Below are 72,089 nucleotides of genomic sequence, written 5' to 3' on the forward strand. Positions count from 1 at the left end.
GAGAGGGTGGGGGGATGATGTAGCTGGGTGATGAATATTAAGGAGGGCACTTGTGATGAGCACTGGGTGTTACACACAATTAATGAATCGTTGACCACCACTTCAAAAACTAATGATGTACTATATGTTGGATAACTGAACATAAAAATAATAATAAAAATCAATTTCATTTAAAATAGCATCTAAAATTAGGAATATATCTAATTATATATTGATGAAAGAAGATGAAATGAAAGAAATGAAATGAAATGAAAGACTTGAAACTAAAAACTATCAACATTGATAAAATAAATATAGAAATGAATAAATGTAAATACATCCTGCATTTATGGATTGGAAGACTTAATATTGTTAAGATGTCCATACTACTAACAGTGATCTGCAGATTCAACATAATATCTATGCTATGTGAATTTAGCAAAATTGCTACAACCAATCTAGAAAATAAGACTAAAGGAAAAAATTCACAATTGTTCAAAAATGTCATAAGGATGAGAAAAAGCCTAACAAAAAATGTTACAAGACCTTTCCTCTTCATACTAACACACATAAATAAAAGAAATTAAATGAAGAGATTTATCATGCTCAGGTATCACAAGACTCTGTGCTATATAGCAATTGTCCCCAAACTGATCTATTGATATATTAAAATCCCAATTAATATCCTTATAAGCGTGTTGAAAGAAATTGAGATGTTGATTCTAAAATGTAGGTGAAAATGCGTAGGACCTAGAATACACAAAGCAACATGATTGAAAAAAGGGGTAAGATTTACACTATTAGCTATCCAGATTTCATATAAAGTCTAGCATGTGTAGGACAGTATTTATTAGCAAAAGAACAGAAATATAATGCAATAGATTGAAATGGAGGGCCATACTATACACTCATGTTATTTATCACATGGCCTCCATTGCAATCCAATGGGATATTAATGATCTTTTTAATAAGTATATTTAGGTCAACTGAACATCCATAAAGAAAACAAAATTTGATGCCCTACCTCACACCACACACAAAATTTAATTTAAAATAGATCATAATCCCAAATGTGAAAGTTATTTAGGCATCTATAAGAGTGTATTTTCATGACTTTCAGAGAGATGATTTCTTAAAACAGAAGTGACCTTAACCATATATTAAAAAACCTGACATCAATAAAGAAATCGTTTACTAAAATACACCACTAAGAGAGAAAAGGAAAGTCATCAAAAGATTAAATCATTACAAATATATATAGAACTAAAGGTTCTATTATATGTTATATAAAAACGTGTATAAGTCAATTAAATAATACACGTGATTCAACTGTGATTTCTGTAATTCAACTGTGATAGCAACTGAGCAAACAACCTGGTGTCCATGAAAAAGATTTCCAAATAAAAAGCAGAAAAAGAGCCATAAATACAGACAGCAAACACAGTTGCAGATGGGAGGAGAATGGTGGGAAGGGCAAAATGGATGAATGGGGAATGGAAGACACAGACTTCCAGTTATGGAATGAATAAGTCATGGGGATGAAGGTATAGCATAAGGAAAATAGTCAATGGTATTGTAGTAACATAATTATGGTGATAGATAGTAGCTACACTTGTGCTGACCCTAGCACAACATATAGGCTAGCTGAACCAGGATACTATACACCTGAAATTATTGTAACATTGTATGCCAATTATATTCAAATAAAAATTTCAATAAAAATTTTGACTGAAAAAAAATTTCAACATGAAAAATGTGTTCACTATCATTACCTATTAGGAATATGCAAATTAAAGCAGATACACAACCAGCAGAATGGCTAAAATATATATGTATATGTATTTTTTTTTATTTGTTTATTTACAGCATAACAGTGTTTATTGTTTTGGCATCACACCCAGTGCTCCATGCAGTACGTGCCCTCCCTATTACCCACCACCTGGTTCCTCAACCTCCCACCCCACCCCCACCCCCCTGCCGCCCCTTCATAACCCTCTGGTTGTTTTTCAGAGTCCATGGTCTCTCATGGTTCATCTCCCCTTCCAGTTTCCCTCAACTCCCTCTCCTCTCCATCTCCCCATGTCCTCCATGTTATTTGTTATGCTCCACAAATAAGTGAGACCATATGATACTTGACTCTCTCTGCTTGACTTATTTCGCTCAGCATAATTTCTTCCAGTCCCGTCCATGTTGCTACAAAAGTTGGGTATTCGTCCTTTCTGATGGAGGCATAATACTCCATTGTGTATATGGACCACATCTTCCTTATCCATTCATCCGTTGAAGGGCATCTTGGTTCTTTCCACAGTTTGGCAACCGTAGCCATTGCTGCAATAAACATTGGGGTACAAATGGCCCTTCTTTTCACTACATCTGTATCTTTGGGGTAAATACCTAGCAGTGCAATTGCAGGGTCATAGGGAAGCTCTATTTTTAATTTCTTCAGGAATCTCCACACTGTTCTCCAAAGTGGCTGCACTAACTTGCATTCCCACCAACAGTGGAAGAGGGTTCCCCTTTTTCCACATCCTCTCCAACACACGTTGTTTCCTGTCTTGCTAATTTTGGCCATTCTAACTGGTGTTAGGTGGTATCTCAATGTTGTTTTAATTTGAATCTTCCTGATGGCTAGTGATAATGAACATTTTTCATGTGTCTGATAGCCATTTGTATGTCTTCATTGGAGAAGTGTCTGTTCATATCTTCTGCCCATTTTTTGATATGATTATCTGTTTTGTGTGTGTTGAGTTTGAGAAGTTCTTTATAGATCCTGGATATCAACCTTTTGTCTGTACTGTCATTTGCAAATATCTTCTCCCATTCCGTGGGTTGCCTCTTTGTTTTGTTGACTGTTTCCTTTGCTGTGCAGAAGCTTTTGATCTTGAGGAAGTCCCAAAAGTTCATTTTTGCTTTTGTTTCCTTGGCCTTTGGAGACATATCTTGAAAGAAGTTGCTGTGGCTGATATCGAAGAGGTTACTGCCTATGTTCTCCTCTAGGATTCTGATAGATTCCTGTCTCACGTTGAGGTCTTTTATCCATTTCGAGTTTATCTTTGTGTACGGTGTAAGAGAATGGTCGAGTTTCATTCTTCTACATATCGCTGTCCAGTTTTCCCAGCACCATTTATTGAAGAGACTGTCTTTTTTCCATTGGATATTTTTTCCTGTTTTGTCGAAGATTATTTGACCATAGAGTTGAGGGTCCATATCTGGGCTCTCCACTCTGTTCCACTGGTCTATGTGTCTGTTTTTATGCCAGTATCACGCTGTCTTGGTGATCACAGCTTTGTAGTAAAGCTTGAAATCGGGTAACGTGATGCCGCCAGTTTTGTTTTTGTTTTTCAACATTTCCTTAGCAATTCGGGGTCTCTTCTGGCTCCATACAAATTTTAGGATTATTTGCTCCAGCTCTTTGAAAAATATCGGTGGAATTTTGATCGTAATGGCATTAAAAGTATAGATTGCTCTAGGCAGTGTAGACATTTTAACAATGTTTATTCTTCCAATCCAAGAGCATGGAACAGTCTTCCATCTTTTTGTGTCTTCTTCAATTTCTTTCATGAGTGTTCTGTAGTTCCTCGAGTACAGGTCCTTTACTTCTTTGGTTAGGTTTATGCCCAGGTATCTTATGGTTCTTGGTGCTATAGTAAATGGAATCGATTCTCTAATTTCCCTTTCTGTATTTTCATTGTTGGTGTATAAGAAAGTCACTGATTTCTGTACATTGACTTTGTATCCTGCCATGTTACTGAATTGCTGTATGAGTTCTAGTAGTTTGGGGGTGGAGTCTTTGGGGTTTTCCATATAAAGAATCATGTCATCTGCGAAGAGAGAGAGTTTGACTTCTTCCTTGCCAATTTGGATACCTTTTATTTCTCTTTGTTGTCTGATTGCCGTTGCTAGAACTTCTAATACAATGTTGAACAAGAGTGGTGAGAGTGGGCATCCTTGTCGTGTTCCTGATCTCAACGGGAAGGCTGCAAGCTTTTTCCCATTGAGGATGATATTTGCTGTGGGTCTTTCATAGATAGATTTTATGAAGTTCAGGAATGTTCCCTCTATCCCTATACTTTGAAGCGTTTTCATCAGGAACGGATGCTGGATTTTGTCAAATGCTTTTTCTGCATCAATTGAGAAGACCATGTGGTTCTTCTCTCTTCTCTTATTGATGTGTTCTATCACACTGATTGATTTGCGAATGTTGAACCAACCTTGCAACCCAGGGATGAATCCCACCTGGTCATGGTGGATAATCTTTTTAATGTGCTGCTGGATCCTGTTTGCTAGGATCTTGTTGAGAATCTTTGCATCCATATTCATCAGTGATATTGGTCTGAAATTCTCCTTTTTGGTAGGGTCTTTGCCTGGTTTGGGGATCAGGGTAATACTGGCTTCATAAAAAGAGTCTGGAAGTTTTCCTTCTGCTTCAATTTTTTGGAACAGCTTCAGGAGAATTGGTGTTATTTCTTCTTTGAAAGTTTGGTAGAATTCCCCAGGGAATCCGTCAGGTCCTGGGCTCTTGTTTTTTGGGAGGTTTTTGATCACTGCTTCAATCTCATTACTAGATATCGGTCTATTCAGGTTGTCAATTTCTTCCTGGTTCAATTTTGGGAGTTTGTAGCTTTCCAGGAATGCATCCATTTCATCTAGGTTGCTTAGCTTATTGGCATATAACTGTTGGTAATAATTTCTGATGATTGTTTCTATTTCCTTGGTGTTAGTTGTGATCTCTCCCTTTTCATTCATAATTTTATTAATTTGGGCTTTCTCTCTTTTCTTTTGGATTAGTGTGGCCAATGGTTTATCGATCTTATTGATTCTTTCAAAAAACCAGCTTCTAGTTTCATTGATACGTTCGGTCCAAAACCTATGGGATACAGCAAAGGCGGTTCTAAGGGGGAAATACATAGCCATCCAAGCCTCCCTCAAAAACATTGAAAAATCCAGAATACACCAGCTGTCTCTACACCTTAAAGAACTGGAGAATCAACAACAAATCAAACCAACTCCACATGCAAGAAGGGAAATAATCAAGATTAGAGCAGAGATCAATGAGGTAGAAATGAGAGATACAGTAGAACGTATCAATGAAACTAGAAGCTGGTTTTTTGAAAGAATGTATGTGTATTTTTTTAAAGATCTATTTATTTTAGAGAGAGCAAGAGGGAGAGTACATAAGAGGCAAAGGGAAAGAGAATTTTAAGCAGACCCACAAGGGGCTCAATCCCATGACCCTGAGATTGTGATCTGAGCCAGATCCAAGAGCTGGAGGCTGATCTGACTATACCACCCAAGAGGCTCTAAAATACATATATTTTTTAAAGATGGATAAATACAAGTGTTGAAGAGGATGTGAAGCCACAGAAACTCTCTTATTACAATGCTGGGAAATTGTAAATTAGTACAATCACATCTGAAGAATATCTGATAGTTTCTAACATTAAATCTATATCTACTCCAGGATTAAAAAGTCCTACTTAATATAACATCCAACAACATCCTTTAATAAACATGTATAGGAATGCTCAAAACAGATGTATTTGTATTTTACAAAAATGAGAAGCTTCCCAAAAAGTCCAACAGTGTAATGTGTAAGTAAATTTGGTAAGTTCATACAATGGAGGCAATAATACAACTCATTGGCAATAAAAATATACAAGTACTGACCAACATAATGGTTTGGGTAAATTTTACATAGTGTCAAGTAATCAAATATATGGAGTGCATATATCATATAATCACACTTAGATGAAGTTCAAAATTAATCAAAGGTGATAAACATCATTTAAAAAGTTAACTGTAGGGATTACTGACTGAGAGGGTGGCATGAGGATGCCTCTTTGATGTACTATTGTTCTATTTCTCTATTTGGTTGGAAGTTTACATAAGTAAAAATTCAACTGATTGTAGATTTGAACTAAAAGTAAATATTTCAAACATTGGTATCATGCAATATCCGAAATCTAGAAAACTTCTGTATATTAAAAATAAAAACATACCCAGTATGTAAAGTGACAAGATGAACACAAAATCTTCAGAATATGTAACTAATAAAAATCTTGAAAATGTTTGTTCACACTGCTGATAGGCAAATGCAAATTAAGATAACAAGGTATCATTTTCCCAACACACTTGGAAAATTAAAATTAAATAACAATAATGGCTGATATTATCCAGTGTGGAAAACAGTGTGAAGTTAGTGCCATGTATGTTATTCATGGGCGCATAAGGTAGCATAACTACTTTTGAAGAAAAATTCTGTCAACATCTGCCTCAGAAATTTATTTTCAGGCCTCTATGCCTTATAAATAATAAATGTCTAAAGAACTATGAACAAAATTCAAAATTCAACATTGTTTAATATAACACTATTTGTAAGAATAAGAAATAGATGATCCACACACTATCAAGAGAGTACTTTATTATAGCATACCATGTTTTAAAAATATCATGTATCAGTTGAAAAGGAGTTAGAGCTACATATAGAACATGGAAGCACATCCATGAATCTCTTCTCTCTCCCTCTTTTCCTCACCCCACACAGTGGTATAGAGGTGGCAGTGAAAGAAAGGGGAGATTTTTGCTTTTACATATTCCTATAATTTGGAAAAATAAAATCTGAAGTCAAAAATTCTGATTAGAGAAGGCACTCCATATGGAGAAAGTCATGAAAGCAAAGGTGTACTGTTTTCAGCAAGGCACCTACAGCCAATCTTTGCTTAATATTTCATTATCCTTCTTGTCAAATGGAATACTTCAGCGTAGGCAACACGTAATTCCCAATATAACCCAACTGACATTATTTCAACTACCATCTTTTTTTCTTTTTTGTCCTCTTTCCTATCCATTGCCCTTTACCCTCACATCCAACTATGACCTCCAAACACACACATTTCTGTGTTCTATAACTTCTGGCAAAAGGTTGTGATTACATTTTTTTAATGATTCCCTTGGTGATCTGACTGCAAGTATCTGAATCCCTAAATCCCTAAACATCAAATTTTCCTAACAATGGCCAGTGCAACCAAGGGGTTCCATCAAATTTATTTATAGTCTTGATTCTACAGTGTCTAGGATGGATCTGCTTTGTTAGCATGCCAGACCTGTGTGACTGCAAGACCTAAAAACCTATACTTTACAGACAGATGTGTAATTGGACTGAAGATCCATTTTACTGAAAGTCTTTTTTCATGTTTCTCTCATCTGTACCCACTTGCAAAATCACTATTTAATGGTAATTATGGTATTGTCCAGTAATATATCACAATGTATATATAACAGCATTGTCAATTATATAAATTAAGTAATGTGTTTAACAACAGTTTTAAGAACATATGACTAGTTAAGGTTGACAGTGTCTCTGTTTTGGTGTTGGATGACTGCTTTCTTCATGTTTTCCATGTTTTTAAATTTCACCAAAAAGCAATAATTACTTTTGTAATCAGAAAAAAAATTTTAAACATTAAAACTTAAGCAGTAAAAATACTTATTGCAAACCAAATCCATTATTGAAAACTTGCTTTTCCATAAATCTAAGGTTTGGTGTACACATAAACAACAATCATTACTGTAAAAAAAAAAAGCTACATGGATTATAATTAAGGGGAATTTTTAGCTGAAATTTAGTAACTGTAATTTAATAACTAAGTTGCAAAAAAAGAGCAGATTTCAGATAGCAAATTTTTCATATAAAAGTAAAATAGTCTTAAGACCTGTGGATATGCATAACCACACAATGTCAGAGAAAGTTCAGGTATTTATCATAAATATAAGAGTTCACTATAGCAAATTTGAAGCTATTAGTAAATAAAAACAAAATCCCAATTGTAAAAGTCAACATTTATGAAGATTGTTGCCTGGACCTTTAATCTAGCTGATTATAATTATGGTTTTCTGGGTATATAGATTTTATCGTATTTTAAATGTAGTTTGGTGTCTTTATCCCTTTATTACATATTTATTTTCTCAGGTTAATGAATCTTTTTGCAAACATCATTTTAACAAAATAATATTTCCATTTTGGAATTTTTCTTCATATTATTTCTTGTTATTTACAATTGTTAATACATTTCTATCGACAACAAAATAATATTTTCATTTTGGGATTTTCTTCATATTATCTCTTATTATTTACAATTGTTAGCACATTTCTATTGACATACATAAATTTTATTGTTTTATTTAAAATGAAATTTATATAGTTTAAAATTAACTTTCTTTTTTAAAACTTTTGTTCTTATTGAATTTCTTAAATATATTGTTTATAGAGGAGGCATAAACTATGATGAGATAAAGAAAATTCACCAGTATTAAAACTTTAAATTACTATATCTCTTAATTGCTCAAAATACTGCTCTGTGCACTACAGAACCATAGAATTTGAGTCAACAGCAGCTATCATGAGCCCCCAATTCCTCATGGGACTATCACCTATTTCATCTCATACAGAAGAACCTTCTAACCACTACTCATATGAATGCATAAAAAAAACAATCACATATACACTCCCTGGAATGCTAATTCTTTTTTTTTTAATTTTTATTTATTTTTTAAAATTTCTTTTCAGTGTTCCAGAATTCATTGTTTATGCACCACACCCAGTGCTCCATGCAATATGTGCCCTAAACAAACTGAGGGTTTTGGAGGGGAGGGGGCTAGGAAGTTGGGTAAGCCTGGTGGTGGGTATTATGGAATGCTGATTCTTTTATCTCAGAGAAGTAATTTCTTTTTACTCAATTTAATAGAATTTAAAAAGGGAGTCACTGAATGCATAAATAAGCCTTTTATCATTCTGCTTTTATCATTAACAACATAATGTGTCCATATGTCCATAGCTGGTACTGAAGATGAGAAACATATTATACCCAATAAGCCAGACAGAAATGTATTCCAGATGAGCAGACAGTTGGGAACCTTAGCAACTAGCACTATTGAACCTATTGAATTATCAATAAGCTCAAAGTGGAATGTGATCTTTCCTCCAACTATGTGCAAAGGGGAGTCCCACAAGAGTTATGGTGATAGAAAAGGGCACAGGGTTACTATAGCAGCCTAATCATCCACAAAAGGCAATTTCCCATCCCAAGGAAAACTTCTACAGATTCTAATGATTATTCCACGGAATCTTAAATTCTACCTTTGAGGTTTTTTTCCTGAAGATTTTTACTAAAAAATTAGTATCTCATGCAACATGAGGGTTTGGGGAGTAGGAAAAGAATAAATGAAATAAGATGGGATTGGGAGGGAGACAAACCATAAGAGACTCTTAATCTCACAAAACAAACTGAGGGTTGCTGGGAGGGTGCGGGTTGGGAGAAGGTGGTGGGGTTATGGACATTGGGGAAGGTATGTGCTATGGTGAGTGCTGTGAAGTGTGTAACCCTGGTGATTCACAGACCTGTAGCCCTGGGGCTAATAATACATTGTATGTTAATTTTAAAAAAATGAATGGGAAAAAACCCTAGTATCTCAGGGAAATATAACTTAAGTCTTGAGACTGAAGGTAAAAATGAGGAGAAAGAAAATACTGATTGATGGAAAATGGAGATTCATCAAGTTAAAGGAATTTTAGAATTTACTGAATATATATTCAGTATCAACTGAGGAGAAAATAATTTCTTTCAACTAATGAACAAGGATGTATATCCTAGAAAGAAACATTTCCTTTGAAATGGGAAGATTCTTGCATTTTGTATGAAATACCACTTCCAATGTTACTAATGTCCCTTGTTTAATTTCTTTGATCAAGGAGCCAGGTCAAATGGATGAAAACCAAACAGAGGTGGTGAGAGACTTTGTTCTGGCAGGCTTTTCAAAGACCTCATCTATTGAGACAGGGTTATTTGTACTATTTCTTTTCTTCTATGTGTCCACTTGGATAGGGAATGTCCTCATCATGGTCACAGTAGCTTCTGATAACTATCTGAATTCATCACCCATGTATTTCCTTCTTGGGAACCTCTCTTTCCTGGACTTATGTTATTCAACGGTAACTACCCCTAAGCTTCTGGCTGACTTTCTTGATAAAGACAAACTCATTTCCTATGACCAATGCATCGTGCAGCTCTTCTTTCTGCATTTTGTAGGGGCAGCTGAGATGTTCCTGCTCACAGTGATGGCTTATGATCGCTATGTTGCAATTTGTCGCCCCCTGCACTATACCACTGTCATGAGTCGAGGATTATGCTGTGTGTTGGTAGCTGCCTCCTGGATGGGAGGGTTTGTGCACTCTACTGTCCAGACCATTCTCACTATCCGTCTACCTTTCTGTGGACCAAACCAGGTGGACAACTTCTTTTGTGATGTTCCCCCTGTCATCAAACTTGCTTGTGCAGACACATTTGTCATTGAATTGCTAATGGTATCTAACAGTGGGCTGATTTCTACCAGCTCCTTTGTGGTGTTGGTTTCTTCCTATTCCACTATTCTGGTCAAGATTCGCTCCAAGGAGGGAAGGCGAAAGGCACTATCCACCTGTGGCTCCCACCTTATGGTGGTAACACTCTTCTTTGGACCCTGTATTTTCATCTATGCTCGTCCCTTCTCCACATTTTCTGTGGACAAGATTGTGTCTGTACTCTACAACGTTATTACTCCCATGCTGAATCCCCTCATCTACACACTTCGGAACAAAGAGGTCAAGTCAGCCATGCGGAAACTGTGGGACAGAAGTGGACTTACTTGGAAAAAGCAGGAGACATAAGCAGTTGAAGTGATATTTTGAGAGCAGAGAATCTGAGGTTAAAATAATTACTTTTACACTAATGAGTTACGAGAGGATAGCCTAATTGTTCAGTTTTCTTCTATTAAATCCTAATACTCCTATTAATGGCACTATAATGAAATTCAGAAAAACTCCTTTCATACTGAATTATTCTGTCTTCTGCCTCCTTTTTCTTCTCTGAAGCATCTGGTCACTGTTTTTTATCAGTTGTATTCTTCCATTCTACCCACTCATCTGATCAAACCTTATTCCACCCATTCTTTTTGTTTAGTTTGTTACCACACACTGGTACAAACCACTCCTTCCAAACTCTCACAACATTTATCTCCATCTTGTCTCTGGTTTTATTGTCTCCTCAACTTTCACAATCTAACCAGATGTCTGTAATGAACTGAGTAAGGAATGTATATGTGGTTATTACACTCACAAACTATTTAGAGAGTTATCAGATGAATTAGAGTAAATTCATTTTGTGTAACTGTGTAACAACAAGCTAATGGGATATATTATTTGGCTTCATCATTCATCACAACTACCATATAGTAGTGCAATTCAGAGAGCAATTGCCTAATAGTGCAGGTTCAACTAACTTTCTTTGAATTACAAATCAAGTGAATTTTAGACAAGTCATTTAAATTATTGCAACCCTACTTTCCTTAGCTGTAGCACACACAGAATGATGTTTACCTCTCGGTGCCCTGGTGAGAACTAAAAAGGGCAACAGATGGGAATAGGTTTAGTCTGGTGCTTAACTCATAACAGGTCTTCACTATTATTTATTCATTAGATTTTTTTCAATGACAGAAAAATACATATGGTGAACATTTAAACCAGTTGATTTCCCTTAATGAAACAACAGTATGATCTACCAGTTTAGGGAGGATGCTAGAAAGTACTCAGAAATGAGCATTTTCATCTTTATCCATTTGGGCACTCTTTACAATACTATCACCATTATCACAAAAAAAAAAAAATGCTCATTGGTATTTTTTATCCTCAGAATTATATTAAGGCTACTTCATAGGATTTTGCACTCCTTATTAAAATTTTATAATCAAAGATAGGAAAATTGAATTGACATTTAAAAACTAACTAGACACAAAATATAAATGGACAATAAAGCATTTTTTTATTTGTACAGCTTTTAATTTTTTTAAATTTTTAAACATTTATTTATTTATTTCACTTGAGTGAGCACGAGTGGGAGGAGCAGTGGGAGCAGGAGAGAGAATCTCAAGCAGATTCCACACTGGGTGCAGAAAGTACTGCAGGGCTCGACCTCAGGATCCTGAGATCATCATCAGAGCTGAAACCAAGAGTCAGAGGCTTAACTGGCTGTGCCACCCAGGTGCTGTATTTCTACTATTTTTTAAAGTAAGTGATTTATAGAAGCAATTTCAGCAACTAATCTGTGTGACATCGACAAAAGCCAAGAATGATAGGTAAATTCATTGAAGACTGAAGTTTTGTCTTTGTTACCTTTACATCCCAAAGCTTATTAAAATGCCTAAAATAAAACAGAGATTCAATAAAACATATTTGATAAATGAAGGTTTTTATATGTTCTATGATCAGTGTGGTAAAGTTTAAGGAAAAGATATTTTAGAGCTGTTTCCTTTCTTCATACTTGGAAAGACAGTTTGTAAATTTTTCATCAAGAAGTAGGAAATACTTTGAGAGTTGTCACAGAAGCAATATTTAATCAAAAAACTAGACACATCAAAACACCTAGACACACACAAACACACCTATGTTGTGACACCTATAGTCACAACACAAACAACTATACATCATGTGATTTCATCTATCGATAAGGACTATGGAATCAGAAAAGTCTATATTTGAATTCTTAGTACTTTAATAACAATAATACCAACAGAGGAGGTATTTGAAGTTCAAAATTCAGCAAAACTGAGGCAATCATAATGACACAATCCAGTTTAGTTTTTACTAGAGGTTAAAGAGGCTCTCAGATGCCGCTAGAAATTTCCCACTGATCAACGATAAGTGATATATGGAAAAAGTGATGCTTGGGAATTTAGAAAACTATTCAATATTTTATAGTAGAAGGAGGAGATAAAAATTAAGTTAAAATAAGCATTGTGAGAAAATATAAAGAAGAGACACAACTAAATTCCATAGGATAAATGAAAACAGGTATCTAATTATGAAGTTCCTCGAAATTAAAGCAAACACACATATTAGAAAGAAGGATTGCTTCTGTGTATATAAATAAATACTCAAATTCTTCACCATATATAAGCAATTTTAAATTGCTTCTTTCCTTATCCTTTTCAAAGACTGCTTTCATTTCTTTTTTATTTTTTATTTTATTTTTTAAATATTTTATTTATTTATTTGAAAGACAGATCACAAGTAGGCAGAGAGGCAGGCAGAGAGAGAGAGGAAGGGAAGCAGGCTCCCCACTGAGCAGAGAGACCTATGCGGGACTCATTCCCAGGACCCCGAGATCATGACCTGAGCTGAAAGCAGAGGCTTAACCCACTGAGCCATCCAGGCACCCCAGACTGCTTTCATTTCAACATAACATTAAACTCTAAAAGAAATCTATCCAATAACTGATACATTTAAATCTCAAACCCAATATTTAATGCTCTTATTTAATAAAATATGAAACCTCAGATTTGAAACAAAAATTCTTACCCAGTAGTGGAATTATTGTGTCACATGGAATTCTATTTTAATTTTTTGAGGAACCACCACACTGTTCACTCCAGTCACTATACAATCTGCATTCCCACCAACAGTGTTTGAGGGCTCCTTTTTCTCTATATCTTCATCAACACGTGTTATTTCGTGTCTTTTGAGTTTAGCCATTCTGACAGGTGTGAGGTGATACCTCATTGTGGTACTGATCTGCATTTCCCCAATGATGAGTGACTGAGCATTTTTTCATGTCACTGCTGGCCATCTGTATGTAGTCTTTGAAAAAATGGTCCTCTGCCCATTTTTAATGGGATTATTTTTTTGCTTTTTTTTTGTTTGTTTTGGATTGTATAAGTTATTTATGTATTTTGGATATCAACTCCTTATCAGATATGTCATTCAAAAATATCTTCTCCTGTTGTGTAGCTTGCCTTTTTGTTTTGTTGATAACTTTTCCTTCACTGTACAAAAACTTTTTGTTTTGATGTATTCCTAATAGTTTAATTTTGCTCTTGTTTCCCTTGCCTTTGGAGACATACCTAGAAAAATGTTGCTACAGCCAATGTCAGAGAAATTACAGGCTGTGTTCTCTTCTGAGATTTTTATGGTTTCAGGTCTCACATTTAGGTCTTTAGTCCATTTATTTTTGCGTATGGTGTGAGAAAGTGGTCCAATTTCATTCTTTTGCATGGAGCTATTCAGTTTTTCCAGTACCATTTGTTGTAAAGATGGTTTTTCCCATTGGATATTCTTGCCTACTTTGTCCAGATTAATTGGCCAAAAAAGTGTGGTCTAGACTCTATTCTGTTCCATTGATATATGTGTTTATTTTTGTGCAAGTCCTATACTGTTTTGGTTACTATACCTTTGTGGTATATCTTGAAATCTGGGGTTGTGATATGTCCAGCTTTGCATTTCTCTCTTAAAATTGCTTTAGTGACTCAGGGTATTTTCAGGTTACTCAAAGAAAAGAATCACTAATTTAAAAATATATATGCACCCATATACTTGCTTCAGCATTATTTACAACAGCCAAGATACAGAAGCAACCTAAATACGTCCATCCATAGATGAATGGATAATGAAGATGTGTGTGTGTGTGTGTGTGTGTGTGTGTGTGACACATACACACAATGGTATATTAGCCATAAAATAGAATGAGAGCTTGTCATATGCACCAGATGGATGGATATAGAGGGTATAATTGTAACTGTAGTGAATCAGACAAAGACCAATACCACATTTCACTCATATGTGGGATTTAAAAAACAAAACAAAGGGAAAAAAAAAACAGTAAAAAACCAGGCTTTTAAAAACAGAAAACAAGTGATTGCCAGAGGGAGGATGGGTGGCAGATGGGTGAAATAGATAGAGAGGATTAAAAGTACACAAATACTTATGAGCACTGAGTAATGCATACAATTATAGAACTATTATATTGTAAACCTGAAACCAACAAAACAGTGTATGTTATACTTCAGTAATAAAAATAATTCTAACCCAAGTTGACAGTATTGTTCAATTTATAACGAAATCATTTTGATCCCTTAAACTTCACTCTCTTAACACAACAAGGATTTATTCTTCATTCCTACCAATCTACAGATATGGGTGCAGATCATCAGTTGGTCTCTGCTCCACCTCCACTTGGGATTCTATTACTACTAGGGTAGGGAAAAGGCATGTGGGCACACTACCTCCTGAATCTCCACTTACAATAATGGTCAATTCAATTATACCAAAAAGTTCTATTATTTGAATAAAATTTCCCATTTTATTCAAATTATTCAAGGCACTAAGCTGAGATCTATTAAAAATATTAAATCTATTCTTAAAATCATTCCCCAAAAGAAAATTCATATTAGTGAATTCTTCAAATACATAAGGAAGAAACTATCTGTGAAAAATGGAAAACAAGTTTTAAGTCTTTTTATGCCACCAACTTGTCTTTAGTTCCAAAACATGACAATGAGGTTATAATAAAATTAATTTCATCTATGAACATGAAAGTAACAATCCTTAGTAAAATATTAGCAAAATGAATCTAACTTGTATTGTTCCAGGTATGAAAGGCTGGTTTGATATTCAAAAATCAATTTACATAATTAACCATGTTTATATACGGATAGATGTATTAAAATCTTTGATAAAATTCAACACCAATTCATTAAAAAAATTGTAAACTACCAACAACATAAAACCTTATACTAGGAAATACTTAATCTGATAAAGAGTATTTAGACAAATACATAAAATAAATATTGTGTTCACTTTTGCATAAAATAAATATTGTGTTCACTTTCACCTTGACAATGGAAAATAAATCAGAATGATGGTACTACAGCAGCATTATCACTTTAACTCAACACTGTTTTCAAGTATCAGATGGTATAATGAGGCAAGAAAAAAAATAAAATGAAGTAAGATTTGGAAGGGGAAAAAAACTAAATACTCACTAATCATAGATCACACAATGTATGTATATGGAAAATTAAAAAGGAATCTACAAAAACTCAAATTAATAAATGAGTTTAACACAATCATTGGAAGAAAAGTCAGTATTTTATTGTAAAATCAATTGTAGAGTCCAGTTCTGAAATAAGATGGAATAAATGTCCTTTTCTGTATACCTTCTACTAAAAGCTGGTTTTTAAAAAATATAACCAAACCGATAGTTTTCACAAGACTAAGAAAATAAGACTCAAAATAAGAAATGAAAGCAGAGATATTACAATGGATGCCAAAGAAATACAAAGAATCATAAAATTTTATTAACAATTATTCACCAACAAATTAGATAAACCTGGAAGAAATGGATAAATTCCTAGAAATGTAAAACCTACTAAGACTAAGTCATGAAGTCCAGGACCAGCTGGTGTCACTGGCAAATTCTACTAAACACTGAAAGGTAAATGATAGCAATTCTTCTTGAAATTTTCCAAAGGGGGCGGGGAATAAACAGGAAGGAACACTTCTACCTTATTTTACAAGTCCAGAATTAAATTGGTACCATGGCTAAATAATTACACTGTAAGAAAAATAGAGTACAGGCCTCTATCCCTGAAGATATGTGAGAAATATCAACAAAACATTAGCAAATCCAACTCAGCTCCACACTAAAAGGATCATATACCATGAGCAAACAGGACTTATCCCTGGGATGAAATGTTTCAACATATGTAAATCAATCAATATGATACACCAACTATACAAAATCATAGATAAAAATCATATGTTCTTCCCCATTGATGCAGAAAAGCATTTGAGGGGCACCCGGGTGGCTCAGTTGGTTAAGCCTCTGCTTTGGCTAAGGTCATGATCTCAAGGTCCTTGGATGAGCCCCACATCAAGCTTCCTGCTCAGTGGGAAGTCTGCTTCTCCCTCTCCCTCTGCCACTCCCACTATTCTCCCCCTCCCTCTCTGTCAAATAAATAAATAAAATCTTAAATCTGTTCACAGAATGGAAGAATTAACATTGTTAAAATGTCCATACCATCCAAATACTTCTATATTTAATGTAATTCCTATCAGTATTACAATAGTAATTTTTCAAAGAATTGAAAAAACAAGCACGAAATTTGTATGAAGCCACAGAAGACTGTGAATACCCAATATTTCTGAAATTCTGAAAAAGAAAAACAACACTGGAAGAATTGTACCTCCTGACTCAAATGTATAGTAATCAAAGCAGAATGGTTATTGGCAGGGGTGCCTGGGTGGCTCAGTGGGTTAAAGCCTCTGCCTTTAGCTCGGGTCATGGTCCCAAGGTCCTGGAATCCAGCCCCGCATTGGGTCTCTGCTCAGCAGGGAGCCTGCTTCCCTTCCTCCCCTCTCTCTGCCTGACTCTCTGCCTACTTGTGATCTCTGTCTGTCAAAGAAATAAATAAAATCTTTAAAAAAAGAAGGGTTATTGGTATAAAAACAGATATACAGACCAATTGAAAGTCAAGAAATAAACCCTCACATATACAGTCAACTAGTATTTGACAAGAGAATAAACAATAGTCAATGGCGAAAAGAACAGTCCCTTCAATAAATGGTGCTAGAAAACTGGATAACCACATACAGAAGAATAAGATCCTGTCTTTAAGAATTAGATCCCTGTCTTAAAACACTCACAAAAAATTAACTTGAAATGGATTAAAGACTTAAACATAATGCCTGAATCCATAAAATTCCTAGAAGAAAACATAGGGAAAAATCCCTTGATACTGGTCCTAGCAACAAGTTTTTGGATAGGTTACCAAAAGCATAAGCTAACAAAAGTAAAAATCAAAATGTGGGACATCATCAAACAGCTTTTGCACAACAAAATGTAGAAACAACCTACAGGGTAGGACAAAATATTTGCAAATCATTTATTTGTTGAGAAGTTAATATCCAAGGAGCACCTGGATAGCTCAGCTGGTTAAGCACCTGCCTTCAGCTCAGGTCATGATCTCTGGGTCTTGGGGTTGAGCCCTCCGTAGGCTGCCTGATCAGCAGGGAATCTGCTTTTCCCTCTCACTCTGCCCTTCCCCTTGCTCATGCACATACACTCTCTATTCTCTCTCTCTCCCTCTTAAATAAAGTCTTTAAAAAAAAAAAGTTAAAACCAAAACATATAAGGAACTCATACAACTCAATAGCAATTAATCCATTAATCAATAAACAATCTAACTCAGAATAGGCAGAGAAACTGAAAAGAATTTTTCCAATGCAGACATTCAACTGGCCAGCAGGTACCTGAAATGGTACCCCCATGCCACTAATAATCAGAGAAATGTAAATTAAAATCACAATGAATTATCACCTCATACATGTTAGAATGATGGTCATCAAAAAAGATAAGGGATGAGCATTGATAAGGATATAGAGAAAAAGAAATCCTTGTGCACTGTTGGTGGGAATATGAACTGGTGCAGCCACTAAGGAAAGGAGTAAAAAAATTACAAATGGGAACTACCATATAATCCAGCAACCCCTGTTGGTATATATTTTTTTAAAAAGGATCTCAAAGAGATACCTGCACTCCCATGTTCAGTACAGCATTGTTCACAATTGCCAAGACATGGAAACAACCTAAATATCTGTCAACATGTAACTCAACAAAGAAAATGTGACATGCAGATATAGATACACACACACACACACACACACACACACACGCACGCACACACACACACAGAGGAATATTATTCAGCCATGAGAATAAAGGAAATTATGCCATTTGTGACAATATGGATGGATCTTGAGGGCTGGGTGAAATAAGTCAGAGAAAGACAAATGCTGTATGATATTATTTATATGTGCAATCTAAAAATGTTAGCTTACAGAAGGTAAAAAAACAATGTTATTACCAGGGCTTGGTATATGGGAGAACTCAGAAAAGTCAGTTACAGGGTTTAACTTCCAGCTATAAGACAAATAATTTTGGAGACCATATGTAGAGCCTGAGATTATATTTAATAATAACATATTATATATTTTAAGATTGCTGAGAATGTAATATTAAACATTCTAACCACAAAAAGGTAATTGTGTGATTTGATGAAGGTGTTAACACTACAGTGATAATCATTTTGAAAATTATGTGTATGAAATCAAAACATTTTATAGTTTAAATTTACACATTGTATGTTAGTTATATCTCAATAAAGCTGGAAAAAAAAAGAGATACACTGAAGCCTCTACAGACAGATCACAATAAAATTCTAAATATTCAAGTAAGTCCAGGACAGAAGAGGAAAAAAAAAGAGAGAGATAGAGCAATGAAAAATGAGGAAACAAACATAATACATGGGGAGACTCCATATCAGCATTAACATATTAGCGTTTCAATAAAAAGTTTAAATTCACCTATTTAAGGACAGATGTTGGCAAAAATGGAAAAATTATCCTTTAATGCCATCTCTATGAAACTTAATTCAAACATAATGATACAGTAGTTGAAAATTAGATATACCAAGCAAACACTGAAGAAGCTAGAATAACTCTATTAATATCAGATACATTCAGAGCAAAAGAAAATTATCAGATACAGAGAAGGACATTACACAGTGAAAAAGGGGATAGTCCAATAAGAATAGCTACCCAAAATATATATACATCAAACAAGAGAACTGCAAAGTTTGTGAAGGAAAAACTGATAGGGCTGGCAGGAAAAACAGACAAATTCACAATTTTATTTAGAGACTACAATGTTCCTTTCCTCAACAACTCACAGAACTAGACAGAAATCCAGCAAGTATAAAGAAGAATTTGACTATACCACCAACTGACAAAACCTAATCGACATTTATTGAATATGCCATCCAACTACAAGAGAAAAGTTTTTTCAAATATTCACAAAATTACCAAAACAGACTGTATCTTGGGTCATAAAATAACCTTGAAAAATTTAAAACAATTAAAATTGTGCAAAGGTTTTTCTCTAACTATGGTTCATTCAAACTGGAAAGCAGGAATAGAAAGGTAACTGGGTATTTCCAAACAGTTGGAAACAAAACACTTTTAAATAATCCATGAGTCACAGCAGGAATTTCAAGGACAATAAAAAATATATTGGACTGGAAAAAACAGGTAATGGATTGAATGAAGATGAAAATACAATATATCTAAACTCATGGGACAAAGTTAAATGAACACTGAAAGGGATTTTTATACCATGAAATGCTTATATTAGAAAAAAGGAAATTCTCAAATCAGTTATATAAGTTCTCGCATCAAGAGCCTGGAAACATAAGAAAATAAATCCAAGGCAAGTGAAAGTCCATTAAAGAGAGAAGAGCAGGAATCAAAGGGATTGAAAACAATGATGACGACGACAACAACAAAAACAAAAACAGAAAATCACTATATAAAAAGCTGGCTCTTTGAAAAGATCAATAAAATAAATAAATCCCTAGCAAGACTGAGAAAAAAAAGACATAAGTCACCAATGTCAGGAATAAAATGGAATTCCACCATATAACTTGAAGATATCAATAAAATAAGAGAATATTGCCAATTAATCTACACATATAAATTTGACAACTTAGACAAAATGGTCTTTGTTATCATAATGCACAAACTATCTTAACTCACCCAACATAAAACAGTTAATCTAAATAGCCCTACATTCTCAAGGAAATTCTAAGACACAGATCTGAAAAATTACCTATCTCTGGAATAGGTACAGAATTCTCATAGCTCCACAAGGGAAAAAAAAATCCAGTTAGAAACTGAATAGAAATATCTCACTAAGGTATATACATCAGTAGCCAATACTTGAAAAGATGTCCAGCATCACTAGTCTTGAGGGAAATTCATACTAAGACCATGTTGGGATATTACTACATGCCTATTAAAACAGCTAAAATTTAAAAAATAGTGAGAATACTAAATACTGGTGAAGATGTGGATGAATTGGATTTCTCATACATTTCAATTGAAATGTAAAATGGTCCAGCCCTATTCCAAAATAAGTTAACAGTTTCTTAAAGGACTATGCACACAATTGCCATTTATCCCAGCAACAGCATGCCTGGACATTTATCTCAGAGAACAACAATTTATATCAACAAACTGGACACAAATTTTTGGCACCTTTACTTATAAAAAATCAACAACTTGAAACAACCAAAATGTCCTCCAATAAGTGTGTGATTAAATAAACATACAGTACCCAAACCATGGGATATTACTCAGCAATAAAAAAAGAATAGACCATTGACACTGCAACAACTTGAGTGGATTGCAAGAGCATTATTCTAAATGAGAAAAACTCAATCTTAAGAGACACCATATTGTTTGATTTCATTTACATAACATTTTACAAATGACAAAATTATAGATATGGAAAACAGATTAGTTGTTGCCAGGGGTTAAAGATGATGGGAAGAATGGACACAAGAGAGAACTGTGGTGATGGAATAATTCTATATCTTAACTGGGCTGGTTACATGAACCTAACAAGTGACAAAATGACTTAGAATCAAGCATATATATTGCTCCAATGTCAATTTCCTGAATTTAATCCGTATGATAAGCATATAGAATATAAGCCTTAAGAGAAATCAGATAAAAAGCACAAAGGACCCTTCTGCACCATATTTACAATACTTCTAAATCTGTATTTAAAAATATGAAGTTTTAAAAGTCTACTATATTTCTATACACTGGCAATACAAAAATTGAAAATGTTATTAAAAGAAAAGCACTAAAACTATGATGCATGGAATAGAACCAACAGCAAAAGAAGTTGTAAAAGATAAAAATAGCTGTTTATTTAATTGAACAAATGTAGGATATTGGACAAAACTCATTACCCACTTATGATGAAACTCCCAAGGAGAATGAAAATAGTGGGAAATTCCTTAATTTTAGAAATGATATTGACAAAGACCTACTGGAAACACCCTACTTCATGTGAATTTTTATTTTTTAGTACTTTTTAAAGATTTAGTTGAGAGAGAGCAAATGCAGGGAGGTGGGGTAGGGGAAGGAGAGGGAGAGAGAGAATCTCAAGCAGTTTCCCTGCTGAGTGCAGAGCCTGATGCAGGGCTCCATCCCAGAACCCTGAGATCTTGACCTGAGCCAAAATCAACAGTCAGCTGCTTACCAACTGAGCTACCCAAGCGCCCATTCATGTGAATTTTTGAAAAGCTTTTCCCATCAACAAAAAGAATAAAAGGTATTCAAACTGGCAAAGAAGAAGTCAAACTCTCTCTCTTCACAGATGACATGATACTTTACATGGAAAACCCAAAAGACTCCACCCCCAACTACTAGAACTCATACAGCAGTTTGGTAATGTGGCAGGATTAAAATACAATGTACAGAAATCAGTTGCTTTCTTATACACTAACAATGAAAATACAGAAAGGGAAATTAGAGAATCGATTCCATTTACTATAGCACCAAGAACCATAAGATACCTGGGAATAAACCTAACCAAAGTGGTAAAGAATCTATACTCGAGGAACTACAGAACACTCAAGAAAGAAATTGAAGAAGACACAAAAAGATGAAGGACCATTCCATGCTCATGGATTGGAAGAATAAATATTGTTAAAATCTCTATATTCCCTAGAGCAATCTATACTTTCAATACCATCCCAATCAAAATTCCACCGGCATTTTTCAAAGAGCTGGAACAAACAACCCTAAAATTTGTATGGAACCAGAAGAGACCCCAAATTGCTAAGGAAATGTTGAAAAAAAAAAAAAAAAAAAAAAAAACTAGGGGCATAATGTTGCCTAATTTCAAGCTTTAACTACAAAACTGTGATCACCAAGACAGCATGGTACTGGCACAAAAACAGACACATTGACCAGTGGAACAGAGTAGAGAGCCCAGATATGGACCCTCAACTCTATGGTCAAATAATCTTCGACAAAGCAGGAAAAAGTATACCGTGGAAAAAAGACAGTCTCTTCAATAAATCGTGCTGGGAAAATAGGACGGCTACATGTAGAAGAACAAAACTCAAACATTCTCTTATACCACATGCAAAGATAAACTTGAAATGGAAAAAAGACCTCAATGTGAGGCAAGAATCTATCAAAATTCTAGAGGAGAACTTAGACGGTAACCTCTTCAACATTGGCCACAGCAACTTCTTTCAAAACATGTCTCCAAGATGAAGAAAACAAAAGCGAAAATGAACTTTTAGGGCTTCAGCAAGATCAGAATCTTCTTCACAACAAAGGAAACAGTCAACAAAACAAAGAAGCAACCCATGGAATGGGAGAAGACATTTGCAAATCCCTTTACAGACAAAAGGCTGATATCCAAGATCTATAAAGAACTCCTCAAATTCCCACACACACAAAACAGATAATCATATCCAAAAATGGGCAGAAGACATGAACAGACACTTCTCCAAAGAAGACATACAAATGGCTAACAGACACATGAAAAAATTTCATCATCACTAGCCATCAAGGAGATTGAAATCAAAACCACACTGAGATACCACCTTAAACCAGTTAGAATGGCCAAAATTAACAAGATAGTAAATAACACATGTTGGAGAGGATGTGGAGAAAGGGGAACCCTTTAACATTGTTGATGGGAATGCAAGTTGGTGAAGCTGCTTTGGAAAACACTTTGGAGAGTCCTTAAGAAATTAAAAATAGAGCTACCCTATGACCCTGAAAATGCACAAATGCATATTTACCCCAAAGATACAGATGCAGTGAAAAGAAGGGCTGTCTGTACCCCAATGTTCATAGCAGCAATGGCCACAGTCACCAAACTATGGAAAGAGCCAAGATGCCTTTTGACAGACGAATGTATAACATGGAGTATTATGCCTCCATTAGAAAGGATGAATACTCAACTTTTGCATCAACATGGATGGGACTGGGGATTATGCTCAGTGAAATAAGTCGAGCAGAGAGAGTCAATTATCATATGGTCTCACTTTTGGAGCATAAGAAAATACATGGGATACATTGGGAGGAGAGGAGAAGTGAGTTGGGGGAAATTGGAGGGGGAGAAAAACCATGAGAGATTGTGGACTCTGAGAAACAAACTGAGGGGGGTGGGGGACTGGGTGAGCCTAGTGGTGGGTATTAAGGAGGGCATGTATTATTACATGGAGCACTGGGTGTGATGCATAAACAATGAATCCTGGAACACTGAGAAAAATAATTTTAAAAATTACAAAAAAACAAAGTTTTTCCCATGATACTGGAAATGAGCCCAGGGTTCCCAGTATAACAGCTTATGTCACATTTTCCCAGAGTTCTGATCTGGGAACAAGAAAAAGAAACTCAAAGCCATACATTTTGAAAACAAAAAGAATAGTCATTTACAGATGACTGTGCTACAAGCACACATACAGCATAATTTAATTTCTGTAAGTTCAAGAAAAGAAAAAATTAATGCTTGCATAAAAAGTCATAACCATACCTTAGTAGTAGAAAATAAAAGGGGGGGGGAGCAAGATGGCGGGGAAGTAGGAGGAGGCACCATTTCAACCTGTACCCTAAAGTGAGCTGATTACCTACCAAAGGACTCCGACCACCCATGAAATCAGCCTGAGATCAGAATTATACACGTCTGGATCTCTACTGGAGCAGAAGATGCCAGTGGCAGGTAAAGCAGACTGGGAGCATCGGACTGATATCGGAAGATAAACAAAAGGGGGAGGGAGCCACCAGAGGTGACCGATTGGAAAGTAACACCCCAACACGAGAGTGCTCTGCGTCTGGGGACCAGCATTAACTTGGAGTCTGGTTGAAAGCACTCAAAAAACAAACAGCAAAGGATCGCGGTGGCGGGGGGGTAATAGTGGGAACCTGGGCGGTTAGGGTCAGGGACCTAAGTCCCCGGACCCAGGACAGCCTCCCCTGGCGCGGAGCCAGAGAGAGTGCGGCGGAGAAATCAGGACTCGGTCCCTGAGCCGCGAGTGCACCTGAACGCCAGCGCACCTGAGAACGAGTGGGGTCTGTCTCCCGTGAGGGGCTGGGAGCCTGGCCTGACGGCAATCCTGAAACGCGCGCGTCCCACACCCTCCCTTGGGAAAGGTGCTCATAGGAGCTAGCCTGGAGCTCTGGCAGCAGGAAAAACCAGACATTCCCAGCCCGGGACAGCGGGAAAATTTCAGTGCGCGATCTCTGCTCGGAACCTCTCTGGCGGTCTGGAGCTGCCTAGACAGCCACAGCTGCCCTGGTTTTGGGCACAACGAGGAGCCCCTGCATCCCCAGGGACAGTGACCCAGAACCAACTCTGCCAGCAGCTTTTGCAAAACAGTCTGAGGCTTCTCTCTGAGAGGGAGGTTGGGGTGCTGTTTGCTCTCCTCTAAACCTCCAAAAACCATCAAAAGCTGTCAAGGCGAGAGAAAGCAGATGAAAGAACATAAAAACCCCCAGAGAACAAAAGGCTGAAAAAAAAAAAAACAGTTTCCTGAAAAAAAAAGAGCTCACCCCCTTGAGGGGAGCTGGAGGACCTAACTCAGGGAACATCATTGTCTGAAAACCCACGTGGCAGGCCCCTCCCCCAGAAACCAACCAGGAAGGAAGGAAAAAAAAAAAAAAGACTACAAGAGAACAACCACCACTACTTCATAAATACAACTTTTATTTTTAACTCTTTACCAATATTCTGGTTCTTTTTTTTTCATACATACAGATAATTTTTTAACCTATTTACCATCACACTGAGATGTCCAGTACATCAAATTCTTTAATAACCTTCTAACCTGAAATTTTTGATACATACACCCGTGTTTTTCTTTTGTTTTCCTATTTTTTTAATTTTAACTTAGTTTAGTCTAGTTTATTCTTTTTTTAATTTTTATTTTCTACTATACATATAGAGTTAAACTTCAAGGTAACCCCCTTTCCCCAATCAATGCTACCCCTATAGGCAAACCAGTTTCTAATCCCCCTGTAACTTAGGAAAGTTGAGTCCCTTAACAAAAACATCAAGATACCTTCAGGAAGAATCAAAATAACCTTCCTCACCCACACTGAGAATCTATAACCATTCTCCCAATTTTTCCTTCTGTCAGTGTTTCTGTGAATTTGTGTCTGTCCTGACAATATATAAATCTTATACTTGGGGTTCTTTCTGAGGAGGTTTTTCCCTTTTTTTTGCTTATATATACATATTTTTTTCTCTTGTCATATACTTTTATCACTCTTTGTCTGTCTGTTTTTGTTTGTATACTCCACAAATCTTACCTTGTGGCCCATTTGGGCTGAGCCTTCTCTTATATCTTCCCTTTTTTTCCTATCTCTCTCTCTCTCTTTTTTTCTTTTTCTTCCTTTTTTCTTTCCCCTTTTTTTTTCTTTCTTCTTCTCTATTTCTTTTTCTTTTCTTTTTTTTTTTAATATTTTATTTATTCGACGGAGAGAAATCACAACTAGGCAGAGAGGCAGGCAGGGAGAGAGGAGGAAGCGGGCTCTCCACGGAGCAGAGAGCCCGACGTGGGGCTCGATCCCAGGACACTGGGATCGTGACCTGAGCCGAAGGCAGAGGCTTTGGCCCACTGAGCCACCCAGGTGCCCCACTTTTTCTTTTCTTTTTTCTCTCATTTGGGTGGGGAATCCTGATTGCACAGAAGCGTTCCAGGGTGCACATTGACTGCACCACAATCGATAAGTCCAGCTGCATCTGTTTAGTCATCTCCTACCAAAATGACTAGGAGGAGGAATACCCAAAAGAAGAAAAATACAGAGGATGGGCCTTCTGCAACAGAACTAATGGCTATCGACATAGACAATATGTCAGAAAAGGAATTCAGACTAACAATTATCCAGGCAATAGCTAGGTTGGAGAAAGCCATGGATGACCAAACAGAATTGATTAGGGCAGAACTGAAAGCCACCAGGGATGATGTTCACAATGTTAGGGCAGAACTGAAAGCCACCAGGGATGATGTTCAAAATGCTCTCAATGAGTTCCAGTCCAATCTAAATTCTCTAAAAGCTAGGGTAACTGAGACAGAAGATAGAATTAGTGATCTGGAGGACAAACAGATAGAGAGAAAGGATCAGGAGGAAGCCTGGAACAAACAGCTCAGAAGCCACGAAAACAGAATCAGGGAAATAAACGATGCCATGAAACGTTCCAACGTCAGAATTATTGGAATCCCTGAAGGGGAAGAAAAAGAAAGAAGTCTAGAAGATATAGTGGAAGAAGTTGTCTATGAAAATTTTCCCAATCTCACGAATGGAAACAATGTTCATGTACTAGAGGCAGAAAGATCTCCTCCCAAGATTTTAGATTCTCAAAAGTCCTCACAGCACCTTATAGTTAAAATGGGGAATTATGTTTCAAGAGAGACCCTCTTAAAAGCAGCTAGGACAAAGAAGCTTCTTACATACAGAGGAAAGCCCATTAGAATAACGTCAGACCTTTCCACAGAGACCTGGAAAGCCAGGAAGGGCTGGCAAAATATATTCAGAGTACTAAATGAGAAGAACATGCAACCAAGAATACTCTATCCAGCAAGACTGACATTTAAAATGGATGGAGAGATAAAGAGTTTCCAAGACCAGCAAGGCTTAAAAGACTATGCAACCACCAAGCTGACACTGCAGGAAATATTAAGGGGGGTCCTATAAAAGAGAAAAAATCCTAAGAATATCATTGAACAGAAATATAGAAACAATCTATAGACAGAAAGACTTCAAAGGCAACACGATGTCAATAAAAACCTACCTCTCAATAATCACTCTCAATGTGAATGGCCTAAATGCGCCCATAAAACGACACAGGGTTGCAGATTGGATAAAACGACAGGACCCATCCATATGTTGTCTACAAGAGACCCATTTTGAACCTAAGGATACACCCAGACTGAAAGTGAAGGGATGGAGAAGCATCTTTCATGCCAATGGGCCTCAAAAGAAGGCCGGAGTAGCGATTCTCATATCAGATAAATTAGATTTTAAACTAAAGACTGTAGTCAGAGATACAGAAGGACACTACATAATTCTTAAAGGGACTATCCGCCAAGACGATCTAACAATTGTGAATATCTATGCCCCCAATATGGGAGCACCCAATTACGTAAGAAAACTATTAATCAAGATAAAGAGCCATATTGATATGAATACAATAATAGTAGGAGATCTTAATACGCCTCTCTCAGAAATAGACAGATCATCGAAGCAGAAAATTAATAAAGAAACAAGAGCATTGAATGAAACATTGGACCAGATGGACCTCATAGACATATACAGAACATTCCACCCTAAAACAACAGAATACTCATTCTTCTCAAGTGCACATGGAACCTTCTCCAGAATAGACCACATACTGGGTCACAAAGCAGGACTCAACCGATACCAAAAGACTGACATTATTCCCTGCATATTCTCCGATCACAATGCTTTGAAACTGGAGCTCAATCACAAGGAAAAGTTCAGAAGGAACTCAAACACCTGGAAGCTAAAGACCACCTTGCTTAAGAATGCTTGGATCAACCAGGAGATCAAAGATGAACTTAAACAATTCATGGAAACCAATGAGAATGAAGACACCTCGGTCCAAAACCTATGGGATACAGCAAAGGCGGTTCTAAGGGGGAAATACATAGCCATCCAAGCCTCCCTCAAAAACACTGAAAAATCCAGAATACACCAGCTGTCTCTACACCTTAAAGAACTGGAGAATCAACAACAAATCAAACCAACTCCACATGCAAGAAGGGAAATAATCAAGATTAGAGCAGAGATCAATGAGGTAGAAACGAGAGATACAGTAGAACGTATCAATGAAACTAGAAGCTGGTTTTTTGAAAGAATTAATAAGATCGATAAACCATTGGCCACACTAATCCAAAAGAAAAGAGAGAAAGCCCAAATTAATAAAATTATGAATGAAAAGGGAGAGATCACAACTAACACCAAGGAAATAGAAACAATCATCAGAAATTATTACCAACAGTTATATGCCAATAAGCTAAGCAACCTAGATGAAATGGATGCATTCCTGGAAAGCTACAAACTCCCAAAATTGAACCAGGAAGAAATTGACAACCTGAATAGACCGATATCTAGTAATGAGATTGAAGCAGTGATCAAAAACCTCCCAAAAAACAAGAGCCCAGGACCTGACGGATTCCCTGGGGAATTCTACCAAACTTTCAAAGAAGAAATAACACCAATTCTCCTGAAGCTGTTCCAAAAAATTGAAGCAGAAGGAAAACTTCCAGACTCTTTTTATGAAGCCAGCATTACCCTGATCCCCAAACCAGGCAAAGACCCTACCAAAAAGGAGAATTTCAGACCAATATCACTGATGAATATGGATGCAAAGATTCTCAACAAGATCCTAGCAAACAGGATCCAGCAGCACATTAAAAAGATTATCCACCATGACCAGGTGGGATTCATCCCTGGGTTGCAAGGTTGGTTCAACATTCGCAAATCAATCAGTGTGATAGAACACATCAATAAGAGAAGAGAGAAGAACCACATGGTCCTCTCAATTGATGCAGAAAAAGCATTTGACAAAATCCAGCATCCGTTCCTGATGAAAACGCTTCAAAGTATAGGGATAGAGGGAACATTCCTGAACTTCATAAAATCTATCTATGAAAGACCCACAGCAAATATCATCCTCAATGGGAAAAAGCTTGCAGCCTTCCCGTTGAGATCAGGAACACGACAAGGATGCCCACTCTCACCACTCTTGTTCAACATTGTATTAGAAGTTCTAGCAACGGCAATCAGACAACAAAGAGAAATAAAAGGTATCCAAATTGGCAAGGAAGAAGTCAAACTCTCTCTCTTCGCAGATGACATGATTCTTTATATGGAAAACCCCAAAGACTCCACCCCCAAACTACTAGAACTCATACAGCAATTCAGCAACGTGGCAGGATACAAAGTCAATGTACAGAAATCAGTGGCTTTCTTATACACTAACAATGAAAATACAGAAAGGGAAATTAGAGAATCGATTCCATTTACTATAGCACCAAAAACCATAAGATACCTGGGCATAAACCTAACCAAAGAAGTAAAGGACCTGTACTCGAGGAACTACAGAACACTCATGAAAGAAATTGAAGAAGACACAAAAAGATGGAAGACTGTTCCATGCTCTTGGATTGGAAGAATAAACATTGTTAAAATGTCTATACTGCCTAGAGCAATCTATACTTTTAATGCCATTCCGATCAAAATTCCACCGATATTTTTCAAAGAGCTGGAGCAAATAATCCTAAAATTTGTATGGAGTCAGAAGAGACCCCGAATTGCTAAGGAAATGTTGAAAAACAAAAACAAAACTGGCGGCATCACGTTACCCGATTTCAAGCTTTACTACAAAGCTGTGATCACCAAGACAGCGTGATACTGGCATAAAAACAGACACATAGACCAGTGGAACAGAGTGGAGAGCCCAGATATGGACCCTCAACTCTATGGTCAAATAATCTTCGACAAAACAGGAAAAAATATTCAATGGAAAAAAGACAGTCTCTTCAATAAATGGTGCTGGGAAAACTGGACAGCGATATGTAGAAGAATGAAACTCGACCATTCTCTTACACCGTTCACAAAGATAAACTCGAAATGGATAAAAGACCTCAACGTGAGACAGGAATCTATCAGAATCCTAGAGGAGAACATAGGCAGTAACCTCTTCGATATCAGCCACAGCAACTTCTTTCAAGATAAGTCTCCAAAGGCCAAGGAAACAAAAGCAAAAATGAACTTTTGGGACTTCCTCAAGATCAAAAGCTTCTGCACAGCAAAGGAAACAGTCAACAAAACAAAGAGGCAACCCACGGAATGGGAGAAGATATTTGTAAATGACAGTACAGACAAAAGGTTGATATCCAGGATCTACAAAGAACTTCTCAAACTCAACACACACAAAACAGATAATCATATCAAAAAATGGGCAGAAGATATGAACAGACACTTCTCCAACGAAGACATACAAATGGCTATCAGACACATAAAAAAATGTTCATCATCACTAGCCATCAGGGAGATTCAAATTAAAACAACATTGAGATACCACCTAACACCAGTTAGAATGGCCAAAATTAGCAAGACAGGAAACAACGTGTGCTGGAGAGGATGTGGAGAAAGGGGAACCCTCTTACACTGTTGGTGGGAATGCAAGTTAGTGCAGCCACTTTGGAGAACAGTGTGGAGATTCCTGAAGAAATTAAAAATAGAGCTTCCCTATGACCCTGCAATTGCACTGCTGGGTATTTACCCCAAAGATACAGATGTAGTGAAAAGAAGGGCCATTTGTACCCCAATGTTTATTGCAGCAATGGCTACGGTCGCCAAACTGTGGAAAGAACCAAGATGCCCTTCAACGGATGAATGGATAAGGAAGATGTGGTCCATATACACAATGGAGTATTATGCCTCCATCAGAAAGGACGAATACCCAACTTTTGTAGCAACATGGACAGGACTGGAAGAAATTATGCTGAGCGAAATAAGTCAAGCAGAGAGAGTCAAGTATCATATGGTCTCACTTATTTGTGGAGCATAACAAATAACATGGAGGACATGGGGAGATGGAGAGGAGAGGGAGTTGAGGGAAACTGGAAGGGGAGATGAACCATGAGAGACTATGGACTCTGAAAAACAACCAGAGGGTTATGAAGGGGCGGTGGGAGGGGGTGGGGTGGGGTGGGAGGTTGAGGAACCAGGTGGTGGGTAATAGGGAGGGCACGTACTGCATGGAGCACTGGGTGTGATGCCAAAACAATGAACACTGTTATGCTGTAAATAAGCAAATAAAAATAAATTAATTAATTAAATTTAAAAAAAAAAATAAATAAAAGGGGAAGTGAAGGAGCTTTATGGTGTACTGACTGTGTTTCTCCATGCGGGTGCTGGTAACACAACTGCATTCACATTTTGAAATTTTATTGAGTCATAAAACTATTACTTGTGTACTCTTCTGAATGCATGTAATTCTTCAGTAAAAATGTTTACATATTAATGGTAGAAAGATAAAGTGTTTTTAATTTCAATAACTATAAAATATACTTCTGGCAGGATCCAAACCAAAATGCCAAAAGAAACTGGATTTTGGTAGCAATACTTTCCCCTGTTTAATCCTTCCCCAATGTACCAGGCTGTAAAAACTTTATAAAAGATCTTGATAAATTTTCTGGAAAATAAATGTCTTCCCTTCCAAAGAAGTATTTCAGGAAAAAGTAAGTTCTCAAACTTATCCTAAGATGCCAAAGAAAAAAAGAACATAAAAATAAAATTATAAACCAATCTCACTAATTACTATAAGAGTTGCAAAAAAAATTAACACTTTACAAATTCAAACCAATACTGTATTTAAGCATTCCCAAATCAATTGGGTTTAATCCCAGGATGATTTATGAAAAGATGGATCAATTTTACAGAAATTCCCAGAGTAATACTAATAGATTAAAGAAAAACTCTTTTATTTTAATGCATGCAGAAAAAAAAATCGTTTGACAGAATGCAAAGAAATTATTCAATTGATAGGTTTCAGATATTGACAATGGAGCTACTTTCTACTATTTCGGGTTACTGTTTTTAGTTTATAATTGAGAAAAGCTGTGAATTCAAGAGTATGAACTTTGAGTTTTCTTACTCTTTCATCCTTCTCATGATGAACCTCTAATTTCCACCCAGCATCTCTAATATTTATCACTAGAATCTTACACTCCATTTATCTCACTTATATCTAGGCTTATTTTCAGGAAAAGAAATTTTCTCTCTCTCACATGGCCCATGTCTTCTGCTTCTGCCTACGATGGAGTAACACAGACTGGACTTACTTTCCTATCTGAGACAACTTAAAAACATGAAATAACCATTCTCAGAATCCTGGAATTCAGGCAGTTAAGGATACAGTAGTCCCTGAGACAGGAAACAAATAAATGGAGTCCTACAAGTGTCCAGCTTTTTTGCTGTGAGAGATTCGAGGCTGCAGCACAGAGAAAAGAAACCCAGATAGAGTCCGATGAACTTCCTTAGTTGAGGAGATAAAGCTGAGAAACTGGTGTGCCCAAGGAAGCTAGCCTTCACACCACAATCTCAAAGAGGAAAGACTTGCATACTCATGATTGTCATTGTCTCTAATTTTCAAAATACCTACATTTGAAGAATCTAGATAAAAATGGAAAGGGACTGAATTTAACAAAGATAGACCTGAAAACTTCAGATTTCATTGTTCATTGAAAACAGATGTAATATCAAAATTATATAACACCAGAGTTTTAATCCTAGAAACTCTAACTCTAGATATGTTGACGCAAAATAAACAAATCTTTTAGAACTTCAGAAAGAGAAAGTTTCATTGAGTCCAAGTTAGGACTGTTGCCTGAGATATACAATCTTTACAAAGAGTGTGCTCAGGAGAAGGAATTTTTATTTTATGGAGTTATATATGCTTTTTCTTACATCAAGAGTTAAAAATCTGGGTGCCGGGTGGCTTAGTCAGTTGAGGGTCTGACTCTCGATTTTGGCTCAGGTCATAATCTCAGAGTCATGAGATCTAGCCCTATGTTGGGCTTCATGCTCAGAGGGGAGTTGGCTTGAGATTCTCTCTCTACCCCTCTCTGTCTGCCCCACCCTTCCACCTTCCAAATCTTCATGCTCCCATGCATGCACACACACCCATACTTTCTCTAAAAATAAATAACTTTTAACAAAGAAAAGTGTTGCAAATCATCATGAGGAAGGACACCAGAAAATTATAAACTTTATGTTCTGCTTTTTATGCGTACAGGGCTTTGGATATATGGGATCAGAACTTAGGGAGATTTTTATTCTTACCTTTAGTTTGAAGTATTTCTTTTAGTTTATCTGATACTGAAGCAGAAGTGCAAGGTATGCTGGGACAGAAACAGTCTATGCTCTGAAGCCTGGTTAAGCCATTCTGATCTTGGTAAATGTTAAAGTATAGCTTCCCTGGGAGTCCAGAAGGAGGGCCCATGAACAATGAAAGTTGATTTCCCAAACCTGTGGAGGAAGTGTTTCTTAAACAGAAGCATAGAATCACACATCTTGCCCCTTCCTTGGGCAATATCCTCTGGGCCCTCCTAATGGAGGAAGGAGGCAATACCAGGAAACCCAATGACTGGACACATATTTCTTTCTATGAAATTCTTCCTAACCTTATCTTCTTCAAGCTGCATCTGATCAAGGAGGAAGACAGAGGAATGAAGAAAAACTCATCTCCCCATGTATAGGAATGGAATTTTACTTCAAATGGAAATCCTTAAATTTGAGGGCTCCTCTTGGAGAATTTAGCATTTATTTATTTATTTTTAAAGATTTTATCTATTTGACAGAAAGTGAGATCAGAAGTAGGCAGAGAGGCAGCCAGAGAGAGAAGGGGGAAGCAGGCTCCCTGCTGAGCAGAGAGCCAGATGTGGGGCTCCATCCCAGGATCCTGGGATCATGACCTGAGCTGAAGGCAGATGACTAAGCCACTGAGCCATCCAGGCACATTAAGTAACCAGAATTTAATGTAAAAAACAAACAAACAAACAAACATACAATCTGCAGTTCCCTGTGCACTGACAATGACAAATTCCCTACAAAAGCCCATAGTTGGGGGAAAACTGGTGATTTTGCTCACTCAAGTTTCACTAACAATTCAAGCAAGCATCTCCTCCCATACAGACAACTAAAATCCAGGGATTTCTGCATCTAAAATGAGGGTGCAAGAGTCCACACTATCTTCATGGATTTGGTCAGAGCAAGATAAAGAGCTGGGCACAGATTGCAGATAAGAGCCACATTGTTTAAATAAAAATAAAAAAATAAAAATAAAACATAGCCACTGGATAGATCTACAAAATCATGAACACCTGTGGGATCTAGTATCTATCAGCATTTACTAGAGGACTGGTTCTGTGCTAAGCACCCTATGTGTGTGTAGTAATAAGAGAAAATACAAAATCCTTGGAAATCGAGAAAATTGAGTTAATAAGGGAAGTGTTTCTTAACCATGAGGACTGGATTAAATTTCCCTCTCCTGCACTCAAATACCATGTTTATCACTATCATAGACCTCACATGACACCATATTTTGTGACCGTTTCCTTCTTTTTATTCTACTACACTGAGAATGTGTGATCTAATCTGAAACATAGTGGTGCCTGACATTAACTGAACAAATGTATAAATAGTTATTAGACATATCTTGAAAAAAAGTGGCTATCTCTATAATCTACAAAGTCAATAATCATTTTTACACCAATAATAACTAAGGAAATTAATCCCAAGGCAGATAGATTTCCTTTTAACTTCTCTCTATTCTTTATTTATTTATTTATTTTCCCATGTTACTGCACAATGGAAGCACTGCAGAATCTCAAATGGCTATGACAGGATTATCCTCCCTAAAGAATGCAGTCTCGATTGAAATGGAAGACACTAAAAGACTAGCCCCTTCTCTGAGTCTTGTTCTCAGGAACTCTCTGGAAGCCCTCCATTTTGACATTTTAATTAGGATGACCTGTAAAACAGCACTCATCACCCCCTCCCTGAAACAACCACAACTTATTTTCCCAGTCAGTTTTGGGACCAGACGGACCACAACTGCTGTCTGACCCACACAACTCTTAAATCATTGCCCCATCCCTGACAGATGGTTGCCCAAGGTTGGGACAAAGTTCTGGAATCCAAAGTTCTCATTCCCTATGTGCATATGCTGTGACAACATCACCACAATACAGGCCCCAGCTACAGGACCCGAGGAAGGAGGGCTATACCAGAAGCCTATCCGGAGAACACTCAAGATGGGCCATTATGTGGGGCCCATCAAGAAGGAACCTTGCAGGAACATCACACAAAGAGGGGCACTGCAGGAGGACAACACCTGGGGCATGATCTTCCACAAGGCAACCCCACCAGGACGAAGACGCGATCCGGATCTTCAAAACGACCAGGCGCCACCTCCACCCCGGCGTGCTGACAGCTCACCTACCTGATGGAGATCCAGTGTCCCCGACAAGTGGCCGGTGACATCTACAGAGTCCGCAACAGGAAGCAGGCCATGCCTTGCAGGAGTCTCCACTGGCAAGCACACCCACGTTTGCCAGGAAGGCCTCTCTGCCCTTCAAGGAGCTAGTAAGGCACACCTGAGGTCTCACACAGGCAACCAGGCCTGGCCCGGGTGTGTGCTCGACCAGGAGCCGACCCTGCCCCGAGGCCGTCTGTCCAACACCAGCCACCTCAGCCCGGTAGAGCAGGAGACACGCAAGCCCGGAGGCCCGAAGGAAGGCACACTGGCGCCGCACCACCTCCTGAACACTTTATTGGCTGCCCTCCCAGCAGTCCCCACAACCCTGGCCCGGACTCCTTGCTGCGCCCGGCACCTGGCTCACCCCAGGCTCCACCACAGCTTGGAGCCCTTGCGTGTTCTTGCGGGGCAGACAGGTTTCTAGGATCCACTGCCTGCCTTAGCACAGCATTGATACTCGATGCTGTTTCTTCTGATGTTTATTTCAAGATTTCAGAGGCAACAGAAATGCCCTCCCAGCTGGGCCTTATTTGGCAGGACGGAGGTGACAGAGGTTGGGATAACCAACATTTCTTTTCCCATTTGTTCAGAGGGAAACTCAAATGCTCCGCAAAATTTTTAAATAAAAGCATTAAGAGAAAAACATGAAATAGACTCCCATAGACATGATGTTCATTTATAACAGGACTTAACCTCTAAAGACACAATATATTTTCTTCCTTTTTTCTAATTTTTTATTTTTTAAAGATTTTAATTATCTATTTGACAGACGGAGATCACAAGTAGGCAGAGAAGCAGGCAGAGAGAGAGGAGGAAGCAGAGAGCCGGATGCGGGCCTGGATCCCAGGACCCCGGGATCATGACCTGAGCCAAAGGCAGAGGCTTTAACTCACTGAGCCACCCAAGCGCCCCCTTTTTTTAATTTCAATGTATTCTAGCATGTTTATAAATAAAACTTTTCACTTTCAGATTTTAACCCTGCTTTTGCTCTCTTCAACAATATACGAATAAGGTATCATCGTCCTAAAAGTTATGTTGGTATCCACTCTTTCTTTGTTTTAATTGAAGTGTAATTGACATACAATATTCTATTGAAGTATGTATCAGATGGATTCAATATTTTTATACTTTATGAAATGGTCCCCTCAGGAAATCTAGTTACTGTTAACTTACAAGTTTATTACTATGTTATTGACTATATTCCCTATGTATCACATCCCTGACTTATTTATTTTATAACTGGAAGCTTTTATCTCTTACTGTCTTTCAACTACTTTGCCCATCTCCACCCTCCTCCCATCTGACAACCGCCAGTTTCTTCTCTGTCATCTCTTTCTCTTCAGTTTGTTTGCTTTGTTTTTTTTGGTCTCCACATATAAGAAATCATAATGTATTTGTCTTTCTCTAACTTATTTCACTTATCATGATACCCTCCAGGTCCAGCCATTTTGTCTAAGGGAAAACACATCATTCTTTTTTTTTTTTTAAGTTTTTATTTATTTGACAGTGATCACAAGTAGGCAGAGAGAGAGAGGAGGAAGCAGGCTCCCTACCAAGCAAAGAGCCCAATACAGGACTTGATTCCGGGACCCTGAGATCATGACCTGAGCTGAAGGCAGAGGCTTAACCCACTGAGTCACCCAGGTGCCCCACTTCATTCTTTTTTAATGGCTGATCAATATTCTGTATTATCCACTCATCTCTGCTTAGACACTGGTTACTTCCATATATTGTTTATTTTAAATAATGCTGTAGTGAAAAGAGAGTAGAGCTTTTAAGCTCTTTAATTGTTCACATACAGGGGTATAATTGGTCATAAAAATTGACACGGCCAAAGTCTTATGAAATTCCAAAACATAGTATTACTGCAGTAGCAACAAGAATATTCCTGAGAAATTTATCACAAGGCAGTTTCAAGCTATATTCTTTTAGTGTTTATGAAAATGTGTGAGATTATAGCCATAGGAGAAGCCACAAGTATTCAGGAGCATGTTTCTCTTTATTGAAAACACTGTCCAAAATTATTAGAAATTTCATCCAGTTACTCAAGTAATCCAGTCATTGGCCAATTCTCTCCTTTCATTTGATGTTTCAGAATCAACATACAAGAATATTAATTGAATTCTTTGACCATTAGTTCAGTTAATACAAATGTTAACTCTTGCTTATAATTGTCATTTTAGGGTCCAAAGGCATTTAAAAACTCAGCATAAGATCTGACTCTGTGGTTCTCAAACACCCTTTCCAATAGATTCCACCCCAAGGGACAGAATCAACTGAGTAAAAAACAATATAGATGTATGGTTTATTTAAAGTCTGTGGGTTAAAATTTATTAATTTCCTACTCCAGTGAATTTTATTTTTTTTTATTTTTTTTTAAGATTTTATTTATTTATTTGACAGAGAGAGAGATCACAAGCAGGCAGAGAGGCAGGCAGAGAGAGAGGAGGAAGCAGGCTCCCCGCGGAGCAGAGAGCCTGATGTGGGGCTCGATCCCAGGACCCTGAGATCATGACCTGAGCCGAAGGCAGCGGCTTAATCCACTGAGCCACCCAGGCGCCCCCAGTGAATTTTAAATAGTAACACAATAGCTTATTTTACACCATAAAATATTAATCCATAAAATACCCTGTGTGAAAATTACCTTCTGGTAAAATACCTTGATTTACCCTGTGTGAAAATTAACTTCTGTAATTGAATTTCACTGACATACATTTATTTTTTTTCAATATAAAATTTAAGCATACTACACATTCCCAAGAAAAAGTTTCCTTTTATATCAATAAGATTTTGAAATAGTGTCTCTTCCCTCCTCTCAGGCTTTAAAAACCAGGATAAAAATCGATAGAACATTTTATTCTCACATACCTTCCTTCTGCTGAATGTTTCATATCTTTTTTTTTTTTTTAAGATTTATTTATTTGACAGATAGAGATTACAAGTAGGCAGAGAGGCAGGCAGAGAGAGAGAGAGGAGGAAGCAGGCTCCCCGCTAAGCAGAGAGCCCGATGCGGGGCTCGATCCCAGGACCCTGGGATCATGACCTGAGCTGAAGGCAGAGGCTTTAACCCGCTGAGCCACCCAGGCGCCCCGAATGTTTCATATCTTGAATGCTTATGAACTGACAGCTCTTAGTGTATTGAACTATAATTAGGAGATTAAAATCACTTTCTATAAATATTGTAAACAAAATAAACTATGAAGAGAAATCTGGTTTAACAAAGACAGAAAATCGCCAAGTCCATTCCAAAGTGAATGTGTGGGTTGAAAGTGTATGTACATGTATATCTGTTTACATAAAGTTATATTACATAGTAATTACTATACAATTCTAATATTACATTACAATGTAGTTATATTATACTTATAAATTATATTTATAATACAAAATTATATAATAAAATTATAATAATTATTATAATGTATTATAAATCTTAGAGTATAAGATAGTGATACCATAAAGTGATATTATAAAATTTTATTTAAAGTATGAAATTATATAGAATAAAATTACATACATGATTTTTGTTGTAATTCACAACTATTTCTCTGTAATATAATACAATGCAAATTATACCAATAAAACATCAGGATGAAATCTTTTTTTTTTAAGATTTTTTTTTTAATTTATTTTACAGACAGAGATCTCAAGTAGGCAGAGAGGCAGGCAGACAGAGAGGAGGAAGCAGGCTCCCTGCTGAGCAGAGAGCCCAATGCGGGGCTTGATCCCAGGACCATAGGATCATCACCTGAGCCTATGGCAGAGGCTTTAACCCACTGAGCCACCCAGGTGCCCCCAGGATGAAATCTTTACGCAGAATCCTATTAAAGAAAGGATATCCCCTGAATGAGTAAGAACACGTAGGTCTAAGGAAAGCTGGAATTCAGTGAGAAGTCACGCGTTGGTTACACAGTTTCCTCATAGCTGTTTTCATCTCTGTATTTCTCAATGTGTAGATAAGAGGGTTCAAGAGTGGAGTAAAAATGGTATAAAACACAGACAGGAGCTTGTCCACAGAGAACCGACTGAAAGGCCACACATAAATGAAAATGCAGGGCCCAAAGAAGAGTGTGACTACCATGATGTGGGCAGAACATGTAGAGAGTGCTTTGGATACCCCACCAGCAGAACGCTGTCGGACAGTGATAAGAATAACAGTGTAAGACACTAAGAGGAGCAGAAAACAGCTCATGGAGAGCAATCCACTGTCAGAAATCATAAGTATACCCAGGACATAGGTGTCCATGCAGGCAAGCTTGATCACAAGAGGAAGATCACAGAAGAAGCTGTCCACCTCATTGGGGCCACAGTAAGGTAAATTCACAGTAAAGGCTACTTGACTGATGGAGTGCACAAATCCAATGACCCATGAAACCAACACCAGCCCCATGCAAGTCTGCCGGCTCATCATGGTCATGTAATGCAGAGGTTTGCATATAGCCACATATCTGTCATAGGCCATAGAAACCAGAAGTACCATCTCAGCCCCACCGATAAAGTGCAAGAAGAAGATTTGAGCCATACATCCTCCAAAGGAGATGAGCTTTCGATCACTAAGAAAGTCCCTGATCATCTTGGGGGTGGCAAATGAGGCTAGCCATATATCTAAGAAAGATAGATTTCCCAGCAGGAAGTACATAGGAGAAGAGTGCAAGTGGGAGTCAGAAATTACAGTGACCACAATGATGAGGTTACCCAGCACAGTGGCCACATAGATCCCAGAGAAAAATATAAAGAAAAAATGCTGGAGGTGTTGTGAAGTGCAGAGTCCATACAACACAAATTCTGACACAAAGGAGTAATTCTGCAGCTCCATTATCTCAAGTTTCAAATTGTGTCCTGAATCTATATAAAGAAAAGAGGTGGACATGAAAGGGCCTGTCTACTACCAGGCACATGAAAGTGATCACCTAATTTTATCTGAATGTAATTTTAATTTGTAAGACAAAATATAAAATACAATATAGAGATGATTAAATCCAAGTCCAACAATAGAGTTTGCTTGTCTCCATATTTAAGCTGTTTAGAATCTTCCTTTTAAATTTTTTTTTAAATTTGTTTATTTGTTTATTTACAGCATAACAGTGTTCATTGTTTTGGCATCACACCCAGTGCTCCATGCAAAACGTGCCTTCCCCATTACCCACCACCTGTTCCCCCAACCTCCCACCCCTGACCCTTCAAAACCCTCAGGTTGTTTTTCAGAGTCCATAGTCTCTTATGGTTCGCCTCCCCTCCCCAATGTCCATAGCCCGCCCTTTTAAAATTTTTTTAAATCCACTTAAGATAAAATGTACCTACCTACCAAAATTCACCCATTTTAAGTGTGAAACATAATGAATTTTAAAGAAATTTATGGACCTCTGCAGCCTTCTCTACAATGCTTGCTTTGAAATCTAGACAATCCAGACTACTTCAGGGACTTCTCCGGGTAGTAGTAAAATTATCTCTTCCTTCCATATTCATTTGCTCACTCCAAAGTTCACGCATTCAGACCATGGCTATGTAATGCCGAGTTTCCCATTCTCTCTTCAGTTAATAAAGCAATAGTATAGAAGGGAGTTGGAAATTGGAAGGGGATATGAACCATGAGAGAATATGGACTCTGAAAAACAATCTGAGGGTTTTGAAGGGGCGGGGGGTGGGAGGTTGGGGGAGCCAGGTGGTCGGTATTATGGAGGGCATGTATTGCATGGAGCACTGGGTGTGGTGCATAAACAATGAATTCTGTTACACTGATAAGAAATAAATTTAAAAAATTAAAAAAGGAAAAAAAAAGGAAATAAGTCAATTAACCTAAGGTTCATACAGTTCCCCTGATCCCACATTTTATTACTGCTCTTGTCATCTCTATTAATCATCTGGGTTTGGGATTAAAAAGCCAATGATCCAATTCATTTGTAGATTTATTGTGTATAAAATGACTACTTATTGAAGATTTTAGAATAGCTTCAATTAAAGAAACATTTTCCAAGACCTCTCAACATGAACCAGAGCATAAAACCTATGCAAAAATTTGAGGGAGGGGGTAGCTTTCACAGTATACATGAGTGCTGATAAGTTCAGCATTTGAATAAGAATGAGTTCTGAACTTGCAGAAGAACTGGGTTGAGATGGATAGGTCACATTATCAGTTTATCGTGAGTAATGAGGGGGTACCCCAGTTGTCTCTCTAAGAGGAAGACGTTGTATAAACATTTTTATAAAGACATTGAACAGAACTCTTCATGAGTAATTTCACAAATGATGCAGAACTGTCCTTTGTATGAACTTTTATTATGTTGGCCCTTTATGAAATTGAAGACTATAACATGAAATAATAGTTTGGTAAGGCTATTTAAAGGGAGCTAAAGTTACATGTTCCAGATCTGAAATAGTCTAATAATGTGAACATGATATTGTGATAGAATTAAAAATCTAGAGGAATTCTATGGTTATTATATCTGTTTTAGTCCCCTTGAATAGCACCAGTCTCAACCAGGTTTTTGTAAGGATAACAGTTTCTTTTGAACTTTTATAAATGATTTATATTAAAAGATTTAATTGCAAGACTTTTTAGGAATAGGTGCTACCCCTCTTTAAAATGGGATTATATATCTGAAGTTAAACACTGCTGAATACAATTCAGGATCTCCTCACAAACTTAATTAGATGGCACTGATATTAGCTAACATACATATTACAGACCACAATGGCCACTCTTTTATTGATATGTTTTTGCTCAAAGGCCATAAGAATTTTCACATATAAACCTGAAACATAAATGGGTCTTCTAGAGATTTCCCAAATGGAAAACTTGAGAAACAAAAATAAAGAAATGTTTAACTTGTTATTGAATCAAAGATGCTCTGAAATTGGATATTGGTGATGGTTGCACAACTCTGTAAATATACTAATAACCATTGAATTGTACCCTGGAAATGAATGGACTTTTCGGTATGTAAATTATATATCAATAAAGCATTTTTGAAAATGGATGCTAAAAAAAGTGGAATAAATAAACTTAAATAGGGCTCTGATTTCAGAGAACACACTGTGATTTTCAAAGGCATTTTAAAGATTGTTAAATCTTGAGTTTATAATCAGAAACAATGAAGTTGATTTTGTATACCTACAAATGCTACTTGGGAAAGAAATACAACAAAGACAAAATTTGATTTTAACTGACAACTTAATATTATTTTCTCCAACAATTTTAATGTAAAAAAATAATGGAATTAATTAGTCTCTGGTTGACTTTTATGTTCAGACACAAATTCACTAAATGTCTATCAAAGGCTGTTTACTAACCTGGGGCTAGATGTTCGCCGCTGGTGCTGCCGACCCCTCAACTTTTTTTTCCAAATCTACTATACCTGAATGGAACTTCTGAAAACATACATATTTTTTATTCTATAGAAGATTTACTAATCTCTTTCTCTTTATCCTCCTCCTGGAAAATAATTCCAGAAAAGCATCACTTTAAGAAGCTGGAGAACTTCAAATTTGAATCTTCTTTGGACTTTAGATATAAATATCTATATCCTCTCTCCCATCAAATTAATAATCCCTTAAAGATGGGACATTGATCGCCAATTACCATAAGGGCGCTTGGGGAATATTTTCAAATGGAAATTTGTGCTAATAAGTCATGTTCTTTTCCCCAAGTGACAAGGAAGAAAGATTTAAAGACATTAGTTTCTATATAAACACAGGTACAATTATTTTAATAGTTTAAGGAGGATAATATATATCCTCATCAGGTTAATAGACTGTAAAATGTGCCTTTCTTTCCTCTAGATAATAAAATTAACAAGTTAAATTTTAAAAATATACTGAAAATCTGCCAATCCTGAACATTATTTTATGTAACTTTGATAAAGCACAATATGTTGGAGCATCAGTTTTTTGTTTTTTTTTTTTTTTTTTTTCCCTTTTTATTTATTTTTTTTTCAGCGTGACAGTATTCATTCTTTTTGCACAACACCCAGTGCTCCATGCAAAACGTGCCCTCCCCATCACCCACCACCTGTTCCCCCAACCTCCCACCCCTGACCCTTCAAAACCCTCAGGTTGTTTTTCAGAGTCCATAGTCTCTTATGGTTCGCCTCCCCTCCCCAATGTCCATAGCCCGCTCCCCCTCTCCCAATCCCACCTCCCCCCAGCAACCCCCAGTTTCTTTTGTGAGATTAAGAGTCATTTATGGTTTGTCTCCCTCCCAATCCCATCTTGTTTCATTTATTCTTCTCCTATCCCCCTACCCCCCCCCATGTTGCTTCTCCATGTCCTCATATCAGGGAGATCATATGATAGTTGTCTTTCTCCGATTGACTTATTTCACTAAGCATGATACGCTCTAGTTCCATCCACGTCGTCGCAAATGGCAAGATTTCATTTCTTTTGATGGCTGCATAGTATTCCATTGTGTATATATACCACATCTTCTTGATCCATTCATCTGTTGATGGACATCTAGGTTCTTTCCATAGTCTGGCTATTGTAGACATTGCTGCTATAAACATTCGGGTACACGTGCCCCTTCGGATCACTATGTTTGTATCTTTAGGGTAAATACCCAGTAGTGCAATTGCTGGGTCATAGGGTAGTTCTATTTTCAACATTTTGAGGAACCTCCATGCTGTTTTCCAGAGTGGTTGGACCAGCTTGCATTCCCACCAACAGTGGAGGAGGGTTCCCCTTTCTCCACATCCTCTCCAGCATCTGTCATTTCCTGACTTGTTAATTTTAGCCATTCTGACTGGTGTGAGGTGATATCTCATTGTGGTTTTGATTTGTATTTCCCTGATGCCGAGTGACGTGGAGCACTTTTTCATGTGTCTGTTGGCCATCTGGATGTCTTCTTTGCAGAAATGTCTGTTCATGTCCTCTGCCCATTTCTTGATTGGATTGTTTGTTCTTTGGGTGTTGAGTTTGCTAAGTTCCTTATAGATTTTGGATACTAGCCCTTTATCTGATATGTCGTTTGCAAATATCTTCTCCCATTCTGTCAGCTGTCTTTTGGTTTTGTTAACTGTTTCCTTTGCTGTGCAAAAGCTTTTGATCTTGATGAAATCCCAATAGTTCATTTTCGCCCTTGCTTCCCTTGCCTTTGCCGTTGTTCCTAGGAAGATGTTGCTGCGGCTGAGGTCGAAGAGGTTGCTGCCTGCGTTCTCCTCAAGGATTTTGATGGATTCCTTTCTCACATTGAGGTCCTTCATCCATTTGGAGTCTATTTTCGTGTGTGGTGTAAGGAAGTGGTCCAATTTCATTTTTCTGCATGTGGCTGTCCAATTTTCCCAGCACCATTTATTGAAGAGGCTGTCTTTTTTCCATTGGACATTCTTTCCTGCTTTGTCGAAGATTAGTTGACCATAGAGTTGAGGGTCGATTTCTGGGCTCTCTATTCTGTTCCACTGGTCTATGTGTCTGTTTTTGTGCCAGTACCATGCTGTCTTGATGATGACAGCTTTGTAATAGAGTTTGAAGTCCGGAATTGTGATGCCACCAACTTTGACTTTGTTCTTCAATATTCCTTTGGCTATTCGAGGTCTTTTCTTGTTCCATATAAATTTTAGGATTATTTGTTCCATTTCTTTGAAAAAAATGGATGGTATTTTGATAGGGATTGCATTAAATGTGTAGATTGCTTTAGGTAGCATAGACATTTTCACAATATTTATTCTTCCAATCCAGGAGCATGGAACATTTTTCCATTTTTTTGTGTCTTCCTCAATTTCTTTCATGAGTACTTTATAATTTTCTGTGTATAGATTCTTAGTCTCTTTGGTTAGGTTTATTCCTAGGTATCTTATAGTTTTTGGGTACAATTGTGAATGGGATTGACTCCTTAATTTCTCTTTCTTCAGTCTTGTTGTTGGTGTACAGAAATGCAACTGATTTCTGTGCATTGATTTTATATCCTGACACTTTACTGAATTCCTGGACAAGTTCTAGCAGTTTTGGAGTGGAGTCTTTTGGGTTTTCCACATATAGTATCATATCATCTGCGAAGAGTGATAGTTTGACTTCTTCTTTACCAATTTGGATGCCTTTAATTTCTTTTTGTTGTCTGATTGCTGAGGCTAGGACTTCTAATACTATGTTGAATAGCAGTGGTGATAATGGACATCCCTGCCGTGTTCCTGACCTTAACGGAAAAGCTTTCAGTTTTTCTCCATTGAGAATGATATTTGCGGTGGGTTTTTCATAGATGGCTTTGATAATATTGAGGTATGTGCCCTCTATCCCTACACTTTGAAGAGTTTTGATCAGGAAGGGATGCTGTACTTTGTCAAATGCTTTTTCAGCATCTATTGAGAGTATCATATAGTTCTTGTTCTTTCTTTTATTAATGTGTTCTATCACATTGATTGATTTGTGGATGTTGAACCAACCCTGCAGCCCTGGAATAAATCCCACTTGATCGTGGTGAATAATCCTTTTAATGTACTGTTGAATCCTATTGGCTAGTATTTTGGCGAGAATTTTTGCGTCTGTGTTCATCAAGGATATTGGTCTGTAGTTCTCTTTTTTGGTGGGATCCTTGTCTGGTTTTGGGATCAAGGTGATGCTGGCCTCATAGAATGAGTTTGGAAGTTTTCCTTCCATTTCTATTTTTTGGAACAGTTTCAGGAGAATAGGAATGAGTTCTTCTTTAAATGTTTGGTAGAATTCCCCTGGGAAGCCGTCTGGCCCTGGGCTTTTGTTTGTTTGGAGATTTTTGATGACTGTTTCAATCTCCTTACTGGTTATGGGCCTGTTCAGGTTTTCTATTTCTTCCTGGTTCAGTTGTGGTAGTTTATATGTCTCTAGGAATGCATCCATTTCTTCCAGATTGGCCAATTTGTTGGCGTAGAGTTGCTCATAGTATGTTCTTATAATTGTCTGTATTTCTTTGGTGTTAGTTGTGATCTCTCCTCTTTCATTCACGATTTTATTGATTTGGGTCCTTTCTCTTTTCTTTTTGATGAGTCTGGCCAGGGGTTTATCAATCCTATTGATTCTTTCAAAGAACCAGCTCCTAGTTTCATTGATTTTTTCTATTGTTTTTTTGGTTTCTATTTCATTGATTTCTGCTCTGATCTTTATGATTTCTCTTCTCCTGCTGGGTTTAGGGTTTCTTTCTTGTTCTTTCTCCAGCTCCTTTACATATAGGGTTAGGTTGTGTACTTGAGACCTTTCTTGTTTCTTGAGAAAGGCTTGTACCGCTATATATTTTCCTCTCAGGACTGCCTTTGCTGTGTCCCACAGATTTTGAACTGTTGTGTTTTCATTATCATTTGTTTCCATGAATTTTTTCAATTCTTCTTTAATTTCCTGGTTGACCCATTCATTCTTTAGAAGGATGCTGTTTAGTCTCCATGTATTTGGGTTCTTTCCAGCTTTCGTCTTGTGATTGAGTTCTAGCTTCAGAGCATTGTGGTCTGAAAATATGCAGGGAATAATCCTAATCTTTTGATACCGGTTGAGACCTGATTTGTGACCCAGGATGTGATCTATTCTGGAGAAGGTTCCATGTGCACTAGAGAAGAATGTGTATTCTGTTGCTTTGGGATGAAATGTTCTGAATATATCTGTGATGTCCATCTGGTCCAGTGTGTCATTTAAGGCCTTTATTTCCTTGTTGATCTTTTGCTTGGATGATCTGTCCATTTCAGTGAGGGGAGTGTTAAAGTCCCCTACTATTATTGTATTATTATTGATGTGTTTCTTTGATTTTGTTATTAATTGGTTGATATAGTTGGCTGCTCCCACGTTAGGGGCATAGATATTTAAAATTGTCAGATCTTCTTGTTGGACAGACCCTTTGAGTAGGATATAGTGTCCTTCCTCATCTCTTATTATAGTCTTTGGCTTAAAATCTAATTGATCTGATATAAGGATTGCCACCCCAGCTTTCTTCTGATGCCCATTAGCATGGTAAATTGTTTTCCACCCCCTCACTTTCAATCTGGAGGTGTCTTCGCGTCTAAAATGAGTTTCTTGTAGGCAACATACTGATGGGTTTTGTTTTTTTATCCATTCTGATACCCTGTGTCTTTTGATTGGGGCATTTAGCCCATTAACATTCAGGGTAACTATTGAGAGATATGAATTTAGTGCCATTATTAGCCTGTAAGGTGACTGTTACTGTATATTGTCTCTGTACCTTTCTGATCTACTACTTTTAGGCTCTCTCTTTGCTTAGAGGACCCCTTTCAATATTTCCTGGAGAGCTGGTTTGGTGTTTGCAAATTCTTTCAGTTTTTGTTTGTCCTGGAAGCTTTTGATCTCTCCTTCTATTTTCAATGATAGCCTAGCTGGATAGAGTATTCTTGGCTGCATGTTTTTCTCGTTGAGTGCTCTGAATATATCATGCCAGCTCTTTCTGGCCTGCCAGGTCTCTGTGGATAAGTCTGCCGCCAATCTAATATTTTTACCATTGTATGTTACTGATTTCTTTTCTCGGGCTGCTTTCAGGATTTTCTCTTTGTCACTAAGACTTGTAAATTTTACTATTAGGTGACGGGGTGTGGACCTATTCTTTTTGACTTTGAGGGGGGTTCTCTGCATCTCCTGGATTTTAATGCTTGTTCCCTTTGTCATATTAGGGAAATTCTCTCCAATGATTCTCTCCAATAGACCCTCTGCTCCCCTCTCTGTTTCTTCTTCTTCTGGAATCCCAATTATTCTAATGTTGTTTCGTCTTATGGTGTCACTTATCTCTCGAATTCTCCCCTCATGGTCCAGTAGCTGTTTGTCCCTCTTTTGCTCGGCTTCCTTATTCTCTGTCATTTGGTCTTCTATATCACTAATTCTTTCTTCTGCCTCATTTATCCTAGCAGTGAGAGCCTCCATTTTTGATTGCACCTCATTAATAGCTTTTTTGATTTCAACTTGGTTAGATTTTAGTTCTTTAATTTCTCCAGAAAGGGCTTTAATATCTCCAGAGAGGGTTTCTCTAATATCTTCCATGCCTTTTTCGAGCCCGGCTAGAATGTTCAGAATCGTCATTCTGAACTCTTGATCTGACATATTACCAATGTCTGTGTTGATTAGGTCCCTAGCCTTCGGTACTGTCTCTTGTTCTTTTGTTTGTGGTGATTTTTTCCGCCTTGTCATTTTGTCCAGATAAGAGGATATGAAGGAGCAAATAAACTACTAATAGGGTGGCAAAGACCCCGGAAAAATGCGCTGTAACCAAATCAGAAGAGACCCCAAATTGTGGGGGGGGGGGAAGGGGATAAAAAACAGGTTCTGAAAAAAAAGAAAAAAAAAAAAAAAGAAAAAAATTTAAAAAATAAAACAAATAAAAAAATATAAAAAAGAAAGAAAAAATATATATATTTAGATGAACTAGTCAAAAAACGTTAAAAAAGAAAAGGGTAAAAGTTTTTAAAAAAATTTAGCAGAAGAAGAAAAAAGAAAAAAGAAAAAAAAATTGAAAAAAGAAAAAAAAATAAAAAATTGAAAAAAGAAAAAAAAATTGAAGTAGCCGCAAGACTAAAGAATCATGGGGAGAAAGCCATGAGTTCCGTGCTTTGCTTTCTCCTCCTCTGGAATTGCTCTGCTGTCTTAGGAATTGAATCTGCTTTCTCCTTGATAGATGAACTTCGTCCTGGCTGGATATTTTGTTGATCTTCTGGGGGAGGGGCCTGTTGTAGTGACTCTCAAGTGTCTTTGCCCGAGGCGGGATTGCACCGCCCTTACCGGCGGCCGGACTAAGTAATCGGCTCGGGTTCGCTTTTGGGAGCTTCTGTTCCCTGAACGCTTTCCGTAGAGTTCCGGAGGACGGGAATGAAAATGGCGGCCTCCCAGTCTCCGGCCCGGAGGAGCCGAGAGCCTGGGGCCCCACTCCTCAGTGCGCCCCCAGAGGACAGCACCCAATCACTCCCGTATCCCCAGCCTCCAGCCGCGCTCCGAGCTCACCCAGCCCGCGACCAGTTCAAGGTAACCCCGAGCTGAGAGTTCAGTCCTCGGCTCTGTCTTTGCAGCCGGTTTCTCCGTTCTAATACCTGCGAGCTCTCCGACACTCTGACACCCCCGATCCTTCTGTGACCTTGCGGGGCCTGGGGCCACGCTGGCCCCGCGTGGGCTTCACCCCGGTTTAGCCCCTGGAGCAATGTCCCTCAGTGGAACAGACTTTTAAAAGTCCTGATTTTGTGCTCCGTTCCTCCGCCGCTTGCCGGGAGCCGGCCCCTCCCCCCGCGGTCTATCTTCCCGTCGTTTTAGATTCACTTCTCCGCCAGTCCTACCTTTCAGAAAGTGGTTGATTTTCTGTTTCTAGAGTTGCTGTTCTTCTTCTCTTCGCTCTCCTGTTGGATTTGTAGGTGTTTGCTATGTTTAGATAAGCTATCGAGCTGATCTCCTGTTACCTGATGTAGTCTCAGGCTGCTACTTCTCCGCCATCTTGACTCCTCCCCCTGGAGCATCAGTTTTTTGTTTTGTTTTGTTTTGTTTTTAAAGATTTTATTTATTTATTTGACAGACAGAGATCACAAGTAGGCAGAGAGGCAGGCAGAGAGAGAGAGGGAGCAGGGTAGAAGCAGGCTCCCCGCTGAGCAGAGAGCCTGACGCGGGACTTGATCCCAGGACCCTGGGATCATGACCTGAGCCGAAGGCAGCGGCTTAACCCACTGAGCCACCCAGGCACCCTGGAGCATCAGTTTTTTTATGTGCCAAAATATTTGCTTTCTCCTCATTTATATGTTCATGAATAATGAAATCTCCTAGTCTCTGAGTTACTTTGCACACCATTTATAATTGTTATCCCACTTACCTCCCCAAATCATTTGAGGTTAATTCGAGCTTCTTTTGCTAATGGTTGTATGCTTGATTACAAATATCCCAGAATTTTCTGATGAATGATAATCACATTTACAACAATTCGTATGACATTCAATTCCACATTAGGTGTATAAGCACAACCCAATTTATAAGGGATTTCACTAACAAGACAGCATCTTAGTAAAAAGTTTCATTTTCTATATTGGCTTTAGATAATTGTGTTTCACTTAAAGGGAATCACAAAGCTTTTCTAAGTTTGTTTCTCTTTTGAAAACACACAAATAATTATTGCTGGAGAAAAGCTGTAGAATAACCTATATGTTGGGGCACCTGCGTGGCTCAGTGGATTAAGACTCTGCTTTCTGCTCAGGTCATGATCTCAGGGTCCTGGGATCAAGACTTGCATCAGGCTCGCTGCTCAGAGAGAGCCCGCTTCCCCCTTTCTCTCTGCTTGCCTCTCTGCCTGCCTCTCTGCCTACTTGTAATCTCTCTCTATCTCTCTCTGTCAAATAAATAAATAAAATATTTAAAAAAGGAAGTAACCTATATGCATCAATTTCATTTGTTTTTGATATACAGTTATTCTTTAGGTACAAATATACTATGTAAAGCCAAGAATTGTTGAGAAGCTTCTGATAACAAACAGAGCCAATGTTTGGTTTGAATTTGGAGAATATTTCCTAAACATGGTGATTAATATTATGTGTCAATTTGGAGGAATGTTGTTGAATGAAATTACCACAAAAATTGATGAATTCCGAGTAAAACAGATTGCTCTGCATGACGTAGGTGGGCCTTCCCCAATCAGCTGAAGTTCTGAAGAGGGGAAAAAAACCAGTCTTCCCAAGCAGGAAGACTCCAGGAGGCTGTCTTTGAATTTCATCTGTACCATCAACCCTCCTGGGACTCCATCCTTCCAGTCCACATTGTAGATTTAGATTCTAAACTTGCCAGGCTCTGAAAGACAGTGAGCCATTACTTGTATTAAATCTCTCTCTCTCACTCCCTTTCTCTCATTCCTCCTCTGTCTCTTTATTTCTGTCACTGTCTAGTCTCTTTCTCTCCCTTTCTCTTACCTGAAAACCCTGACCAATACCATAAATATTGTCAGTAATAGAAGATTTCAGAAAGCAAAATACACAAAAATATGTAAAATTTTAAAAAAAAAAAACTTTGTATTTTAGGAAGCATCACAATAGAATTTAATTCAACTACAAACTTGTTAACTCTGTTTCCAATCTTGTGACCCCCAAAGTCATTACATCGAGTTGTATAGACTTTAAGTGCTCTAGACTCTCTAGACCTACTGGCCAAAGGGTCTGTGGGAGCTGATATCCAGCCTCTGCCCCACCCTTCCAACAAACAGTATATCCTAAATGAGCCTGAGTTTGTTCCCTGGAAGCACTTTTTTTAAATCCATACAAAGTTCCAGTGTGGCTATTTTAGCCTTGATGACAAAACCCTAATATCTTTAACATAGAAAAAGTATTTATAAATCAATAAGTGAGGCAAACTTAAAGAGAGAGAAGAGGAAAGAATTTAAGAAAATTATTTCTTAAAAGGAAGAAGATGAATAGGCCAATAAACATTAAAAATTGACCTGGTTAAATAAAACTTAACAAGACATATCTTTATTCACATATCAGATTTGGAACAAATACATCAAACTCATGGTCAGGTCTAATGAAAGTAGTTAATCTCATAATAAAAATAATATAAATTTAAATAACACTTGATGTCTCTTCAGGGCTTTCTTTATGCCAGTACTATGTCAAGTTGATTCTTTCAATTAATCTTCACAAAAGTCTAATGAGAGAAACACCATCATTACCAGTGTATAAATGAGGAGACTGAGGCTAATGTTTGGACACACACTGTCAGTAGCAGAGTTGATGTTCTAACACAGGTGCATGGGCTCTAGAATCTATATTCTTAAGCTGTGGAATACTGCTTCCCTCACTGTTATATATATGTATATATATACATATATATATATAAAAAACTGAGCTGGGAGGCTCAGTTGATTAAGTGTCAGACTCTTGGTTTTGGCTCAGGTCATGATCTCAGTGTTGTGAGACTCTGCCCACAGAGTTGGGCTCTACACTCAGCTAGGAATCTGCTTGAAATTCTCTCTGCCACTCTTACCCTCACCCCTACTCGTGCACTCTCTGTCAAATAAATAAAATCTTTAAAAAAATGTAAATCAGCATAAATTTTTGATAGACACTTTGGAAATATAAATCAGTCTCCTTGAGAACTGCCAATAGATCTAGACCTACTATTTCTATAACAAAAGAAGTCTATCAAGAAGTGTGGATTATGAGAGGGGACAAGATGGTGGAGAACTAGGAGGAGGCACCTTTTCAACTTGTACCCTAAAGTGAGCTGATTATCTACCAAAGAACTCCGATCACCCATGAAATCAGCCTGAGATTAGAATTATACACGTCTGGATCTCTACAGGGGCAGAAGATGCCAGTGGGCAGGTAAAGCAGAGTGGGAACATCAGACTTGTATTGGAAGATAAACAAAAGGGGGAGGGAACCACCAGAAGCGACGGAAAGTAATACCCCGATATGAGAGTGCCCTGTGACTGGGAACCAGCACTAACCTGGAGTCTGGTTAAAAGCACTCAAAAAGAGCAAAAGATTGTGGGGGGAAATTGTGGGAATTGGGTTGGTTAGAGACAGGGGCTTAAGTCCCCGGACCCAGGACAGCCACCCCTGGTGCTTAGCCAGAGAGAGTGTGGCGAGGAAACCAGGTCTTGGTCCCTGAGCCCCAAGTGAGAGTGCCTGAGGGCGCTTGGGATGCAGCTCCCATGAGGGGCTGGGAGCCTCTCCAGCACAGCCTTTTTGCAGTCCTCACGTGCACGTTGTACCATGCTATCAGAGCCTGAATCGCGCCCCACACCCACCCCTGAGAGAGGTGCATGCAGGCGTCATCCAGGAGCTCTTGGTCCTGGAAAGGCTGAGTACTCCCAGCCTGGGCCAGTGGGAAAATCTCAGTGTGCGATCGCTGCATGGAAACTCTGGCAGTCTGGAGCTGCCCAGACAGCCACTGCTGATGTGGTTTTGGGTACAAGCAGGAGTTCCTGTGTCCCCAGGGACTGTGACTGGGAACGTGCTCTGCCAACAGCCAAGGGTGAACTTATGTGCTCTGCAGCACCCAGAGGGGAACAGACGGAGGCTTCTCTCTGAGAGGGAGGTCTGGGTGCAGTTTGCTTTCCTCTAAACCTCCAAAAACCATCAAGAGCTGCCAAGGGGAGAGAAAACAAATGAACAAACAAACATAAAAACCCCCAGAGAACAAAAGCCTGAAAAATAGGTTTCCTCAGAGCCCACCCCCTTGAGGGGGGCAGGAGGACTTAACTCAGGAAACACTGCCTGAAAACTCACGCAGCAGGACCCTCCCACAGAAAGCCAACTGGAGGGGTGGAGGTGGGGGGAAAACGACACGAGAACAACCACCACTACTTCATAGATACAACGTTTATTTTTAATTTGTTCCCACTATTCTGGTTCATTTTTTTTTATTTTTCATATAGATAATTTCTTAGCCTATTTACCATCAAAGTGAGATATCCAGTACATCAAATTCCATAATAACCTTTTAACCTGAACTCTTTGATACATATACACGTGTTTTTCTTTTGCTTTTCTATTTTTTAATTTTTTTAAAATTTTAGTTTAGTTTCGTTTAGTTCATTCTTTTTTTTAATTTTTTAAAATATTCATATAGAGTTAAACTTCAAAGTAATCCCCTTCCCCAATCAGTGCTACCCCTATAGGTAAACCAATTTTTAATCCCTCTTTATCTTAGGAAAGTTGAGTCTTTTAACAGAGACATCAAGATACATTCAGGAAGAATCAAAATAACCTTCCCAGCCCACACTAAGAATTTATAACCACTCTCCCATCGTTTTCTTCTGCCAGTGTTTCTGTGTATTTGTGTTTGTCCTGATAATATATAAATCTTACACTTGGAGTTCTTTTTGACAAGGTTCTTTTGTTTGTTTGTTTGTTTTGCTTTTATATATATATTTTTTTTCTCCTTCATACACTTTTCTCAATATTTTGTTTGTCTGTTTTTGTTTGTATACTTCATAAATCTTACCTTGGGGCCCATTTGGGCTGAGCCTTCTCTTTTATCTTTCCTTTTTTTCCTGTCTCTCTCTCTCTAATTCTTTTTTCTTTCTTTCTTTTTTTCTTTCATTTGGGTGGGGACTCTTGCTTGCTCAGAAGCATCCAGGGTGCACCTTGACTGCACCACGGTTGATACATCCAGCTACCTCTGTTCAGTCATCTCTCACCAAAATGACTAGGAGGAAGAATGCCCAACAGAAGAAAAATTCAGAGGATGGGCCTTCTGCAACAGAGCTAATGGCTTTCAACATAGACAATATTTAGGAAAGGGAATTCAGGCTAACAATTATCCAGGCAAGAGCTAGGTTGGAGAAAGCCATGGATGACAAAACTGAACTGATTAGGGCAAAACTGAATGCCACCAGGGATGATGTTCACAATGGTAGGGCAGAACTGAAAACCACCAGGGATGATGTTCACAATGTTCTCAATGAGTTCCAATCTAATCTGAATTCTCTAAAACCTAGGGTAACTAGACAGAAGACAGAATCAGTGATCTGGAAGACAAAAAGAGAGAGAGAAAGGATCAGGAGGAAGCCTGGAACAAACAGCTTAGAAGCCACAAAAAAAGAATTAGGGAAACAAATGATGCCATGAACGTTCCAACATCAGAATTATTGGAATCCCTGAAGGGGAGGAGAAAGAAAGAAGTCTAGAAGATATAGTGGAACAAGTTCTCCATGAAAATATTCCCAATCTCATGAATGGAAACAGTGTTCAGGTACTAGAGGCAGTATGATTTCCCCCCAAGATTATAGATTCTCAAGTCCTCAAGACACCTGATAGTAAGAATGAGGAATTATAGAGGAAACTCTCTTGAAGGCAGCTAGGACAAAGAAGCTCCTTATGTACAAAGGAAAGCCCATCAGAATAATGTCAGACCTGTCCACAGAGACCTGGCAAGCCAGAAAGGGCTGGCAAGATACATTTGGGCACTAAATGAGAAGAACATACAGCCAAGAATACTTTATCCAGCAAGACTGACATTCGACATGGATGGAGAGATAAAGAGTTTCCAAGACCAGCAAGGCTTAAAAGAGTATGTGACCACCAAGCTGACACTGCAGGAGATATTAAGAGGGGTTCTATAAAAGAGGAAAAATTCTAAGAATATCATTGAACAGAAATATAGAGACAATCTACAGAAAGACTTCAAGGTAACACGATGTCAAGGAAAACGTATCTATCAATAATCACTCTCAATGTGAATAACCTAAATGTACCCATAAAATGACACAGGGTTGCAGATTGGATAAAACGACAGGACCTATCCATATGTTGTCTACAAGATACCCATTTTGAAACTAAGGATACACCCAGACTGAAAGTGAAGGGATAGAGAAGCATCTTTCATGACAATGGTCCTCAAAAGAAGGCCGGGTTAGTGATTCTCATATCAGATAAATTAGATTTTAAACTAAAGACTGTAGTCAGAGATACAGAAGGACATTACATAATTCTTAAAGGGACTATCCACCAAGATGATCTAACAATTGTAAATATCTATGCCACCCCATATGGGAGCAGCCAATTACATAAGAAAACTATTAATCAAGTTAAATAGTCATATTGATATGAATACACTAATAGCAGGAGATCTTAACATGCCTCTCTCAGTAATAGCCAGATCATCCAGGCAGAAAATCAATAAAGAAATAAGAGCATTGAATGACACATTGGACCAGATGGACCTCATAGATATATGCAGAACATTCCACTCAAAAACAACAGAATACTCATTCTTCTCCAGTGCACATGGAAGCTTTTCCAGAATAGACCACATACTGGGTCAGAAATCAGGACTCAACCGATACCAAAAGACTGACATTATTCCCTGCATATTCTCAGATCTCAATGCTTTGAAACTGGAGCTCAATCACAAGGAAAAGTTTGGAAGGAACTCAAACACCTGGAAGCTAAAGACCATCTTACTTAAGAATGCTTGGATCAACCAGGAGATCAAAGAAGAACTTAAAAAAATCATGGAAACCAATGAGAATGAAGACACTTTGGTCCAAAACCTGTGGGATACAGCAAAGGTGGTCATGAGAGGGAAATACATAGCCATCCAAGCCTCCCACAAAAATATTGAAAAATCCAGAATAAACCAACTGTCTCTACACTTTAAAGAACTGGGGAATAAACAACAAATTAAACCAACTCCACACACAAGAAGGGAAATAATCAAGATTAGAGCAGAGATCAATGAGGTAGACACCAGAGATACAGCAGAACATATCAATGAAACTAGAAGCTGGTTCTTTGAATCAATAAGATCAATAAACCACTGGCCACATTGATTCAAAAGAAAAGAGAGAAAGCTCAAATTAATAAAATTTTGAATGAAAAGGGAGAGATCACACCTAACACCAAGGAAGTAGAAACAATCATCAGAAGTTATTATCAACAGTTATATGTCATTAAGTTAAGCAACCTAGATGAAAGGGATGCATTCCTGGAGAACTATAAACTCCCGAAATTGAACCAGGAAAACTTGACAATCTGAATAGACCGATATCTAGTAAAGAGATTGAAGCAGTGATCAAAAACCTCCCCAAAAACAAGAGCTCAGGACCTGATGGATTCCCTGGGGAATTCTACCAAACTTTCAAAGAAGAAATAACACCTATTCTCCTGAAGCTGTTTCAAAAAATTGAAGCAGAAGGAAAACTTCCAGACTCTTTTTATGAAGCCAGCATTACCCTGATCCCCAAACCAGGCAAAGACCACACCAAAAAGGAGAATTTGAGGCCAATATCACTGATGAATATGGATGCTAAGATTCTCAACAAGATCCTAGCAAACAGGATCCAACAGCACATTAAAAAGATTATCCACAGGGCACCTGGGTGGCTCTGTGGGTTAAAGCCTCTGCCTTTGGCTCAGGTCATGATCTCAGGGTCCTGGGATCGAGCCCCGCATCGGGCTCTCTGCTCCGCAGGGAGCCTGCTGCCTCCTCTCTCTCTGCCTGCCTCTCTGCCTAGTTGTGATTTCTATCTGTCAAATAAATAAAATATTCAGAAAAAAAAAAAAAGATTATCCACCATGACCAGATGGGATTCATCCCTGGGTTACAAGGATAGTTCAACATTTGCAAATCAATCAATGTAATAGAACAAATCAATAAGAGAAGAGAGAAGAATTACATGGTCCTCTCAATTGATGCAGAAAAAGCATTTGATAAAATCCAGCATCTGGGGGCACCTGGCTGGCTCAGTGGGTTAAAGCCTCTGCTTTTGGCTCAGATCATGATCCCAGGGTCCAGTGATTGAGTCCCGCATTGGGCTCTCTGCTTAGCAGGAAGCCTGCTTCCTCCTCTCTCTCTCTCTCTCTCTGCCTGCCTCTCTGCCTACTTGTGATCTCTGTCTGTCAAATAAATAAATAAAATCTTAAAAAAAAAATCCAGCATCTGTTCCTGATTAAAATGCTTCAAAGTATAGGGATAGAGGGAACATTCCTGAACTTCATAAAATCTATCTATGAGAGACGCACAGCAAATATCATCCTCAATGGGAAAAAGCTCACAGCCTTCCCATTGAGATGAGGAACACGACAAGGATGCACATTCTCACCACTCTTGTTCAACATAGTCTTAGAAGTCCTAGCAACAGCAATAAGAAAACAAAGAGAAATAAAATGTATCCAAATTGGCAATGAAGAAGTCAAACTCTCCCTCTTTGCAGATGATATAGTACTTTATATGGAAAACCCGAAAGACTCCACCCCCAAACTACTAGAACTCATACAGTAATTCAGTAACGTGGTAGGATACAAAGTCAATGTACAGAAATCAGTTGCTTTCTTATACATTAACAATGAAAATACAGAAAGGGAAATTAGAGAATCAATTCCATTGACTATAGCACCAAGAACCATAAGATACCTGGGAATAAATCTAATCAAAGAGGTAAAAGATCTATACTTGAGGAACTACAGAACACTCATGAAAGAAATTGAAGAAGACACGAAGATGGAAGACCATCCCATGCTCATGGATCGGAAGAATAAAAATTGTTAAAATGCCTAAACTGCCTAGAGCAATCTATACTTTTAATGCCATTCCGATCAAAATTCCACCAGTATTTTCAAAGAGCTGTAGCAAATAATCTTAAAATTTGTTTGGAATCAGAGGAGACCCTGAATCGCTAAGGAAATGTTGAAAAACAAAAATAAAACTGGTGGCATCACGTTACCTGATTTCAAGCTTTACTACAAAAGCTGTGATCAACAAGACAGAGTGGCACTGGCAAAAAAAAAACAGACACATAAACCAGTGGAACAGAATAGAGAGCCCAGATATGTACCCTCAACTCTATGGTCAAATAATCTTCGACAAAACAGGAAAAAATATACAGTGGGAAAAAGACAGTCTCTTCAATAAATGGTGCTGGGAAAATTGGACAGCTATATGTAGAAGAATGAAACGCCACCATTTTCTTACACTGTACACAAAGATAAACTCGAAATTGATAAAAGACCTCCACATGAGACAGGAATCCATCAGAATCCTAGAGGAGAACATAGGCAGTAACCTCTCTGATATCAGCCACAGCAAATTCTTTCAAGATATGTCTCCAAAGGCAAAGGAAACAAAAGTGAAAATGAACTTTTGGGACTTCATCAAGATCAAAAGCTTCTTCACAGTAAAGGAAACAGTCAACAAAACAAAGAGGCAACCCACGGAATGGGAGAAAATATTTGCAAATGACAGTAGAGACAAAAGGTTGATATCCAGGATCTATAAAGGACTTCTCAAACTCAACACACACAAAACAGATAATCATATCAAAAAATGGGCAGATTTATTCTTCTCCTATCCCCCTAACCTCCCATGTTGCTTCTGCATGTCCTCATATCAGGGAGATCATATGATAGTTGTCTTTCTCTGATTGACTTATTTCACTAAGCATGATACCCTCTAGTTCCATCCACGTCATTGCAAGAAGGGATTGGGAGGGAGACAAACCATAAATGACTCTTAATCTCACAAAATAAACTGGGGGTTGCTGGGGGGAGGTGGGGTTGGGAGAGGGGGAGGGGGTTATGGATATTGGGGAGGGTATGTGCTATCATGAGTGCTGTGAAGTGTGTAAACCTGGCGATTCACAGACCTGTACCCCTGGGGATAAAAATACATTATATGTTTATATAAAAAAAAAAACTGGAAGGGGAGGCGAACCATAAGAGACTATGGACTCTGAAAAACAACCTGAGGGTTTTGAAGGGTCACAGGTGGGAGGTTGGGGGAACAGGTGGTGGGTAATAGGGAGAGCATGTTTTGCATGGAGCACTGGGTGTTGTGCAAAAACAATGAATACTGTTACGCTGAAAAAATAAATTAAAAAAAAACTGCAGAGTAAAACCACAAGGAAATGAAAAAAAAAATGGGCAGAAGATATGAACAGGCACTTCTCCAAAGAAGACATACAAATGGCTATCAGACACATGAAAAAATGCTCATCATCACTAACCATCAGGGAGATTCAAATTAAAACCACATTGAGATACCACCTTACACAAGTTAGAATGGCTAAAATTAGCAAGACAGGAAACAACGTGTGTTGGAGAGGATGTGGAAAAAGGGGAACCCTCTTACACTATTGGTGGGAATGCAAGTTGGTGCAGCCACTTTGGAGAACAGTGTGGAGATTCCTCAAGAAATTAAAAATAGAGCTTCCCTATGACCCTGCAATTGCACTACTGGGTATTTACCCCAAAGCTGCAGATGTAGTGAAATGAAGAGCCATCTGTACCCCAATGTTTATAGCAGCAATGGCCCGGTTGCCAAACTGTGGAAAGAACCAAGATGCCCTTCAATGGACGAATGGATAAGGAAGATGTGGTCCATATGTACTATGGAGTATTATGCCTCCATCAGAAAGGATGAATACCCAACTTTTGTATCAACATGGACGGGACTGGAAGAGATGGTGCTGAGTGAAATAAGTCAAGCAGAAAGAGTTAATTATCATATGGTCTCACTTATTTGTGGAGCATAACAAATAACATGGAGGATATGGGGAGATGAAGAGGAGAAGGGAGTTGAGGGAAATTGGAGGGGGAGATGAACCATGAGAGACTATGGACTCTGAAAAACAATCTGAGGATTTTGAAGGGGTGGGGGTGGGACATTGGGGGAGCCAGGTGGTGGGTATTATGGAGGGCATGCATTGCATGGAGCACTGGATGTGGTGCACAAACAATGAATTCTGTTATACTGAAAAGAAATAAAAAGAAAGAAGTGTGGATTAATAAATATTTATAACAATTTAATTTTTTCCACATTATTTAAAATGAATTAAAGTAGATCAGTGTGTCAGAAAATAATGACAAGAAAAGAAATCTTTCAGTCCATCTTTCAGTATATTAAGAAAGGTTTATGGTGTTTAAAAAAAAAGAGAGAGAGAGAGAGAGACACTAGGCTATAGATGCAGTGCACATTCTCAGTAGCAGGAAGCACGGACTCTAAGCCAGTAGATGTTTCTCGTCTGGATCTTTGAGTTGGTTATATCATCACTCCCAGAAAACATCCTGATGCAGATCTTTATATGTAGAAGAAGTAGATGTTGGAGAAACAGCCCCAAGAACAGTTGTCAGTGGCCTGGTAATTCATGTTCCTTTTGAATAGATACAAAATTGGATGGTGATTTTATTTTATAACCTGAAACCTGCAAAGATGAGCAGGGTAATATCTCAAGCAATGGTGATGTGTCCTAGTTCACCTGAGAAGGTTGAAATCTTGGCACCTCTTAATGGGTCTATTCCTGGAGACAGAATTATTTTTGATTCTTTTCCTGGAGGCCTGACAAGGAGCTAAATCCTAAGATGATCTGGGAGGAGATCTAGCCTGATCTCTTTACTAATGATGTGTGTGTGACTACACATAAAGGGGTTCCCTTTGAGGTGAAAGGGCTCAAACTATGACCAATAGTGGAATAAAATAAAATTAAATGTTTCGTTTACTGAAATACATTGGAGTTGCATTGGTGAATGAAATCAACAACTGCCTCCCTCACAGTATTTACATTCTCACAGAAAATGCAGATAATTAAACATAAACAAAATGGTAATTTACAATAAGTCTAAGGAAAAAAAATCAAGGTAAGTAAGGGAATATCAGTTTTCATTTTAAATACGATGTTAAGAATAGGCCTCACAGAGATCAGGACTTTTGAACAAAGACTTAAAGGAATACATGGGAGCATCCATGTGTAGCTCTGGGGAAAGCAAAACACAGACAGAATAGCCAGTGAGGAGGCACTTAGGTGGTTCCTGCCTGATGATATTCAAACAACTCCTAGAACTAAAGTGGAGTAAGGTGGAAAGTGGTTGGGATGATAAGCAACTGTAGGTGGGGCATAAATCCTACAGGGCCCTGTAAGACACACCAGCACATGGCTTTCTCTTCTGGGTGAAGTGGTGAGGGTGAGTTTTGAGTAGAGGACAGGCATTAGAACAGCTCTAACTGCTCCTGTTGGAAAAGGTAAGGATGGAAGCAACAGACCAGATAAGCAGCAAGTTAACTAATTCAGGCCATCTCTGATGATGGCTCATTCCACAAATGTACACTATTAGACAGAAGTAGTCAGATGCCATGTATATTTTGAAATTGTAGCCAATAGGGTTTCCTGAAGATGATTTTTTCAAGTTTTTATTTAAATTCCAGTTACTTGGAGAGAGTTCCAGATGACAGAAGAGTAGGAGGTCTTAATTTCTTCTGGTCCCAGGAATTCAGATAAATAGCTATCAAGACATTCTGAACACCTGCGAATTCAACTGGAGGTGGAAGAAAAGAATAGCTGCAACTCTATGAATAGAAAAGTGACCACTTTCTGCAAGGTAGAAGGTGTAGAGAAGTGAGTCTGAGGTGATTTATGGGACAATAAACCACAGGGGCAGGGAGCCTCTGTCAGCCAGTACTAGCAAGTGATACAGCAGTGGAGTACAAAATCAGAACTTTTAGAAGTCTGCTCCAGTTAGGGACATTGTTCAGGCTGCTGAGTGGGGCTGAACCCTAGCCTTTTCGAATGCTAGGCCGAACCACCTAGACCAGGGGTGCCTAAGTGCTGCAGAGCTCCCAGGCATCAGAGCAAGGAAGCCAGATGCAAAGACTGAGCCCAGGAGTGAGCTTTCAGCTCAGGGTTGCCATAAACCAGAAACCACAGCACAGTTGGGCCACTTCTCTCTGACCAGAGGCCCAACAAGTGGCAGAACTGGCAAGAACCCCCTTCCTTCCTGGGAGGAGTGGCACAGGAGTTCACCACAGGAATCTACATGGTTTCATAACTCAAAAGGGGGCCATGTGCCTGAGATAGAAATGCTGAGTCACAGACTGAGTGAGCACAGAGTGTGGCTAGAGACCAGGGAGACAGGAGTGATTGATTGCTTTTCTCTGAGGGATCACTGAGGAGTGAGGCCCCGAGCTCTCAGCTCTGAGGAGAGATATCAGGAGATTGCCATTTTCATTCTCATCCTCTATAGATGCAAAGAAAGTCTTCAGAGAACAAAAGCCACAAAGAACAAACTGGAGCAGATTACTTAGCCTGGCCTTCTGGTAAGGGTGGTACAATTCCACCTGGGGCAAAGACTCTTGAGAATCAATACAACAGACCCCTCTCCCAGAAGAACAGCAAGAGTATCCAGGCAAGACCAAGTTTACCAATCAATGGGAACTGCAAAACTCCAGCACTGAGGGAATACGGCTCATAGAATTCATGGCTTTTCCCCCATGATTCTTTAGTCTTTCAACCTTAATGTTTTTAAAAATTTTTTTTCTTTCCCTTTTCAACCAATTTCTTATTTTATCAACTTCTTTTTTAAATTCTTTTTTTATTTTCATTTTTCCAATTATACTCTATCCCTTCATTGTATTTAATCATATATATGCATGTACATATGTGTGTGTGTGTGTGTGTGTGTGTATCAGGTATTCTTTCTTTACAATTTTGGAATGCAGCTTCTACTAACAGACCAAAATACACCCAAAATCTAGTGTATGGCTCTGTTTTCTATTCACCTGTCTGATTATATTCTCTTTTTTGTTTTTGTTGTTTTTCTTTTTCTTCTTCCTTTTTCAGTTTGTTTGTTTTGGTTTATTTTTGTTTTTTGGATTTTTTATTTGTTTTGTTAATGTTAAAGTTTCTTAATTTTCATCTTTATAGTTACATTCTATCCTTTCAATGTATTTAATGTTTTTCTTTACAATTTTGAGATGTAGTTTCTTCTAACAAACTGGCAAAAACACACTCAGAAGATAGTGTATTGCTTTGTTCTATTCACCTGTTTTTTTATATCCCTTCTTTTCTTGGTCTTTTAATTTCCATTTTTACAGTTACATTCTATCCTTCCATTGTATTCAATTTTATTTTTATACCCAGATAAGTCTTTCTTTCTTTAAAATTTTGTGATCTAGTTTTCTAAAAAAAACAGACCAAAATACACACAGAATCCAGTGTATTACTCTGTTCTGCTCCTCTCTCTCTCTCTCCTTTTTTTTTTTTTATCTTTTCCCCAGTTTCAGGTCTCATCTAATTTGTTTACTGTATATTTCTCTGGGGTCATTGTTCCCAGTATTTTGTTCTCTCATTCATATATTCTTCCCTGGACAGAATGACAAGATGGAAAACCCTTCCTCAAAAAAGAGAACAAGTGGCCGTATTGACTGCGAGGGACCCAATCAGTATGGACATAAGTAAGATGTTGGAACTAGAGTTCAGAATAATGATTATAAAGATACTAGCTAAGCTTGGGGGAAAAATTTTAGAAGATAGTGGGGAATCCCTTTTTGGAGAAATAAAAGAACTAAAATCTAACCAACTCAAATATTATTTAATGAGAGAAATCAAAATGGAGGCTCTAACTGCTAGGATAAATGGGGTAGAAGAGAGAATTAGTGATATAGAAGACCAAATGATGGAGAATAAGAAAGCTGAAAAAAAGAAAGATAAACAACAACTGGATCACAAGGGGAGAATTTGAGAGATTTGTGATACCATAAGGTGAAACAATATTAGAATAATTGGTATCTCAGAAGAAAAGGAAAGAGAGAGATGTAGTAGGTATACTGGAGCAAATTACAGCAAAGAACAATCATAACATGGTGAAGGAACCAGGCATCAAGATTCAGGAGGCACAGAAAATGCCCCTCAATATCAATAAAAATAGGTCAACATCCCAACAAATAATAGTGAAACTTACAAATCTCAGAGACAAAGAAAAAATCCTGAAAGCAATGGGACAAGATGTCAGTAACCTACAAGGGTAGAAACATTAGACTGGCAGCTGACCTATCCACAGAGACCTTATAGGCCTGATGTGATATATTTAGGGTGCTAAATGAGAAAAATATGCAGCCAAGAACACTTTATTACAACTAGAATGTCATTCAAAATAAATGGAAACTAAAAAAACTTGTGATCACCAAACCAATGCTACAAGAAATATTAAAGGGTATCCTGGAAGTGAAGAGTTGAAAAGTAACAAAGACCAGGAAGGAAGAGTCAATACACAGAAACAGTGATTTTATAGCGAATACAAATTCATATCTTTTAAGAGTTACTCTGAATGTAAATAGGTTAATGTTCCAATAAAAAAACACATGGTATCAGATTGGATAAAAAAGCAAGACCCATCAATAAGCTCTCTGCAATAGACTCATTTTAAACCTAAAGACACCTCCAGATTGAAAGTGAAGGTGTGGAGAGCCATTTATCAAGCTAATGGTCATCAAAAGAAAGCTGGGGTGGCAATCCTTCTATCAGACAAATTCTATTTTAAACCAAAGACTGTAATAAGAGATGAGGAAGGTCACTATATCATAATTAAAGGTTCTATCCAACAAGATCTAACAATTATAAATATTTATGCTCCCAACTGGGAGCAAGCAATTATATAAACCAATTAATAAAATTAAAGAAACACATTGATAATAATACAATAATAGTAGGGGACTTTAACACCCAACTCAACAGCAATATAGATCATTTAAGCAGATCAACAAGGAAACAGGCCTTTGAACAATGTAGTGGACCAGATGGACCACAGATAAATTCAGATCATTCCATCTCAAAGCAAGAGAATACACATTCTTCTCAAGTGCACATGGAGCATTCTCCAGAGTAGATCACATACTCGGTCACAAATCATGTCTTAACCACCACCAAGAGACTGGGATTATTCCACACATATTTTTGGCCACAGTGCCTTGATACTGGACTTCAATCACAATAGTAAATTGGGAAGGAACTCAAATACTTGGAGGTTAAAGAGCAGCCTAGTAAAGAATGAATCGGTCAACCAAGAAATTAAAGCAGATTTAAAAAAATAATAATGTAAACAAATGAAAAGGCAGTCCTAAGAGGGGAGTAAATAGCACATGCCTTCCCTAAGAAACCAGAAAAGTCTCAAATACACAACACAACCTTACACCCAAAGAAACATGAGGAAGAACAGCAAATAGAGCCTGAGACAAGCAGGAGAAGAGAAATAATAAAGATTAGAGCAGAAATCAATGAAATGGAAATCAAAAGACAGTAGAACAGATCAACAAAATAGAGCTGGTTCTTTAAAAGAATTAATAAAATCAATAAACGCCAAGGCAGGCTTCTCAAAAAGAACAGAGAAAGGACCCAAATTAATAAAATTATGAATGAAAGAGGAGAGATCATGACCAACACCAAAGTAATATAGTTATAAGAACATATTATGGGCAACTATATGCCAATAAATTAGGCCATCTGGAAGAAAAGGATGTATCCCTAGAAAAGTATAAACTACCAGAACTGAAACAGGAAGAAATAGAAAACCTGAACAGACCCATCACCAGCAAGAAAACTGAAGCAGTAATCAAAATCTCACAACAAACAAGACTCCAGGGCCGGATGGCTTCTCAGAGGAATTCTACCAAATATTTAAAGAACTAATACCTGTTCTTCTGAAGCTGTTTCAAAAAAAAAAAAAAAAAAATAGAAGTGGAAGCAAAACTTCCAAACTCACTGTATGAGGCTAGTTTTACTTTGATCCCCAAACTAGACAAAGACTCCATCAAAAAGGAGAATCACAGACAAATATCCCTGATGAACATGGATGCCAAAATTCTCACCAAAATACTAGCCAATAGGATCCAACAGTACATTAAAAGAATTATTCACCACGACCAAGCGGGATTTATTCCTGGGCTGCAGGGGTGGTTCACCATTGCAAATCAATCAATGTGGTACATTACAATAATAAAAGAAAAGACAAGAAATATATAATCCTCTCAATTGATGCAGAAAAAGCATTTGACAAAGCACAGCATCCTTTCTTAATTAAAACTCTCCAAAGTGTAGGGTTAGAGGGAACATTCCTCAATATCATAAAAGCCATCTATGAAAAGCCCATGGCAAATATCATCCTCAATGGAAAAGCTCTCAGCATTTTTTCCTGATCCCCAGATCAGAAACACAGCAGGGATGCCCACTCTCACTATTGTTGTTCAGCATGGTACTAGAAGTCCGGGCCTCAGAAATCAGACAACAAAAAGAAATAAAAGGCATTCAAATTGGCCAAAAAAGAAGTCAAACTCTCACTCTTGAAATGATACTTTATATAGAAAACCCAAAGACTCCACCCTAAAATTGCTAGAACTCAGACAGCAATTCAGTGAAGTGTCAGGATATAAAATTAATGCACAGAAATCAGTTGCATTCCTATTCACTGACAATGAGACTGAAAAAAAAGAGAAATGAAGGAACTGACCCCATTTATAACTACACCAAAAAACATAAGATATTTAGGAATAAATGTAATCAAAGAAGTAAAGCATCTGTACTCCAAAAATTATAGAATTTTCATAAAAGAAATCGAGGAAGACAAAATGAAATGAAAAAAATGTTCCGTGGTCAGTCATTGATTGGAAATATAATTATTGTTAAAATGTCTACACAATCCAGAACAGTCTACATATTCAATGCAATCCTTATCAAAATAAAATCAACATTTTTCACATAGCTGGAACAAGCAATCCTAAAATTTGTATGGAACCAGAAAAGACCCCAAATAGCCAGAGGAATGTTAAAAAAGAAAATCAAAATTGGTGGCATCACAAAGCCAGACTTCAAACTGTATTACAAAGCTGAACTCATTAAGACAGTATGGTGTTGGCACAAAAACAGACATATAGATCAATGGAACAGAATAGAGAGGCCAGAAATAGACCCTCAACTCTATGGTCAACCAATCTTTGACAACTGGAAAGAATATCCAAAGGAAAAAAGACAGTCTCTTCAGCAAAATCGTGCTGGGAAAATTGGAAAGCTACATGTAGAAGAATGAAGTGGACCATTTTCTTATGCCATACAGAAAGATAAACTCAAAATAGATGAAGACCTAAATGTGAGACAAGAGATAAGAATCCATCAAAATTCTAGAGGAGAACAAAGGCAGCAATGTCTGTGACTTTAGCCATAGCAACTTCTTGCTAGACACATCTTCAAAGGCAAGGGAAATGAAAGCAAATGCATACACACACACACACACACACACACACACACACAATGGAATATTACTCAGCCGTCAGAAAGGATTAATTCCTACCATGTACATTGACATAGATGGAACTGGAGGGTATTATGCTGAGTGAAATAAGTCAATCAGAGAGAGACAGTTATCATATGGTTTCATTCATATGTGGAATATAAGAAATAGGGCAGATCATAGGTAAGGGAGAGAAAACTGAATGGGAAGTCTTCAGAGAGGGAGAAAAAACTATGAGAGACTCTTAAATACAAGAAACAAATTGAGTGTTGCTGGAGGGGTAGTGGGTGGGGTGATGGGGTAATTAGGTGATGGGCATTAAGGGGGGGTACATGCTGTGATGAGCACTGGGTAGTATATTGCAACTGATGAATTACTGAACTCTACATACTGAAAATAATGATGTATTATATGTTTCTCTAACAACCAAAAAAAAAAAAATTAGTTTTGTCTGTTGTATGAGCTTCCTAAGGCTACCATAACAAATTACAACAAATGATAAGGCTTAAAACTACGAAAATTTATTTTTTCACATTCTGTATGCAGAAGTATGAACTCAAGGTGTCAGCAGGGTATGCTTCCCTCAAGAGGCTTTAGGAAAGAATCCAGCTTCTGATAGCCTCAAATGTTTCTCGGTTTTTCCTGCATAACTCTAAACTCTGCCTACCTATGTCTTCATGTGACTTTTTCTCTGTGTAGCTCTACATCCTTTAATGACTGTTAGGGACACTCTCACTGAATGTAAGGACCACACTCATCCAGTCAAATCTCATTTAGATCCTTACCTTAATTAGCACTGCAAATACCCTCACCAAGTAAAATCACATTCTGAAGTTTCATGTAGATATAAATTTGAGGGGGGCACTATCCTATATACAACGAGGCCAGACACTTGTTTCCTGGGCTATTTTCGAGGCATAGCAGAGCTATTATTTTATTAATTACTTTGTTATCTTTGCATTACATTCTTACGTTAATTAATTAAATTAATTAACTAAATATAATTTTAAAATTACATTTTTACCTCCATTTTCTATTTATTCACTGACTGTAGAAACTTAGTGGGGACCAGTATGTAACAATTGTCTTAACATATCTGATCATACCAGGTCCTAAATAGTGACTCCTTGTCCAGAAGAATACTTAAATCTAGATTGTTTCAAGTAATGCTCTCTACACTACCCCATCCCCTTCAAGGTTTCAAGAAAACCATTACCCTCCTCTCATGTACATAAGCTGTCCCTAGGCACAATAGAGCAAGTCCCCTTTAAGAATGATCCCTGCCTTCTCATTGGCCTGCACTTCTGAAAATAAAGCTGTCTTGGCTTCAAAACTAGGGTCTCAGACATTGGCTTAATGTAAATTGGGTGCACGGACAAATTTGAGTTCCCTAACAAATTTGGTGAGCCAGCCAGGACTGGCCTGTGGCCAGTCTTGGCCACAGGCATAACTTCACAGGGATTTTCCAGAGGTGCTTGGATCACCATTGAATACAAGGGAATTCCCGTGGCTGCCCTCCAGAACCTGCTCTGACCTCTTTTCAAGGCCAAGTTCCAAGTGAAGGAATGACACCTTCCATGAGCTCTGGGAGAACTTCTGTTGTTGAAGGGTGAGTTTGTGGACACACAATCAGCAACTGCATTTCCTCTCTTAGGAATCCTTTCTAAAAAGAAATTTAAAGAGCTCTCACATTTTGCAAGAAGAAACAGTCATATACTATTCTGAATTTCTTTTGTTGATGGACCATTTGCCTTTTTTTTTTTTTCTCCCAGGGAACTCATATTGCTAGTCCTGTCTTGTCTGTCTGTTTTAGGCATATACAGGAAATACCAATTCAATCTACAATGTAGCACTTTGGGTTGTATCAGGCAAATCTGGTCTTCTTTCAGTTATGCTTCTATGAACAAAGAGAAAAGAATGATACTCTCTTGTAATGTACCTTGGCCATAATACAAGTGGAGCAGCTTTTTGGGTTTTTTGTTTGTTTTGTTTTTGTTTGTTTGTTTTGTTTTGTTTTTTGTTTTTTCCAAAAGTAGCGATACTGCTCTAGAAACAATTCAGTGTCCTTCAAACTCTCTGGGAACAATGTATCAAAATCATTCCCTATTCCTAAAACTGAGGAAAGAAAACAGAGGAGAACAGAGGCCATTTAAAATTACAAATAGATAGAAAACACCTTTACTCAAAAGCTAGCCCACATGGTGCCTGGGTGGCTCAGTCAGTTAAACATCTGACTCTTGATCTCAGGTTAGGTCTTAATCTTAGGGTCATATGTTCAAGTTTTCTACTTTAAAAAAAAAAAAAAAGAAAAAATCTAGCTCACAATTTCCATAAGGTTATTTGTTAAGGATAAATATGTCTTTACACAAAATCTTTATACAAAATACAAATCTTTACACAAAACGTCTTTTGTTTGTGTCCATAATATGGCCATATCTACCTCTGGATGGTGTTACTAATGTTGATGATAAAAGAACCATTTATTTATTTATTTATTTATTTATTTATTTTATTTCTTTATTTCAGTGTTCCAAGATTCATTGTTTATGCACCACACCCAGTGCTCCATGCAATACCTGCCCTCCTTAATACCCACCACCAGGGTCACCCATCTCCCCACCTCCCTCCCCTCCAAAACCCTCAGTTTATTGTTTCTTAGAGTCCAATGTCTCTCATGCTTCATCTCCCCCTCCAATTTCCCACAATTCTCTTTTCCTAAAAGAGCCCTATTTGGTTCAAAACAAGCAGTTACAAGAATGAGGCATCCTAACACACAAAGATAGAAACTAATTCAAATGTTTCTCTTGTTCGTATAATCTGAGATAATCTCTGTTAAATTAAAGCTTGAATTTGTTGGTTTAATGAAAATGGACATGTCTTTTGGAGTTTTAGTTTTTATAAGTGTTGTCTGAAACATTACTCTTTCTCTACTGTTTGCTCTTCCAAATTTAAGAAAACTTTTTCTCTTGAGATCTAGGACTTCCAGAGATTTGATAAAATATGGCTTTGTGAACAAATTCAGTTTTTCTCCCTACCTGAACCCTCCAGAAATCAGAAACTCACAGTTGGTATTCTTTCTTTTATGGCAATTATAGTTATTTAAGGAGAGGGTGGTTGGTTGGGAGAGGGTGGTTGCGTTATGGACATTGGGGAAGGTATGTGCTATGGTTAGTCTATGAAGTGTGTAAACCTGGCGATTCACAGACCTGTACCCCTGGGGCTATTAATACATTATATGTTAATTTTAAAAAAGTGATAAATGTGACTTGCATTAGCAATGTGCCCCAGATAGCCAAAGGAAATTACCAAAAGTAGAGGTAGCTTTAGTGATGGCCATGTGGGCATTGATAGGGAATGCTTTTAAGGTTTCTAATAAATGGGATCAAGTCCAGAAAACAGAGAAACAAACAACAAATAAAATAGATAGCATGCTACTCTGCTAGCTGCTGCCACCTCAGGAAACAGTAACATTCAAAAGCAAGGTCCAAGCCCTGTGCCCAGACAGTCCAGAATATTTTTGAGGGCGGTTTTCCCATTCCACTCTGGGCTATTGCTCTTCACCCCTTATTAGCAGACAGCAGCTAGAACAGTTATTATCTCTATTGCCCATGATTGAGGAAATATAAAATAAGAATGGGGATTGAGGCAGGTGCTTGGTTCCTAGACCTATTTTGAAAGTATAAGCAGAACTATGGTTCTATTAGTGTATTATTAAGTTGGCTCCACCTCTGTTTTGTTCCCTACATAATTGTGGTGTATGCACCTCTTAACATCATGCAAAATCATTAGCTTTGCCTTCTTTTTTTAAAACCACTACTCCTTGTTTACCCACTGATCGTAGAAACTTATGGCAGCTGGCCAGAACATTTGTCTTGACATATTTGATCATACCAGGTTCCAA

General features: G+C 37.8%; 2 protein-coding genes and 1 pseudogene across 2 annotated transcripts; 2 read left to right on the forward strand and 1 right to left on the reverse strand.

The window, feature by feature from the left end:
• The first annotated feature begins 9,739 nt into the window (after positions 1-9,739).
• On the forward strand, positions 9,740-10,681 carry LOC123944447 (olfactory receptor 4Q2). Its single transcript, XM_046009562.1, has one exon. The coding sequence runs from the start codon at positions 9,740-9,742 to the stop codon at positions 10,679-10,681; it is 942 nt and encodes a 313-aa protein (XP_045865518.1).
• Positions 10,682-39,669: 28,988 nt separating this feature from the next.
• On the reverse strand, positions 39,670-40,629 carry LOC123943563 (olfactory receptor 4K14). Its single transcript, XM_046007841.1, has one exon. The coding sequence runs from the start codon at positions 40,600-40,602 to the stop codon at positions 39,670-39,672; it is 933 nt and encodes a 310-aa protein (XP_045863797.1). The 5' UTR covers positions 40,603-40,629.
• A 20,472-nt stretch (positions 40,630-61,101) lies between these two features.
• On the forward strand, positions 61,102-61,617 carry LOC123943564 (annotated as a pseudogene).
• The last annotated feature ends 10,472 nt before the right edge of the window (positions 61,618-72,089 follow it).

This window comes from Meles meles, chromosome 6, assembly GCF_922984935.1.
Source record: "Meles meles chromosome 6, mMelMel3.1 paternal haplotype, whole genome shotgun sequence".
Taxonomy (NCBI): domain Eukaryota; kingdom Metazoa; phylum Chordata; class Mammalia; order Carnivora; family Mustelidae; genus Meles; species Meles meles.

Coding starts and splice junctions, on each gene's coding strand:
- LOC123944447 (XM_046009562.1), top strand. CDS start 9,740: ATGGATGAAAACCAAACAGAGGTGGTGAGAGACTTTGTTCTGGCAGGC.
- LOC123943563 (XM_046007841.1), bottom strand. CDS start 40,602: ATGGAGCTGCAGAATTACTCCTTTGTGTCAGAATTTGTGTTGTATGGA.